Source organism: Solanum lycopersicum, chromosome 4 (assembly GCF_036512215.1).
Source record: "Solanum lycopersicum chromosome 4, SLM_r2.1".
Lineage (NCBI taxonomy): Eukaryota > Viridiplantae > Streptophyta > Magnoliopsida > Solanales > Solanaceae > Solanum > Solanum lycopersicum.
This window is the reverse complement of record NC_090803.1, coordinates 54,630,741-54,702,829: the sequence shown is the minus strand read 5'-3', so window position 1 is coordinate 54,702,829 and position 72,089 is coordinate 54,630,741. Positions and strand designations below refer to the sequence as shown.

The window sequence follows — 72,089 nt, the reverse complement described above, 5'->3', positions numbered from 1 at the left end:
GATTTCGTTTAAAAAAATGTAACCAAGCATGCAATTGTGATTAAATCATGGGCCGTATTTAATAGTGTTTGATTTTGTTTGCTTACTCTTATAAGTTTGAATATGTTGATTTTGTTGCACTTTATGTTTCTGGAATAGTTTCATATTAATATTTTGCTAGCATTGCTTCAATGGCAACAAGTACCGGTTCTTATAAAAAAAAAATATGTTGGCAATGATTTTCTTTGAAGGATTGAAGTGCTTTCCAATAAGAAAACACAAGAAATTATGTATTTTTTATTTTTGGTGAGACAAATAAGAATCCTAATTAAATTTGTACAATTAATTTATAATTCAAGTTACCATATAACACTCTGTTATTATTTTTATTCTAATATTAATAATATTAAAATATATTAATTAGAAAAATTAAATATTTCCAAAAATAATATGCCCGTGTAATTTTTTGTCCACCGTCGGTGGATAGTAGTTAAACTCTAGTTTTTTTTTTTTTTATGATTCTTCAAATTTGAACCATAGATTGTGCAAGACTTGCTAGATTAACGATATTCACTAGGCAAGAATCGTTCTGGTCCCTGATCAAGACGTGAGTCTTGGGACATATTCTACGAGTTTAACTTGTTGAAAAGTATATAATTAAATAAACGGAATTTTCATGTGCTTAGCTAATGAAAAAATATCAAACTAGGTCATCACGAATGGGGCATGTTGGAGACACAATTAAATGATAAGTAAAAATGTGCTTTCTTTAACATCGCAACTTAATATTTTAGTTGAGATATTCAACGCAACTTGATATTTTAGTTGAGATATTCACATGCTTTAATACCACTAAATTTTGTGTTGAAGAGTCCCACGTAGGATGAAAAGGATATGGATAGTCTCCTTATATGATCTTAGACAATCCTCCCCTCCATCATAAGCTAGTTCTTTTAGTTGAGTAAACCTGAAATCCATTTCTTTATATCGTATCTGATTATATATATGTATATATGGTTCATCTCAACTATTGTTTATCGATGTTGGATCTCTATATTAAATCGCCTCTGGTTTCGAATGTCCAACCTTAGGCATGAGGTGGGGCATGTGTTGAATAGTGCCACATCCAGACGATCAAAAGGATGTAGGTGGTCTCTTTATATGATCTTAGACAATTCTTTTGTTACGAATCCAAAATCTATTTATTTATATGCTCAATCCATTAATTTGATTATTGTTATATCAACTAAACATGAAACAAGTCTTGTTCCCAACCAGTAGAGCAAACTTGGTCAATTATGGCAAATATATATATAAATGGAAATGAGATTCTAGTGTTTGTGGAAGGGGTTAAAGATAAGATGAGTGAGTGAGTAGATTAAGGTAAATGTCAGAGATGTGATGTTAGAATGGTCCTAAAAACATATCTACGTGTCTAAAATATGTAAACAAGAATATATAATGTCTTGGGAGCCGGTCCCCGCCTTGAGGGTCGAGCCATCCCCCCCCAAGGAAGAAGGAGCATTTGTCCACTCAATTGCTTGCCTTAAATGCATACAATTGAATCATACAAATTTGCTGTTTGTCTGCTCATTTGCAGAACAATTTGCCGTTAAATATTATGTACACTAGTAGTATAGTGGGGTTCTTTTTGTTTTATTTTTTTGTTGTTTTGCACATGTAAAGAGACTGAGTATGCATGTGACCCAGATGCCATACTTCTGGGGAGCAAATGAAGATGAGTAATGTGTAAATGGATCATTCATCTATCTGACAACATACTCTATCAAACAAACACACAATAATATTTACTATATATTTTGTTTACAAATAGTTTCTGATTATGGGTCTTTTTGACTACTTATAAAAAGGATATTCCTTTTACTTCATCTTTGGTAATAATGCACAATACTATCGCAAGGTTCACATTTCATAAGCTAGTGTGGTTGGAAATTATTACGACGCTTGCTTGATAAAATTAGTCAAGAGAATAAATTAATATTTTTGCTATTAGTTATAATTTTTGGCATCACTGCAATCAAATAAAAGTTAGTTGTAATTAATATACATATTAATAAAAAGTGTTAAAAGTGTTTATTATCTTTAGAAATTAATTAATGCTAAATATCATTTTCAATATAATTATGATGATAAACATTTGATCCTAAATATTTCATTTCCTATGCCAAATGGTAGGTGAGATTTGGTCGTTGCACACTTAGAGCTGTAATTAGTATTTATAATTTTCTGTTACAATAATGCGTCCTTTAACTAGAGACGAAATATATAAGATTATAAACGTGTTGTATATAGTCTGACATTCACACTTTATACAATTATCCAACTAGTTTTTCTTGTACACACATGAATTTTAGTAATTGAAAATGTAGATTCCTTTCAGGACATTTAATTCGATTAGATTAATTTTGTTTATCACTTAATTAATATGTATAAATAAATTATTCAAAATTAACTTTATCTCAGTAGAGATGCCAAGCAGGACATATGCACATAATTTTTATAACGGACATATGCACGAGGTGATTTGCAATTTGCCCTAATTTATGTTCTAACAACCCATTATTGTAATTTGTGACTATAAAGCCAATTCAGATTAGTTTTAGCTTTAGTAAACGAATCACAACTAGAAGCGCATGCAGTCAATGTGGTTATTAAAAAATTATTTTCAAAACATTAAAAATGTAAGACAGAGAATAATGTTGGCTGATAACTAACATCAATATTAAAGAAAGCCTTAGCCTCCCTGGAAGGTTAGTCAAAGAGGAGTCTGTTTGTTTTATCGTAAAGTCCATAAGAAGTTTAACGAAAAGATTTTCCTTCCTATCGAAACATATCCTAAATGAAAATCATCATTTTATCGCATTTTAGTTAATCATACTTCACTATCATATATACTATTATTACTTATACTTTCTAAATATTTACATATTTTACCACTAATTAAGAGTTCTCTATTATATATTGAGGATGATACACTTAGATACATGAATTTTTGCTACCAAATACACTAAAATAGAGAGAGAGGCAAGCGAGATAGGGAGGGAGGCAAACAAGATTCCATACGAATCACACTAGATACATATTCTGTATGTATCTAGTATGATTTGCTAGGAGAGTGGCAAGCGAGATTTGTTATGTATCTCAAATACATGTTAATCCACTTGTATATAATATATCTAAAGCAAATTGCATCTAATTTTGACCTCATGTATCCCGAGATATATGTATCCGGATGTATCTGAATGTATGTGGATGCACCAAAATCTGATAAGATACGTAATATTACAAACTAGACTAGAGTGTATCTAAACAATTTGTTAGTTTCTAAATTGATGTAATTTGTTTAAGTTTCCCTTATATTTTCCTAATTCATACAATTAGGATTGCATTAAAAGAAGCATCTAGGAACGCTAAACATGTGCAATCGTGCTTAAAGGCAAATGTTACGCCCTCCTTTTCCATTGTTGCATTATTAATGAACTTGCTAATTATAATTAAACAACATCCACTCGACCCTAGACTAAATTAAAAATATGTAAGGCTCCCTTAAAGTATTTATATTTTTTTGCTTGATACGACGTTAACATACCGTAACTGAGGATTACTTTTTGCACTTTTTAACCAACTAGCTTTTATATTAATGATTGATCAACTAATGTAATCATTCTCAAACTCGTTTTCTTATTAGTCTAATCGTCTTTAATTTATAGACGTGACAAGTTTTGGTTAGTGCACTAAGCAACTTGATTAGTATTTAATTTGGAAAAGGTTCCATATGTTTGGTATAATAGCAATATTATATATATGTAACACACGTATGATCAATTTAACCTAGACTTGACTTTATAGTGATGTTTTGATTTTTTTGGCAACTTCATCTATATTGACCCGTTTGTATCTTTATCTTGTTACTAATTTTTAAAGAGCGGTGGAACATGAGAGGGACCGAACCTTACCTCCACAAGATTTATTCTAGTCAATCTCTCCCATCGAGCACATGTAAAGCACAGTCAGATTGTTCACGCAGTAAGAAATTAAACGTCAGACGAATCATGAGTTTTCACGTGAAGAGATAAATATTTTTCATCTTTTAAAGAAAAAATGTAAGTTGCAAATAGTAAAGCATTGTGTAACTATTACGAACCGCGTGGTACAACAATTATTTTCCTTGTCTTATAAGATATATTAGTGCATCAAGAATTGAGAACAAGATTCCCAAAAAAATCTTCTCTTCGAATTAGTTTTAGTTTTTAAATCAAAATTTGTTTATGTGCGCTAATATTTGAATAGAAACATGTAACTTAGTCCTTTAATTGTATATTTAGTGGTAGTTTTTGAGTTTGATATTTAACTTTTTTTTTTTGGTTCTTTGCATGATATCCTTCATTTGAGTCCAATGGAATCTCCCTTCTGCGTTTTCGTTGGGCTAAGCCCAACTATCTTTTAGTCAGCCGCAACCAAGTCCAAAAAGGACGGATATATAAGAAAAGATACTGATATACCAAGGCCAAGAAGGACTAATATAAGAAAAGGAAGTTGATATACAAGTTTAAGGAAGCTGATATACAGATCCAACAAGCAAACAAATGGGCCAAAAGACCATAAAATTCCTTTAAGATAAGTCATCTTCCTAAATATGGTCGTTTGTGCCTTAACACAAATTACATTCGACTTTCTTCTAGTCGTGTGGTTTATTGTATAAAATCAAAAAAAGGATTTATCTCTCACATTATTTAGTTTTACTTTTTTCTAAAAATCAAGCAAGACAATTTTGTACCAAGTTATGTTTAAAGTTAGTTTCTTCTAAATTACTTCTTTTTAAAATAAATTATTCTATAAGTTATCAGATAATTGTGTTAGTTAAATCGATGGTAATCACATGTATGTGGACGTATTTAAGTGCATAAGATCTTCATAAAATATCATTTGAACCCATATCTAGATCATTGAAATTTTAAAAGATTATTCAATGGGAAAATTACCTATTCAAGAAAATATATATTACTTTATTATTGGTTATAGCTATAGTTTCTGAAAATTATAGCTCGCCTCTAACATTAAGTTACAATTACGAAGGGCGACTTTTCAGTTTTGTATCAAAGTGTACGCTCAATCCTTCCCTCTGTTCATATTTTCTTACCTTATTTTCTCCCTTTGATCCATCCCCCAAACAAACTATTTCAAACTTTAAAATTTTCTTTCTCAAATCGTGCTACGAGATTGTTAGGATTATGATTATGCAATTTTACTTTCTTTCTTCTTTTCTTAAATTTTGTATATTATAATTTGTATGAACTTTTAAAGTTCGGATCTACATGTGTACTCATTTTTTGTATATATGCTTTTTCTAATTGTATATCTCTGGTGTTTATGTTTGTATATATTATAACGAATTGTCTAGTATTATTATGATTATACATATAATTTATATTACATCGGAAAGGAAATCCCATTTTAGGTATTCGAATTGTATCTTATATATTTTTTGTTCTTGTTTTGGGATTTTATTTGAAATTGTATAATGTGTATTCCAATTTTATGATTTTCTGTGTCTTTGTATAAATTATATTGACTTGTTTTGGTTATACGATTTCAGAATTTATATTACTTAGGAAAATAAGGTTGATTCCGTGTATGGGCCCTTTTATGTATCCAAATTATATATTTGCAAATACTTTTGTCATTGTTTTGGAATTTTTGTTAGTGTATCAAACTTGTATAAATTCATAATTGTATTCTGTAATTCAAATTGTATGATTTTTACATTTATTGTCATTGTATTTCAGATTGTATCTTATATAATTTATTAGAAAGTACAATTTAGTATCAAACAAGTTTCAATGGTGGTAGACCAAGTATACATTAATAAAGCTACATTATTTCAAAGTAGTTTGTAGAACAAAGTGTGATTACTGGGTTGGTGCTATGAAGGAGTTGTGTTGTATTTGATATGAAGTATAACGATTTAATATTCTGCGAATAACGATATTATATATCTTTTCTCGATCGAGATTATTGTCATTACCTTAAAAAAATTGAATTCGATTTTGTATACAACTTTAAAAAGAAGCGAATTATACAAAAGATCATTCCTATAACTACTATCAGTAATTATTAAAACTATCCAGGTCAAATAAGCCCTTGCCCCTTGAGGCTTGATCGGGATCGGACTTGGGATAGCTCATAGGCCGTTACTATTTATTTAAGAGTAACTTACAAAAATTTCACCAGCGTATGGTCTAATTCCTTAAATACACGCTATGTTGTACTAGTACGAATATTACTAGATTTTAGATAGTACGATTCTTACAAGATTTTGGTGTGTCAAATTATATGTATCTCAGGATACATATAGTAATTCAAAATTAGGTGTAATTTGTTCTAGATACACTCTATCTAAGTTCATTCGCATGTATCTAGGATACATTGACAAATCACGCGTTCTCGCCTCCCTCCCATCTCGCCACTTCCTTATCTTGCTCACATATCAGGAATGCATCGCACCGGATACATGTATGTCACGTATCTAGTATCCTAGATACAGGTTGATCACACTAGATTTTTTGCTAGTGTCATTGAAACAATACCACTGATTGTCATATTTGTTTAAAATAATCTCATTTTCTTGATGTCATAGAATTTTCAGTTTGAAAGGAAAAAAAGAAAGACAAAACAGGCTAGCCCACTCCAGATGCGGTCCTTCAAAGGTTAGGTTGTGTTGAGCATTTTGAGGCCCTTGTAAATGAAGGATCAATCCGCTCTAGCCCATCAAATATTTGGCTCGCGAGACTTGAACCGGGTTGAGCTAGGCTAACCCTCTTTTACAACTCTACTCACGACACAAAAAATGTCATTTGTTTAGAATGTTTTATTTAATAATTATACATTTTACCTTATTACTACACAATAAATCTTCCTCGAACTGTTGAATTGAATACAAAAACAAAATAGATCCAAATAGACGTGACTCATATAATTTTATTTATGATAATTTTGTTTCTGTTAGATCCATATATCATTTTATTAGTAATAATAAATCGGGGAGCGAAGAAAGTTGAATATCTGAGATGCTATCATCAATTTCTCATTCTTCAGAATGTCACCTACAAAAGGGCGAGCATAAATTTCTTTTGAAATAATTCTTTCATTTTACAAAAATAAAAAATATAAAAAAAAATAATATGAAATGAGTTTTATCTTACCATCGCAATTGAAGAGTAACTAATAGGATGATTGATTTGATTAACTCTTCTTTTCAAGAGTTGGTCATTGTACTGAAAAATGAAATTAACTAACATGAATTACAAAAATAAATTGTCATAAAAGCTTCATAGATTGATGTTGTGGCACTAGTATTATTTGAGTTATTTTGGCTTATTGGGAATAATGATATGGATGGACATGGTATGATACGATATGGTATTTCAAAATTTTAATATCGTAATTTTGGTATTTAATTTTTAAAACATTATATTCTTATCATATCAATTTAATTTAGTATGGTTTGATATTTCGAAGTTCAATTTCGATATTCTACGATATCATAAAACGGTAACCACAATTCATAAAATGTCTAGTAATATATATAATTGTATAGTAGATTATTTAGACCTCGAAAATTAAAAAATGTCTCAGTTGTGTCATATCAACACATTACACATGTACAACTATACATTCAAAAATAAAGTACAAACAGCTACACTTGTTAATCAATTAAATTTCAATTAAAATAGACTAGTCAAAGTTTTAATCTCTAAACATTTACTTTATACCAATACTAGGTTGTATATTTGTTAGTATTTTAATTATATATATGGTATTCAGTATATTCTAAGTACGAAAAAAGTTAAAATGTATACCATATACCATAATATCAAAAACTATGGTATCAAAAAATTTGGTATGGTATAATAAGTGCGATAATTTTCTTTTTAAAGTAGAGTTTCATATTGATAATATGTTATAAAACGATATATCAAAAAGATTGAATATGGTTGACAGAGGTAAAGAGAATGGCGAAAGAAAATTATTTCTCTTGAGAGATGAAATGCAATGAATTAATGAGAATTGAATAGGAGAAAATTAAATTGATCTTACATATAAAATTTATTTATTACATAATATAAAATATATAGGTCCAACCTAATATTTACTTTCAATAGTTATTAGTAGAGATGGAAAATGGATGGGTTGGACTAAATTCGAGTCAATCAAGATGACCTGTGCTAATAAATGAGTTATTCATCCACTCAAAAGTTATTTGGAATGAAATGTATTGGGATTATTTGTGTTATAATGCGGTGTCACAATCTGAGCCTACACTCTCGACGTAGCCAACACTCAAGAATTGTTATTGATCTTGATCCTCATGCATCCCTTTTCCTAGCTGATTACTTAGCGGGAGACTTACCTAAGCGATAATAGGCTTAAAAATCAAATTTAAAACATTTGAACTCAAAGTAAATACTCAATCAAACTGTCTTTAAAATACTCAACGACATAAGTATAATACTTCGCAAAACATCTCAAGGAAAAGTAAATATTGAGAGATTCTTCAACCCTATCTATCTATGAAGCCTCTATTATTCAAGATGGATGTTGGTACCATACCCACGACATCTCAATACAACTGACAAGAAAATAAATGTGAAGTCTCCCGAAATGCAAGGAGGCGTACCCAAGGTATCTGAAGTGTAATGTGATCTTCACGAAACGCATATGGATGATCCTAAACACATATATATGCATCATAAAAAGATGCAGTTCGAATGACATCAATACATTGTATGTATGAGTATATAGCCAAAGAAATAACTAAATGAAACGACTGCAAGAGATAAAATATACTCAAGCTGAATGTAAAAAAATAAAGGAATTAAATTATTTAAAACTTTACAAAACACTTACTTATCTTTGAACTCAGTATAACAATTGTTATATGAAAATACACTTTAACTATATTGGATGATTTTCAAACTAACAACCATCACTATGAGCTATGTAATGATACATCTTTTCCACACTTTTAGAATGGTCCTATATCGTACCGGGATATAGAACTCTCAATTAAGTGGATCAACTAAGCTCTGCCGAAGGCACTAAAGATTCATCTAAAAAATATTGTAGCCATGTGGGCAAGACATGGTTTATAGGTGTTGTGAGTTGTCTGAACTCTCTCTTATATCGGTGCTTAATACTAATCCCAATAATATATACTCTTTGTCAAATGTATAAAATAATACGCTTTTTCTGGTCTGAGATAATTATTCAAACTATCCTCTTTAAAGAGGTAACTGCACTAAAATATTTCTGAAACTTATTTTTCATTTAGAAAATAAGGTTTCTCTTTGTTCAATATAAAAGTACATTTTTGGTTGAGGTAATTACTCAAAAAGGGCTTCAGTAAGAGGTAATTGCTCAGTACTCAATCTTTATGAGAACTTCTTTAATTTTTCTAAAAAAGATATTCTCTTTCTTTATCTAAAAATGATACATTTGGAAAATACTTAGTTCCTTTTTACTCTTATTTAAATCTTGGTTAAGCTCTTTCTCAAACTTCACTTTACTTTTTCAAAACTCAGTTTAATCAATTGTGTTTTCTTTAAAAGATTTTTATAAGAACTCAATGAATACTCAAAGAAATAGGGCTGATGCTGGAAAAATAAACATGAAAAATCAATTCAAGAATCTTAATGCAAGATATAGCAATTCAATAATTAGGAAATAATTTAATAATAAGTAACTGAAGAACTCATAACTCAATATCAACTCATCTCAAGAAAACTCAAATCTAAGGATATAACCTCATATTATTCGTTTACTGATTTGAAAGTAGATGTCGAGCGTGAGGACAAACTATTCCAACACTATGATAGCCTTACATACGTGAAAGAATAAAGTTATTGGAGAAATCGACGAAGCTCGAAGAATGCTCAAACCCCTAGTTTTTTCCCCTTAGAACCTTTTTTCTAGTGACTTGAAGTGATACTGAACATAAAATAAATTGATTAACACTTTATAAGCCCTTAACTAGGTAAAATGTAATTTTTTAGACTTAGAATATGGATTAAAATAGTGTAGTTTAAATACCAAACGCATAGGTGAAAGATCACAATGACTGCAACTTTAAAAACAGATAGATTGCCCTTGAAGCGAGGTTTCACGGACCATTTAAGGCTCTTTGGTCCATAAAACTCTTCATGGGCCATATAGTCATCTGTGAACAATTAGTCTGTCCGACAGAGCTTCACTAAAAATTGCATAACATTTGACTTTGAACTCAGATGAGACAAATTTGGTGGCTTGTGGAAAGGTGACTCAGATAACTTTGATTTAATAGGTCGTGTTCACCTAATTCATTATGTGTTGAGGCATATGATTGTATGAAGTATACCCAAAACTTAAAGGTTGATAGGTGACTTCTACGAACTCCTAACATACCATACAAGCCACCACGGGCTGTCTAGGATCCCCTCCAGGTGACCCCACCTTGGAAGCCCTGGATGGTTGATCACCTTGCCCTAAACGTGTCATGGACCCCTATACGGTCCAGATAGGGAGTCGTGAAGGGTACATGATCCATTTTTGGTGTGTGGACTTGCCCGTCAACCCTCTTTAGCAATTCTCAAAGTTTGAGGTGTTACACGAATGGTTCAAATTTTAAAAGCGAGTTATGATATGTTATTGAATAATTCATGTCTTTCCTTGTAAATTTTTTGGGTGTTACAGTAGGTCACAACTCAATTTACTCAATTCATACTTTGTCTTAGTTGTCTAATCAACCCAAGTTTTAACAAGTTAAAATTTCATGAGCTAATTTTGTATTCTCATTTGACTATTGGTCAAATGTAATACTACTTTTGTCCTTATTTACTAGTCAAATTTTGACTTTTCATGAGCTAATTGTGTTTTCATTTGGTTAAGTCTAATATTCCCTCAATCCTTATTTACTAGTCAACTTTTGACTTGACACAGTAATTAATAAAATAATAATTGATATAGTAAATTTATCATTTTACCCTTACTAACTAATAAGGTCTCAAACATATTTACTCAATACATTTTCAAAGACATTAATTCATTGTTAATAATTGAAAGTGTAATAGAAAAAAAAATTCTTCCTCGATTTGTCAAAAAAAAAAAGAAAGAAGAGAAATCAAATTAAAAAATGTTTCACAAGTAAATATATATGGAGGAAGGACTAAGTATTACAATATGAGAACTTGTCATTATTTTCAATTACATAAATGAGAAAATTTTCCTTAAATTGCAATTGAAAAAAAATAATTATATTTAAGAAGTTCCTCTTAACTGGAAATAATGATTAGCTTAAAAGAAAAACTAATGAAATGCATAACTATTATTTATCTCTACGCACATTTGAAATGCAATAAATTATACTGTTAGATTGAATTCAAACAACAAAAAAACTAATATTGCTAGTTATCCTCTGAATTCATTGGACACTTTTCAAAAGAAAAATCAATGGAAGTCTACAAACTATTTTTATGAATCTAATTTTAAACAGAATATCTCTTAATCCATTAAATAAAATTAATTTGATCTAGTTTAAACTTTTTAGGGGATGAAGTAAATGTTATTATGTATTGTTTCAAATGCTGAAAGAAACTCTCATCTATTGATGCATGAGTTATTTATACAATACAAATTCGTATTATTAATTCATAAGAATACTGTTAAAGAATGACAAAAGTCGCACATCGGTGGTTAATGAGATAGGTGACTCCTTATGAGGCTTGGACAATCCTCCTTTTTTGAGCTAGCTTTTGGGGGTGTGAGTTAGGCCTAAGAACTAATTAACATGGTATCAGAGCAGGGTCCATCTCACCCGATGTTGAGACCCCCAAAATCAAAATTACCTACCACTAGATGTTAAGCATTGGGCGTGAGATGGGGTATTAAAGTATGATAAAAGTCCCACATCGGTGGTTATGAGATGGGTGAACTCCTTATAAAGTTTGGGCAATTCTCCTCCCTTTGAGTTAGCTTTTGGGGTGTGAGTTAGGCCTAAGACCTAATTCAACAATAACACTCAGTACTAGTCAGTTAAGTTCTGTTTGCTTCTGTTTAAAATTCAATCTAACAATATAATGTATTGTTTTGATATTCGTGTATCTACTTCAAAAGAAACTTATCTAAAATTATCTATTGAAAGGTTTTTTTTTTACCTTCCCTTTGGAGCTCTCACTCCTTTTGCTCTCTTGATGACTCGTACTCGTAACCTTCGAATTGAATGTGAGGGTGCTTACCATTAGAGCAAACTCACTTTTAGTCTATTGAAAAGGGTTGGAATATAGAGATGATTAATAATTATGCATTTTATTTTTCCTTTTTTCTCTTCTTATTTTCTATTGCTTATATTTATTTTCAATTAAGAGGTACATAGATAGCAAAATGTTTAAATTGCAAACACGAGAGAATTTTTACTCCATCTGCTAAACAATTAAAAATGGGTCAACCAATTTTCTATAATGGATGTAGGGTATTGTATTTAAAATTGAATTCTTAATAAATGAGACGTAAATTTTAGTTGACTTTTGAATTCTTTTTCTTAGTTTTAACTTTGATGAAAATATGGGCATAATTTAATACCAAATTGACAAGAAAAATTCAAATGTGAGATATTTCTACAAATTGAATGACCTTTGACAAATTAACTCCACACTATATCTTGACCATATGTTATGTAATCTAATTCCAAGAAACTATAAATAGCCTTTTATCATTAAACTACAAAAGAGAAAAATAATATTTTTTTTTCTCAACATGAATTCTTACATCACAATTTTAATCATTTCATTTTTGTTTATCTTGTCCTTGAGTGGAATTGTTGCTACTCCTTCTACCGAGGGTCCTTTAACTCGTTATCAAATTTGGATTGTAAGTGACCTCCCTAATGGAACAAATCCTTTGTTTGTCCATTGTTGGTCCAAAGACAATGATTTAGGAACTCATTTTCTTAATCCTGGGCCTGAGGGTTATCATTGGCATTTTCGTGAGAATTTTTGGCAGACAACTCGGTTCAAGTGTGAATTTGTTTGGGTTACTAAGACCAAAACCTTTTATGTTTTTGAAAGTGATTCAGACAAGTGTAAAGGTCGTGGTAATATATGTTATTGGTTGGTTAGGGAAGATGGCTTTTATTTTGCAAATTATATCAACCCTTTTCCATATGACTTAAAACTCATGTTTTCTTGGTGATTCATACGATCAATTGTATGAGTATGATAAAATATCAATATATTTATGAAGTGTAGTTTCCTCATGATATATATCAAATTACATGATGATTATTCATGAATAATAATGATTATTTCAACTCAAAAGACTAAAAGATAACTATTGTGTTTGACTTTATTATGAGATCGCTTATAGTTTGGTTGTAGTAGGGTCAATGATGTTTCTTTGGGTGAATACAACATATTTTACTCCTTTTTTTTAGTGGGAGATATGTCTTGTTTTAATGTTTGGTATTCTCTTAGAAGCTCTTCAACATGTTTACACTAGTTCCTAGAAAGAGGTTCATGCATTTTACTAAAGTACTTTTATTTATATCAAGGTTGAGAGCAATTTTGTATTTTCTAAATTAGTTCGTAAGTTGATATGTTATTACTTTCGCATTATCAATTTCAAATCTGGTGGTAAAGTTTCTCCCATCTATGAGTTCGAGTAGGTGTTTGCACGACTCGATAGTTTAACTCGTGACAAACATAATAATATGTAAAGTTAAGAATTCATTTGAAACCAACAATAATTCTGATTTCTGAGTATTAGTTACATAGATTATTTTTTTATTAGACAATTTCAGAGCCTTCATTGATTTTTCTTTCTTCATGTTTGTAGAATCACCTGAAACATCCTCATCAAAATTTAATGAAAATAATGATAAAGTTAGGAAATAATGTCAATATTCACTCTCACTTTGAAAAATGATCCTATCTTCTTCTCCATAGTCTTCACTCTTCCTTCCATTTTTTGAAAAATGACTCATGTTCAGATTCTCCTTTCACAAACTACTGAAATTTTTGAAGTAGCTGTTGTAAATAAATCAGTACATGTTTCACATGCTTTCTGCATTCATCCTTCAGATATCCCAGGCATGAACCTTGTTTCTACTGTCTTTGATGGTAGAAACTATGGTGGCTGGAGAAGGGCTGTGATTATTGCTCAGAACAAACTAGGATTCATTGATGGATCTCTAGATGTTCCAGCTGATAAAGACCTGAAAATGAAAAGAGCTTGGTTAAGATGCAATGACATGGTACTATCTTGGTTGCTAAATTCTCTTTCAAAAGAGATTGTTGAGTCAGTTTTGTACTCTCAAAGTGCCAAAGTTTTGTGGTCAAATCTAGAAGGTAGATTTGGTCAAGCAAATGGTGCTAAGTTGTTTCAACTTCAAAAGGAACTTAATACTGTTGTTCAAGGAAATTCCATCTGCTTACTTTACTAAGATGAAAAGTTTATGGGATGAACTAGATGTTTTAAGCACTTTTTCTGCTTTTTCTTGTATTTGTATCTGTGGTGCTAAGGAAAAGGGCTTTAAGGCTCATCAAGATGAAAGACTACTACAGTTTTTAATGGGTTCGACTGATACTTTCTTAGGTGTCAGAAGCAATATCTTGTTATTTGCACATTTACCTACAATTGGACAAGCTTACTCTCTAGTAATTCAGGATGAAAAACAAAGAAAGATCCATGCTAATCCTGCTTATCAAGAGATTCAGCATCCTTTCTAGTAGGGAATAGAGGTGAAAGGAGAAACAATGAGTATAAGCCTAACAAAGGAACCAAGAAATCTTCATTGGTGTGTAGTTACTGTAAGAAAACAGGACACACCATAGAGCAATGTTACAAGATCCATGGGTTCTGATTTTAAGTTTACTAAACCTAAAAGATATCAAAAGGTACTTGTTGCTGGAAATGTTTTTAGCACAAGTGAAGCATCACAATAGGAAAATTCAGATCATGCATTTTTGAACAGTCTGTCACCAGAAAATGTTAGTCAACTATTAACACTACTGCAAAAGATGAATCAAAAGAATCCAGCTGAATCATCTACAAATATAATATCATCTGGTATAACTAAATCTCTTGAATCTCATGTTTGTCTACTTAAAATTGATAAATGTTGTTGGATACTAAATAGTGGAGCTTCAAAGCATATTACTTCTGATAAAGGTTACTTCACTAACATTAATCCTCTTACTATTAATCCTCTTACTGCACCTATGAGTGTCACTCTTCCTAATTCTCATAAAGTCAGTGTCACTCGTACAGGTTCTGTTAAAATCTTTTCTGATCTTATTCAAGAAAATGTGCTCTATATTTCTTCTTTTAAGTTGTGCTGATAACTTCAGAAATCTATTCTTTTCACTCCTAATTCTTGCTAGATTTGCAGGGCCCTTCGGTGAAAAGCCCTCAGGTACTTGGTAAAGAACAAGAAGGTTTATATATTCTTAAGAGCAGTGATCCAACTGTTGCCACAAGCAATACTACCATTTCAAAATTTAATAGTTTTACTTTTTCTACTTTTCTAGCAGATGTTTTTACTTCTTCTTCCAGTTATTTTGATTCCAATGTAAAAGAAAAGATGTGGCACTATAGATTAGGCCCCATGTCAATGAGTAATATGAAAAAAGTTTTTCCTATTTCTACATCTTGTTCTAAATTTTCTTCCCCTTGTATTATCTATCCTATGGCTAGACAGTCAAAGTTACCTTTCCCTTCTAGCAATATTTCTACTACCTCTGTTTTTGAGTTTATTTATGTTCTTGGGGGTCTTATAAAACTAGTACTCACAATGGTTTTAGATATTTCACTATCATTATAGATGATTTTAGTAGAGCAACATGGACATATCTTCTTAGCACTAAATCTAATATTTTTACTATCATTGAATCTTTCAATCATATGGTCGAAAGGCAATTCAATTCAAAAAAAAAAAATCAGAACTGATAATGCCTTGAATTGGATAGTGGTAAAGTATAAAGTGATTTTCTCATTTTCAAGGGAATTGTCCATCAAACCACTTGTGTTCACACTCCTCAACAAAATGGTATTGTAGAAAGAAAACACAAACATTTGTTGGAAACCTCTAGAGCCCTTTTATATCAGTCTCATCTTCCTATTAGCTATTGGAGAGAATGCTTACTCACATCAACTTATCTCATCAACAAATTTCCTTCTAGTGTCTTGCGATTCAAAACACTTTTTGAAATCTTCTTTAAAACTAAGACTATTTACTCTCACTTAAAATGTTTTGGATGTCTTTGTTTTGTGTCTACTTTACCTATTCATAGAAGTAAGTTTGATCTAAATGCTTGTCCTTGTGTCTTTATTGAATATCCTTATGGAAAAAAGGGTTACAAGGTCATGAATCTTCAAACTAAGAATATATATCAGTTTCAAGAATGTTGTTTTTCATGAAGAATATTTTTCTTTTTCTAAATATGTGCCTTCTACCAATTATTTTCCTTCTAATTCTTTACCTAATTTGTCTATTCCTTTTCATTTCACTATAAATTTGATCTTACTGATAATGCTCTAATTTCTGATGATATTTGTGACATTACTGAGGATGTGTCTCATGATCCTCCTATTCCTCCTATTTCTGATTCTCAGGATTCCTCACCTACTGATCTTCTAATATTCCTACTCCTTCACCTATTATTAAGACTCTTCTAAGGTAATCCACTAGAAACCACAAGAAGCCTACTTATTTAGAATCATATGCCTGGATGCTTTCCACTTTGTAGATGTTTCTTCCAGTTGCTTCTTGAGTCCTGTTACTCATAACAAATTATCTTTTAGTGATTTATCTTTTACCAATCAAATAATGCTCAATTCCATTTCTAGTATACAAGAACCTATCAATTCATATGCAGGCTGCACATCATCCAGGTTGGCAGAAAGCAATGGACAATGAACTTTCAGCTTTGGAGCTTAACAAAACTTGGGATATTATTGTCTTACCTACTGGTAAAAGATCTTTACCTTCCAAATGGGTTTTTAAAGTCAAACAACATGTTGATGGCAGTATATAGAAAGACTAAAGGCTAGATTGGTTATCATAGGGGATGTTCAAAAAGAAGGATGGATTGTAATGAAACTTTTTCACCCGTGGTCAAGATGACTACTATCAGGTGTCTTTTAGCTACAACAGTTAAACATGGTAGAGGAATTTTCCAATTAGATGTTAACAATGTATTTCTGCATGATTTATATAAAGAGGTGTTTCAACTCCTACTTCTAACCATGTCTGTTTGCTTAAAAAGTTCATTTATGGACTTAAACAAGCATCCAGACAGTGGTATTCTATGTTGACTGCTGCTCTTAATTTTAAAGGATTTCGTCATTCCTTGAATGATTATTCACTCTTCTTCAAAAAATCAGGCAGTTCAATTTCTATTGTTGCTATTTATGTGGATGATATCCTTTTGACAGGAAATTGTAAAGCAGAATTACACAATTTAAAAGGTTTCTTAGACAGAGAATTCAATATTAAGGATCTCAGTGATTTACATTTTTTTCTTGGAACGGAAGTTGTTCGTGAACCTCAGGGTCTGATTATTTCACAAAGAAAGTTCAGATTAGATCTTTTGAGAGACTTTGACTCTCTACATCTCAGTCCTGTTTCTTGTCCATTAGATCTTACTATAAAATTATTTGGCTAATCATGGAGAGCCTATCACTTATTCTACTTTTTATCGACACTTATTGGGGAAACTGAACTACCTGACTAATACGAGGCCTGTGCAGCACCTAAGTCAATTTATGCAGGATCCTTGTCAGTCGCACTTAACTGCTGCTTTGCGGGTGTTGCGTTACTTGCTAATGATCCAGGTCTTGGTCTATTTTTCCCATCCTCTTCCTCTTTCAAGCTGACAGCTTTCTGTGATTTCGACTAGGGTACCTGTCCAGATTCACGCAGATCAGTTAGTCAATACTCTTGGAACTTCTCCTATTTATTGAAATTCGAAGAAACGATCTTCAATCTCTCTTAGTTCAGCTGAAGCCGAATATAGCTCAATGAGAAGGGTCGTTGTTGAGCTAACCTGGTTAGTCCGTCTGTTCAAAGACCTCTCAATACCGGTGCCACTTCATTCGGATATCTTGCAGCCATTCACATTGCGAAGAATCCGGTATTTCATGAACGGACGAAGCACGTCGAACTGGACTGTCACTTCGTCCGTCAACAACTCATCTCATTGTCGTATGTTCGGGTCTACTTCACAACTAGCCGACATTTTTACAAAGGACCTGTTCATCATAATCTTCTCGGCAAGTTGCGTGTCCTCCAACTTGAGGTAGGGTGTCAATATTCACTCTCACTTTGGGCCTAACAAATTCATTCTCACTTTGGGCCTGATTAAGCTGATATCAAGTAGATAAGGCCCAACGTTTAAGAATAATATGGAAGCTGATATCAAATAGATGTTTTTCATTTGGGAAATTTTTCAAAATGTCAAATATAGAACCTCGAATAGTGATGAATCCATTCAGAAATAAAGGAAGGAAATTTGTATAAATTTTAATTTTCTCAAATGATAGCATAGGTGAATTAAGAGTAGAAATCTCAGACTCCAATGATATAAAAGAAGAGGTTGTTTCAAACTTGTCTTCCAGCTTCGATATTTTTAACTCGAAAATATCACTAAACTTGACGCGATTTATTTGTTTTGTTTCTGAACTACTGACTGTCTTAAAAATACATTTTTACTTGACTAAGTAAAGTTAAATACACCATCAATCATGCAACATGATTGAAATACACTCACGAATTCTCGCCAAGTTTAGGAGTGCTTTCAACACTTCTCTCGATTTTTTATTAAGGGTCTCATGCTCCTACAATAACTTGAAACCACTTGCTATGTCATGTTGCATATCGGGAGTGTATTTAAGTTTAATTAGTTAAGTAAAAGATATTTTTAATTTACAACTATCGATTGTTCAGAGACGAAACTAATAAGTTACGCCAAGTTTAAAATTATTTTCACTACCTATCTAAAAAATTATGCTATAAAATAATTTTATATTAAATGATTATGTAAGAAAAGCATATGACTTGTATAGAATGAATATGTAAGAAAAAGATTTGTTTTATGAAAATAAATGGTAATAATAATATAATATTAAAGAATGAGAATGTTTTTAAAAAATAAGAACTTTCTTTTTCGTGTAAAAATTTAGTATAGTGCATTAGAATTGATTTATCAATGTAAAAAATGAGAAAATAGCCTTAATTAAAAACCTGTGTTTATACATGATACTGCACCAACTGACTTATTTGAACTCTGCTTTATCCATGCATGCCTCCCAAGCACTAAATAAGCTTATTTTTACATAGAATAGATGGTAAATGTTTTGAGTGTTACTAATATGTTCACTCAATTATTCAAAATTACTTAGTAAAATTATGTTTATAATAGAAAAATCATCTTAATTTTAATTTTCAAAATAAAATTGAGGAGTGCAACCATCTATAGAAAGCATGCATAGGCCACCTCATCAAAGCCTGTAAAGGCTAAAGAACAACTTGACCCTTATTAATATCTAACGAATAATATCATATACTTTATAGATAATGAAAGAGTATTTATACCCATTCGTTCACACTTCCTTTTTTAGCCCCCTATTCTGTGGCTCAACGTTATTCCTTTCGACATGAGAACAACACTTAATTTATATAAATATTGAGAGGGAAAAGTTAAAAGAATAAAAAGAAAAGAGTGTGTTGATTAGGGGTTTGGCCAAACGCCTAAAACTTAGTAATTTTGATTTAAATTCTAAATTTATACTAAAAAATTCATTGAATATGTAAAAATGAACCTTGTAACGACGTAAAAAAATTAAATTTTAAAATCTATAAACTTTAAATTCTGACTCCCTTCTGAATATGTGGAGAGAATCCTTCTTGTGCAAAGCTTGGAAGGATTCTTTCTTGATAATGGCCCAGAATAAGAGGCTTTTTTCAGAGTCACTTTCTATCATCTTCCTTAGTTTTTGGCATTGTAAGACTTGTCTTGGCATGCGTAGAGATAAAGAATAATTATAATGTATATTTTGTGGGGTTGAAAGTTAAAGTGGCCTTGCAATTCCTTATCTCTTGGCTTTGATTAGCTTTGTGAGATAATGCATTTTTACTTTCTAAGGTTGTGCCATTTTTAATTTTGTTGAATTTTCTATAGATGATTTCAAGTATTATGAATAACTGAATTCTAAATTTAATTTTATGTATTTAATACAAATGTAATATTTGAATAAAAATAACTATTAAATTCAATCAAATTCGTAACCAGACTTTTAACTTCGGTGATCCCACCTCTTTTGTGAGCTAAACAGATAACAACAGTTTTATGTAACCTTAATTGGTATAACTAATTAATCATCAAGCATTCAACTTTTGATCAAGCTTTAGCTTTAAGCCTTTAACTATATGGATTCACTATGTCTAATTTGGTATAAACTATAGGGTAAATGTATAAAAGTAACTCATTTATGAATCTACATTTCTCAATTGACATGATGAACAAAAATATCTTTTAGACTAATTGGTAGTATATGTATTGTCCCACCCGTTAACTAATTAATCATATAGTATGTATGTTACTTAGACTATCTAAAATATTATCGCCTGTTTTATGAATTCAAAAAACGAAAATACTAATCTGGGAGAATTCACAGGTACTTGGTAAAAAAAGGCATTACTTTGGAAAAATGTACACGCACTTGATAAACGGAGGCATATCTAGAATTCGTGGGTTCACTTGATCCTTGCTTTCTTTTCTAGATCACATATAGTAGTGTTATATTTTTAAAAAATACTTAAGTATAGATGTGTGAACCCACATTCAAAGTATATATCTTGTAAAAGCATGATGATAATTGGGTGCACCTCTCTAGACTTTAAGTGAGGATAGAAATTTAATCTTATGTATCGATATTGTTTTTTAAGTAACACCTCTATAAGTGGTTATTGGTAACACTTTTGACGTTTTAACTAATTTTTCTTTTATTTTTTTGCTTTAATTTTTTAAAGTTTAAGAGTGTTACAATGAAAATCCCCCAAAAATATATAATTAAATCATATGTGTATATAAAGATTTATGATGTATTTTAGACTTGTAATTTTTAAAATTTAACGGTTCATATTAAGAATCTAAAGGTCAAACTGTTAAAATTCATATCTTAGATGTGCTTTTTCATAATATATATCTATCCTTCTGAAAACCTGAAGACTCCTCTCACGGTAGGGGTGGGCGTTCGGTTCTTCGGGTATTCGATTTTAGAAAAGTGTGCATCATAGTTTATATCAAATTAGATCGATTCAGTTTGATTTTTTTAATTTTAATTCGGTATTTTTAAATCAGTTTTTCGATGTGAATAAAAATAAAGAGGGAATATGATAAAATGTTAAAAGTTTCATCATGTATTTAATAAAAATAAAGAGGGCTAGATGAATTTTGAGTAAAGTTGCCAAAGGATTTGTTTGTGTTTCTTAGCATAGATGGCAAGTCTTGGTATTTATTATCTATAGGACATGCATGTTAATTGTATTTACTTATTCACAAAGAGTCTTGTCATGTATGTATATATATATATATATATATTTTATTCAACAAGGATATTGAATTCAAGATCATATGAACTTAGACTCGTTTTGTTATTATGGAAGTTTAATTCAAATTTGCATGCTTCATGTTCCTTTGAGTTGCAACAACTTTGGCTAGTAATTTTCTGTGTTTTTTCTCCGGTGGCATTTTATGATTACTGTGGTCCTCACCCCCAAACCCCCTGTCCCATAAGCGTGATTCATTAAGAGGAAAATATTTTACCGTTGTCATTTAAAAATCAAAAATTATTTAAAAATCGAAAATTTAAATGGTCTATGTAAATATTTTGTGTCAAAATTTAAAAAATGTATATGTATTATTAATTAAGCAATATAATTTAAATATTTTTAAATTTACTTAAATAAAACTTCGGTTCTTTAGTGTACCGTAGTTTCGGTACCCTTACACCATACTCCAAACTGAAGAATCAAAGTTTCAAAAAAATTAACACCAAACCAAAACACCGAAGAATCGACAGCAAAAAATTAAATTTTTTTTATTCGATTCGATTTTTCGATATTTATGTCCATTGCTACCAGACATTAAATTTCAAAGTCTCTAGAATGTTCTAAACTCATTAGTTATTATTCATTTAACTTTCCGTGCAAATGATGAATCATCAACAATAATAATCTAAACGAGGGCCCGTTTAATGAAGAAATGTCAATTGTAAAATACGTCCAGCAATTTACGTTGCATTTGGTGGGCAAACGTGAATTAAGTACAATTTATTAGTCAATGTCCATGAATATTACAACGTGGCATTGTCATCAATAAGATTCACTAATAATGGCGACATACTTTAACAGTCCCAAATTCAAAACACATATACAAACTTGATTTAGATAATGAACCAATAACGTGCACAAAATGTAACATACCCCCACCGTATACCTTTAGCTAGCACCAAGGCAATTCATGGAACTAAGATAAACTTTCAAGTTCATTCGGCTATGTTGTATGAAATAGAGTGTTGATAATTGATCAGTTCAGAATGCATTCATTGAAAAATGAAGATATCAAAAATAAATATGCTTATAAGAATGTATAGACATACTACAACAGATAGTACTAGGAATAGCCTTTGTGGCACACAAAGATAATTGAAGTAAATACTGATTAGGATGGTTTTGATATGTGAAAATAAGGTTTGTGAAAGTAGCCAAAAAGAGTATGACAGATTTTGCTATAGCAGATTCTAGGAAAGTTAGAGCTAGACTGAAGAAGAATCGAAGAAGGTGATTAGATAGGACATAACACATTCTTAGTATAACGTAAACATGATTCCCAATAAAAAGATATGTCACATTAATAAAATAAATTATTCTATATACATAATGAAATAACTTATTTAAAAATTAATTATTTTAAAATAACTTATTTTCAATCAAATAATCTTAGTTATAATTAGTCATGAAATACTTTTTTTCCTACTATTAATCACTACTTTATTTACTGTATTTTAAATTGCACTCTAGAAAAAAAAAAATCTAAATATGCTCTTGGAATTGAGAGTTTTGAAGGTGACATGGAATATATAGCATCCAAGGCAGAAAGTTTCCGGTTGAATAATCTTTTATTTGTAACTGAATTCTACAAAAGGCTACAATTAATAAAATACTCCTCTATTCAAGCCATGTGGAAGAAATAATACATATTACGTGGTAGGGTCCACCCTCCATTTGTCACTATTTACAACTCTCCTCCTTTTTCTTTTCTTTTTTTTCGGTTAAACAAACATAACCTTCACTAATTCTCCAACAAAAAATTCCATATGCAAAACACCTTAATTCATTTTATTTACCAATTACTGCAATATCTTTTTATTTGATTGACTCACATCTTTTAAATATACTCTTAAATTATTATTAAGTTTATCAGATTAATATTACTCTCGGCTTTTAATTACAAGTCTAGTAATAGAAACACTTTGTTATGTCTTTCCTAAAGAATGTTCAAAAATATTTTGCTCAATTTTTTACTATAAATCTCATGATCCTACAAGAGAAAAATCACGTACCACTTAATATTTCACGGAACAGATTATATGAAAATTAAGTAAAAGAGTACTTTTGTAACTATTTAAAAATAAAACTAATAAGTTATCTCAAATTTTCAATATTCACTTCAATAATCTTCATGTTTAAAAGTTATTTTACTTGACTAGCTAAGTGGATTCTTTTTTCTGGGAATACTGAAAGATTGGTTGTATGATATAATAGCACAAGTGTAGATACATACTAAAACATTAGATATGATTATATTAAGTTAAGAAATGAACAAGACACATACATGATGCAAAGTCTCTCCCTTTTGGTTCAATGCATATACAAAAACCAAAGCATGAACAAGACGGAGAGTGAGCAACCTTCACTATTACATGACTCTATTCACTACTACACCAACCTTTGCAAATGTCAAAAACATCATTGCAGGAGGCCATACTTGACACCATACCTGATATATCCAAAAAAAAAAAAGTAATACTACAATAAAGTATCAAAGAGCTGCCCAATCAATCTCCACGGAAGGGTACTTGGGTAAAAAGAAGTTTTCTGATTCATCGAAAGATGGTTCAGCGAAATCCAAGAAAGTAATATCAGACTCAGACGAAGATGATGATTCCTCAGAGGGTGTAGGGGGTGATGATGATGATGAAGCCTCAATCTTGATAGTACCATTTTCTGGATAGCTGAATTCTTCTTTCAATGAATCATCTGTGGTGATTTCTGACTTTGATGAAGATTCTTGAGCTGAATTTGAATCCACTGAAACTGCTGCAGTTTTGGACTTTCTTGGCTTGGAATTAGATTTAGAACACGAGTCATCTGATTTGGGATTAGCCAAGCTTTGGCAAATGGCTTGAAGTTTAGCATCCACAGAGGAATGCAAAGGCTTGAAATCAGAGAATTCATTGTTTAATTGATGCCTTAGATGTGGAAAATTAAGCCTAGCAAACTCACCTCTTAGCTTATAAGCAGCTTTGTCATAAGCCAAAGCAGCCTCTTCAGCTGTATCAAAAGTGCCTAACCAAAGCCTAGTTCTGTTCTTAGGAAGTCTAATTTCAGCAACCCATTTGCCCCAATGGCGTTGTCTAACTCCACGATAAAGCTTAGTAGCCTTCTGTGAAGAAGTAGCACCCGTTTGCTTCATTGGGACTGGTTTCATACCAAGAAAGTTAGTAGAATTCAGATTCTTAGAATATGTTGAAGTGGGTGTTAACAAACCTAAGCTCTGTTGTTGTTGATGTAATAGTTGTAGTTGTTGCTGTTGATTTTGAAATTGGATCTGAGCTTGGATTTGCAAGATCTGAGAAGGGGTTAGATGGTTAAGCCCAATTGAACCTGTTTCAGCTACACCCATATTGTCAAAACACGAATACCCTTGAGAAAACATTTGGGTAGCCGTTGATGGGATTGTGCAGAAATCAGTATACAAATTAGGCTCACCAAAAGTATAGAAAGAAGAAGACGAAGTTGAAGGTGAAGAAGAAGAAGAATAAGAAACACCTTTCATAAAAGGTTCAAGTGCTTTCATAAGTTCTTCTGTTAAAGGATCTGACAAGTTACTGCTGCTGCTGTATACATCTATAGCTGCTGCCATGGTTAATATCAAAACACACAAAAAGTATTACCTCTTTCTAATATCAAAACTACACAACAGGTAGAGATTTTTACAAAGCTTTCTACAAATCAAAAAAACCAACCTTTAGGGATACGAAAAACAGACCCTTGTGGTTGTTTGAACAATTTAAAAAATAAAAAGAGAACGTTGATCTCTGTTCTGGATCACCTGGCTTTCAAAAACAAAACACCTAAAAGGGAGTTTGATTTTTGTATAAAATTTCTGAAATTGAAAGACAGACGACAACAGAAAGGGATCTAAAGAAGCGGGATGTTAGAGAGGGTGGGGGGGGGGGGGAAGAAAATGTAAATACACACACAATATTTTAGGTAGCCTCACTGATTTTTTTTCACTCTGAGAAATGTTGAACATCGCCTCTCAATTTAAAGACCTGCTATGTGCCTTTCTTCTCTCTCCCTCCATTCAATTTTGTTTTTTTTTTTTTAATATTATATTCGATCCGTTCATTTTATATTAAGTGATTATTTCATATTAATTATTTATCTTACTAAACTAAAATTTTTCTTATATTACATTTACGATTAACTCTTTTTAAAAAATATTCATATTTATTTATAAGTTAATACAATCATTTTTTTATTGTGATTTTCAATATATGCCTAAAAAAATATAGGGTCCATTTGGACTACCTGAGATCTATTTTTACCAGCCCCCTACCATTAAAGTGAGTGGGACAATGTTCCTTCTATCTCGGGTGGTATATTTAGTTAAAACTTTTTAATTTTATAATTTTTTTATGCATAAAAATTTTGACAGTTATTTTCTAATTACAGTTCGTCACCAAGTAGTGTGTTCATATTACAATTTTTACTTGTTGCATCAAAACTCTTTTTAGGTCAACTTCCGAGCGCGATATGAGAATAAAACGATATAAAATTAAAATTTTTTATTTAAATATGTAATATAAATTTATTTTGTCGTATTTTCTTAGTATAAAAATAAAAACTTTACAAATTGTGAAAACTATTTTAAAATATGTAATTCTGGCAAAATATCAAATAAACAAATCATAGTTTATAGTATATAAGAATCAAAATATCTTTAAGACATCATTAAATATAAATAATTTTATTAAATCATTAATCAATAATAATACTCATTATTATTTAGTATTATTTTTACATTAAACATGACTGTTTTTCTTTTGAGAAATTTAAAATGATAAAGCTTCTTTTACAAAAGGCAAACTTTGAATTTTTTTGTCAAAATTTAATTTGAAAATTGTACAAGTACCTCCCTAATTATAATCAAAATTTCAGAGACACACCTTAATTAAATTAAGGTTCTATTATCCCTGAATTTATATTTTTAATAATTTTGTGTACTTTTTATCTTACGTGGCACACTCGTGACTTCACGCAATTGAGACGATATTTTGATGTCACGTAGGTTAAAAATGTGCACAAAATTACAAAAAAAAAATAAGCTCAGAGGGTAATAGAACTTTAATTTAGTTAAAGTGTGTTTTTAAAATTGTAATTATAGTCTAGAAAATACTTGTGCATTTTCTCAATTTATAATGATACGTTTTCAAATCCATTTCATACAAACTATATCCTGTTTAATTTGAAATTTGAAGAAAATCTTACCAAAATCAAGTTCAAGTTGCACTATAATATCATACACTACCAAAATGGACATTTTTGATGCATGAAAAACTTCCCTTTTAATTGAAATTTTAGCTACTAAAACTACTTTATACTTAAAAGTTAAAGAGATGGACTTTTTGTCATGCCAGAAAAGAATATTAAGGTTTGAATTTCAGAGAGGGAGGAAATCTTTTTAAAGCATTAACTAAAAATTGTATTATTGTCCACTAAGAGGTAAAATTATTTTGTTATTAAATTGATATTTAAAAATCTATTACCCCTTTCTATATTAGTGAACCATTATATACCATAAAAATAATTATTCTTCTTAAAAGAATTAAAAATTATCTTTTCCTATTATACTTACAATTAATTAGTTTTACAAGTATTTTAAGAAATAAATTAATTTATCTAAAAATAATCGACCGAAGAAAATACGAGTACATATAAAATTAGATGAAGTTGGTGGAGTAAGTTTGAGGTAAAGTTAAAAGAGTTAAATGAAGCATTATCTAGTTGGCAGTGGGTCTTAAAATAAAGTAGAAAGTGACCGGTAATAACCAGTCAACTAATTCGGCTAACCCACTAATGAGTTAATACGCCGAACCAACCTCCACCTGTCAGTGTTAAACGCGTTTTCCGTATCCTGACGTTTCAGCGACACATTGGCTATATTTTCACGCATTTCAACGTATCTTTAAAACTTTGACAATCAGACGTGAAACATTATAATTGATGCAACACACTTTCTTATTCCTCTAAAAATGTTTTTATTTTATCATATAAATGGTAGAATGTAAAAAAAAATTATTAACATTAATATTTTTAAGACAGTCTAATAAAATAAGGTTTAAAAGGATAGAGTTACGTAAACTATTTACCTATATAAATTAGACGCAAAAAGTTATTACAAATAGACTTTCAACTTGAAACAATAATCTAAATTAGGTTTTTAAAAAAGTTACAAAAAATAATATGTAATATTAAGACTACGAAAATGAATAAAAAGCAAGACAAATGCATTGTCACTTCAATTCATGTTAGCTGCGCTTGGTTATTTAAAGTAATGTGTTTGACTGAGTGAAAAATTGTGTCATGCCTAATTTAATACTTATTCAATCTAGATGTACTTCTCATGAAATTATTCATAGTCAATTTCTCAAATTACATTGGGACATTCATATTGTATATGAAAACCAAAAAAATGTTCTAGTGCATAATTAATGCAAGAAAAATTTGTTAAATAAATTATCTCTTATTTTTGCAATCAAACAATATCTAAAGCTTAATTAATTTTAATTAATATATGGATAACTTCTCTTCGATAAGCAATCAAACGATCTTTATTACTTCACTTATTCTAATTTTTTATCAAATAAATTATTTTTCTATCATGATTTTTTTTTTTAAATATTTGAAATATTCTAAATTATTAACATTGGGATTTTTTTTTTATGTAGCTTTCAAATATGTGAAATTTATTTGAATAAGTTAACAAATTTAATTATGTTCGAAAGTTAAAAAGTTTAATTTTTGAAATATAAACGGTACCACGTAATTTGAAATAAAGATATGTTTATGTGTACAAATAAAATATAAAATAAAATATCTTATATTTACAAATGAAAATCTGATAAAACAGAATATAGAGTCACGGACTAATCTTTTCTCTGAGTCTTTAGTCAATGAATTTTTAACCAAACTAAATCATTATATAAAACAATTTATTAAAGTAATAAATTTTTTTAAAATTTTATAAAACTAGTATAAACGTATTTCATGGTAACGTTTTAGGGTATATTTTATTTTTTAAAAACTAACAACATTAGGTTGATATACGTTATTGTAAGTAACGTTTTACTTTTAAAACGTTATTTCCAGTAACGTTTTAGGAGTAAAACGTTACTGTGAGTAACGTATATCAATCTGACGCCATCAGCTTTTAAAAAATAAAATATATCCTAAAACGTTACTGTGGAATACATTTATAGTAATTTTATAAAATTTTAGAAAAACATATTATTTTGATAAATGACTTTATATAATGATTTAGTTTGGTTAAAACCCGTTAAGTCAATAGGCGAGTATATATTTACTCATTGTTTATCAACTAATACATACTAGATTTAAAAAAGAGTAAAGAAAGGTATAAAGGTAGCCCTTGGATATCTAGAGAGTCGTTTATTCCTCTTTGTAACTTGACACAACTAAAGACAAGTGCTCCTTTGGATATCATTCTCAAATTCATACCAACTCCCATCTAACCAAATGCACACTTCTATCTAATTCCGTCATTAAAATGGACAAATATGACACATAAATATTCTTAAATAAATCACCTCTTTCGACCTAGTAAAAGAAGATAAAGACGAAATTTTTTAAATTTAAATTCCAAGGCCAGGTTTATAATAAATTTTGGGAAATGGATTTAATAATGAAATGGTTTAGTGACGAATTAAAATAAAAATTAGTTATAATAGGCACTATGCGTTGGGTTCATTGTCCTGAAACTTGTAAAATTATTAACCTATTTCATATTCCAAAACATCAACTTTGTTGTATTGTAAGTGATGAGACAAATGCAATAATAAAGAACCAATATCTTAAATCGGCTTGAAAAAAATAAATCGTGTGTACCATGACAATGAGGTAATTAGTGAATATTCCCCATTTCATTTTACTTTGATTACCATATATCAAAAATAAAATTATTTTTAAATATTATTTTTATCACTGAATGATTAAATAAAATATTAATTATTTAAAATTAAATTTCTTAAATAATGTCTAGTCAATATGAATCAAATATAATGAAACAAAATATATATATAACTAATTAGAAATACTTTCTCTGTTCGTATTATTAGTTCATTTAGCTTTTTGAAAATCAAATTACAAGCTATAAATTATAATCTAACACTCTAAAATATATATATTTTTATTATATTAATATGAGAATTTTTATAAATAATAATAAAATTAAAAGGTTAGGTGGTGGATATGGAATAAGTCAAAGTACCGACGTAGAAGGGAAGTAAATATTTTTTTAAAAATAAAAAAATAAAAAAAAGAAGTGACTGTGGATAGTGGAGAAGACAAAGACAATCTATCGTCAATTGCGGCGCCCATTGCTTGTACGTTCTAGAGTTGCGTGTAGGGGCAATTTCGTCTTTCTTTCACCTATTAACTTTTATTAGAGTGTGGTCCATCTTAACCATGGTTCAATTTAATTATATTTAAATTTAAATGTCTTCATCTCAATGAATACAAAAAAAGACATAAGGTCAAAAATTTTACTCATTCACTGATGTGGAGTGTTTTATTATCATCCCCTTGATGCTAGGTTTCTGATTTTTTTTTCTCATGGTTTCACCGCTTAAATTGGTGCGTGCACATTTATAGAGAGGCCACTGACTTTCTAAGGATTATATTTAAATTAATTATTATATCGCCTAAAAATAGGCTATTTGAATTTAATTTAATCTCAAAAATTAGTTGATGAAGTGAGAATTAAATTTTTTTTTTTGAGTTAATTTTTAAAATTGAATTAGATTTCATAGTTGTCTTAATTTGAACTATAGATGCATGCTTAAAGTGAATAAGAACATAAAAAATGGAAGATGTTAAAGTGAATTGAGCTTTAGATTAATTAAGAAATAGATTAACATTATTTGAATATTAACTAGTTGACTCCAATATAAATTAGTAAGAATCAAATAATTTTCGCACCCAACACCATCTAACACGCATTAAAACTCAATCACATAATTGAAACCCAATTAAAAATAACAAATTTTATATCTTTGGTAATATTTTTCTCCATGTATTAATTTTAAAGGTTAAATTAAATGCAATGTCACATCTTTAAATCATGCACAACCACAAGAAAGTAGATAAATTTTTTCTTTTTTGGTACCCTACATCACTTAATTGTAATTGATTAATCTGTATTTTATCTCAATCATCAATTAATTATGAACTTCAACTTTCACTAAACTTTTGAATTGTTCAAATTTTCCATCGTTTCGTATCACAATAACAATTTCAAGAACCTTTTTCAGTAAATAGAAATAGTGATGATTAAATTTAACCATGATTATTTTTCTTATTCATTCTAGTTTATTTGAATTCTCTCCCAAAGGTGAAATTAAGAACACAATTAACTTAATAATAGAATTCTATCGACAGTAGTAAGAATATAGAAAATTAATTTTAGTAGAATCTAATACAAAAATAAGAAATGGAAGAGGTTATGGGCCTTTTGGAGATACTGGCGTGGGTTCACATGATCCTCCCAAGTTGCGTGAGAATGAAGCTTCCTCCGAATATTAAATGTGGGCCCCACTGTTCCGTCATTTGTGATGGGAAAGTTGGTGGGTCCCCTTGATTATCCTATCCGGCGTCGTTTCTTACGTGTATAACACTTCCTCGCCACGTTCAAAATAGGTACCCTTTTTATTCAAAAAAAGAAGAAGAATGCATTCACACGTAGATAATGCCAATATTTTCTTCTTTTTATCCCCTTATGCTTCTCTTCATTTAAACGTAACACATTTATTTATTTATTTGTGTATGTTTTCTCCAAAGAGAAACTACCTACGTAACACAATTCCTGAAAAAAACTAAACAATGAAAGGTTTATGTAAATAAAAGGTTCATTAAGTTATTTTTATAATGATAAGAATATATATGAATTATTTTTTTAATAAATAAAATTTAATTATAATTATGGAGAGTATTTTTGTAAATAAATATTTATACGAGGTTTTTTTTGGGGATTAGTATGAAAATTCCTAGAAAATTTATTCTCTTGTAAATTTTCAGATTAATCCTAAGGAAAATCCTCGCATAATTTTCTTATAATGTAATTCACTAATATAAGCATTGCTAATACGCTTTATAAAGCATCATTTCGATACTTTCTATCAAATGATCCTATATTATCGTTTTGTTGTTTTATTCTTATTAACTTTCTCCTATTCTGGATACAAAAATACTTTAATTCTAAAAAGATAGGCAGATTCTGGAAGCATAAAGTTTTTTATTTGCAACCTACTTATAGCTATAATTATATAACTCAGTTTATTTATTTTGTATACTTCAAAGTTTGTATAATATAATTTGTATTATTTTTATCTGATATAATTTGTATAATTATTTGAAGTTCAGATGTTTGTGTTTGTATAATTTGTTATTTTGAGTTTATATAAAAATATTTGAATTATACAAATACACCCGCGGATTATACAAATCTCCGAATTATATATAAATAAGACAACTTAAATCATAATTACAACTGATAAATATGTAAATTATAGCTATGAAGCATAACTAAATTTATTATAGATATAATACATAAATTATGTCCCTTTAATTTGAATTCAAATCACATTTATGCCCTTCAATTTTGGGTGTGCATAAGTAGACACTTAAACTTGTATAAAGTTGAACAAATAGACATACATGTTCTACATGACATCGTACATGTTATTTTTCGTCCTATGTGGTGTCCTACATGCATCGAGCCATGTAGAACTCATGTATCTACCTGTTCAAGTTTATACAAATTTAAGTATCTACTTGTGCATACTCAAAATTGAAGGACATAAATATGAACTAAGGCTAAGTTAAAAGAACGCATTTATATATTATGCCTTTATTATACTTAGAGAAAGTTTCCTCGTTTAACAAAAGAAAAATTCCAAAATATTTTTTGCTAATATATAAGCTCAATAAGTATATTAATGATGTAAAACACAATGGCGTAAGGTGATGTGCTTTCCTATCATGTGAAAAACGTCCAATCAAGATGCATTCAAAAGAGAGTTTCAAACAATGAGTTATATAGACAATTCTATAGAAGAAAAAAGAACATATACACTTGATTCATATAGACAATTCCATATATATATATATATAAAAAAACATATAGACAATTCTTTAGCCACCACAGTGTGGAGGGTTAGGCAGACCCTAACTGTAGATTCTATTAGAAGATTATGACAGTATGGTAAGTATTTTTTATTTTTTATAAAATATTTTGAGTTTGAATTATTTTAAATATTAGTAAGAATGTTATTTTTAATGTGAGATTTTCAGACATAAATTTTAATATAAATAATTGAGCTTCAATCGAGGGAAAAAAAAGAGAGTTACAAGGTATACTCTTTTTTCACTTGATTATTTTATGAACAATTTCATTTGATAAAGTGGTCCTACAGTTCCGTTTTTTTTAATGCATGTGTTGGAAGTTGTACCAAGGTTTGACTATTTAATTTATGGCAGCTTTGATTAATTCAATGGCCTCGATGGACACTAATGAACGTTGAGAAGGACCTCATGTGATCGATATATAGACCACTTGAGGCTTACTTAGTGAAGGCTTCATTTGGCATGTGTGGGTACTCAATTCCATAATTTTCCTGTTCGATAAATCAAATGACAAGTTATAGTATTAATTAAACCCTTTTTGTATGCTCATGAATCTGCAACAGTAAAAAAAGATCTGTTCATTCTTGTTCTTGAAAGAAAAAACTAAATTGGATAATTTTTACAAGTTTTTGGCTAAAAGTATTTCTAAATTATGATCTATATTTTTGTATTATAAAAGTGAACAAATAATATTATTGTATTATTCAAAAAGTTGCAACATTCATTCTTCTGATTATTTTTTTAAAGAAACTTAAGCCATCAACAAAAAATGTGTCAGATCGAATGAATATATGTTCATATGATTAAGCTAGTCAAGTTGGACACTTTTTTTTATTTTTAGAAATTGAGAATGAAAATATTCAGACAAAATATATTCAAATTCTAATATAAAAAAAATTGTCCAAAGACAACTCCATTTTTAAAAATTTTCAAATAAAGTAATTATTATTTAATTTTCACAACAAAACGCCTACATAATTTCATTAAATTACCAATATTTTTATATATTGTATAAAATGTGAATTGCATTGTCTATATAGTATATATGTACTATATATGTTTTTTATTAAAGAAAATCTCTAAATAATTGAACATAATATTTTTAAAATGATTTTTTTTCAATCTTTGAAACCATTGGATCTTACTGTATAAATATTTTAAAACTTGTGTATTGTTGCAAGTCAATTTACTTGATTATGAAAAAAAAATAACATATAAACTAACAACACACAAAATTTAAATTATGAGAATAAAATATTCATTTTTTTATCCATATCCTTATACTTTTTAGTTAACATTGATCTTCTCGATGTAGCTAACACAAGATCAAATTAAAAAATATATATATTTTTTATTTGTTTGATTAATTTCTTAATAAAAATTACACTGAAGGGTAATTTTTGTTAATTTTTTTGATAGTATAAGAATACTTTTTGCTTACTTAAATAGTATAAAGATGTACATTAGATTTGAGTCATAGTTATGGCATAATTCTAACCAAAAACTCCAATTTTTAATATGGTTAAAGTTAAGCTCTTTGTATTCAATGTCTTTAATGAACCTAGTCTTAGGTAGATCAAGCTAAGGGATGCTCAACCAATTATCTTTCAAACCATGAACATAATACATGTTTATTGAATGGGGTTGCGACTTTTTAACTGTGCCGATTTCGACTATGTTACCTTTCTTCTCATAAATTTATTGGCAATTTTCACATGTAACAAATAAAAAATTTATATTTGTATGTTATAGCAAAGTTTGCATAATTGTGTTTCATAACAAACATAGAAACTGTATAATTCACTATACATATACAGTTGAAGCAAATTGTATAAAACGAAATGTATAAAACAAGAAAGAGAAAGACACTTGGGCAGAGAACTGTATAAAAACGAATTGTATTATTATAAGTGTATAGAACGATTATATACAATTTGAATTTGTATAAAATGAGAAAGAGAGAAAGACAAAAGAGATTTGACAAGGAATATACTATTGAATCGAATTGTATAAAACGAGAAAGAGAGAAATTAGATACAATTTGAAAATTGTATAAAACGAGAAAGAGAGAAAGGCAAAAGAAACTGGACAGAGGAGTATTTTTATTGTATAATTATAAGTGTATAGGACGAAAATATATGTACTTGTATGTGTATATACAATTTTGTCACGCTTAATACAAACAGAAACACAATTTATACATTTCGCTTCTGTTTGTATAAGTGAGAAAGACGAGGGTGGCGAGCGAGATCTGAAAGAGGGGAGAGAGGGAAACAAAAATATATGTATGTATACAATTTTCTCTGTTTTATACAATTAGAAACAATTTTTATACGCTTGTGTTTGTATAAAAAGTGAGGAAGCGAGCGAGAGATTGAAAGAGAGTAGCGCCCGAGATATTTGGGAGAGAGGCGTCTGACAATTTTTGCAAACATTTGCTATGGAGCACAATTAATCAAACCCTAACTACCCCATTTATTTTAGTTTATTAGTTTGCTATTATATACCATTTTTCCACCTTTTATGTAAAGATAAATTTAGAATTACATAGATATATGATATATAATCTTATTTATTAGTAAATTTTTCTAGAATTTAGGTAATACCCTAAATTAAATACATACATTTTAATTTCAGATCTTTAGTGATGCCAAAATTGGTAAACCTGTGATTAAGATTAATAATCCAAAGCATTTCTCAGTGCTTTTGACCTTCTTTTCCATAACACACATCTTATAGGAATTGCACTTTGATCCACTTAATAATCACCTTATGATATTTAATTTATTTCTTCTTGCCACTATATTCATCCATAACCTCTGATTGACTTTTTAAAGAACAACAATTTGCATTATTGACGCTTTTATGGGGCATTAAGAAATATTATTACCAGCATGACTCATTATTCTGACCAAATTATTTTGGTTGACTTTCTTTCATGTCAACCCTAATTGTTTTTGTATAATACATGGCGCGCCAATAGGAAGAAGTCAGCGCACACGAATTTTTGTTAGTGATCATATATGCATGTATATAAAATTAAAGTTTTGACATTTATATACGATATAATTTTTCGATAAATATGCAGAGCCTTCAATAAAAGGCGGCTCCACCCCTCTGTGCCATCATATTAGTTGACCTTTATATGAACATAAACATACACGCTTGTTATTTTAATTGTTGTGTTCGTTAGTGATCATATATATACAGATATATAGTGGACATTTCATTATTTTAAAAATAATAAGAGCACTAAATAAACTAAACTTTATGATGTTAGTAGCGTAGAAGGTGACAAAAGTGGATGCCAATTGCCAAGAAAAAATAAATTCAGAACGTTTAATTAATAAATTAGAACTCCTAAGTCTAATCGTTATGGCTAACGGATAGACTTCCACTAGGTACAATAATTGCAAAGAAATAAAAGAGTTAATTGATGCATGTAAATATGACACGTGGAATTTTAATTATGCAATTTAATCAACTAATCTAAAATAGTGGACATAACATCTTGATTACTATATGAATTCAACGAGACCACGACTGTTTTGTACTATATATTATGTCCAAATTTCATTTACTATTCCAATTGTAAACTTTTAAATTCAATACACGTATAGTTATATATATGAACTTATAATAATAACCCTATTACTTTTTGGATGCGGTCCTTTTCTAAATCATGTATAAATAAAACATTCTGTATACTTGATTGTCACGAATAAAATTTTATTCTAACATCAAATTTAAGCTTAAAGTGCAAATTAATTTGGGGTTAAATAATAATATAACAAAATTTATACTAATCTACTCTCAATTTTTTTGGAATCGTTCAATCTCCAACTACAAATCAAGCTTGTACATGTGCATCGGTAAACCACATGATTAGAAAAATATTACAATTAACAATTATTGCTTCAAATCTACATTAATTAGTGCATTTGACCTTTAAAAATAGAGATGAAAACAAAGAAAGAGAGGGAAGCACAAAACACTTCGATTATTGCTTTTAAAATTTGCAAAAGATATAACAAAGTCAGATATAAAGGTCAGCACCCAAGTCTATTCACTTAGATTAATATACCAATCTTTAAAAATATATATATTTTATTTATATATCAAACACACACATAATAAAAATAAAAATAAAAAATCTAAAAGAACATTTCTCTTCCTACCGAAAGCACCCCCTTAGATGACTAAATATCCTTTAAATAAGACTTCCAAAGTCAACCCTTCACTCTTTCTACATAATTAAATTGATATTGACAAGGGTTAATTCACTTATATTAAACATTTTTTCACTATAAAAATAAAGTTACCAAACTATATACTATGTTCTTATGTTAAATAAACATACATAAGTAACTAGTTCTTAATTTTCCGTCTATGAAAATAAAGTCAAGAAAAATATTTTTGTCCAGTTAAAATGACTTGATTTCACCACTATTATATTAAAGTTGAAAATTTGGATTATTTTATCCATTGATGAATATAGAATTGCAAAAAAATAATAATTTTTTTTCAGAAAAAAAGAAGAAGATGATGATAATACTTTGTCAATTACACAGATCAAGTTATCTTGGTAGATAGACTTTGTCATTATAATTGATAAAGTTGAGTGACTTAACTATTTTATTATAAGGATTAAAGTATAGTGACTGTAAATGTGACAAAAAATAATTTTATGGCTTTATCATTATAGTGAGTATAATTGTTGTTGTAAGTAAGTTGTGTTACGTGATGTGCCAAGAAGTTGTTTAATTAACTATTCTGTCATGTTGAATAAAGTTTAATAAACATTATAGTATATGAAAGAAGGGGTGTATAGGCCAGGTTAGTTGAAAATTTTTAAATATCAAAGTAAATCAAATATGTTAGGTTTTAAAATTTATAAACAAAACGGAAAAAGACCTAAAATATCCTTAAAGTATTAAAAATAGTACAAAATTATCCTCCATCCATCTACTGGCTCCAAAATATCCTTCCCACACACCTATTGGGTCCAAAATACCCTTGTCATCCACCTTTTGGTTTAAAATTGACCACTTATTTAACGATTTTATATTTAAACTATTTAAATATTTTTTAAAATACGTGACGCTCAACTATTTGTTATAATTTAACTTATTAATATGATTTATAAATCAATCAACTACCCACCCATTACTAATTAAACCCCTCTAAATTAATAAATCCGTCACATTATTAATGCAACAACAGATTAGCTACTACCAATTGAGTGTTTTAAAAATTTGAGGCGAAAATATCTATAGAAGTAAATTATCATACATTCAAGTGTCTAAATAAAATTACCGATAAACTTAAACGTCTGACTATGTTTATCTTAATGATTCTTACATCTCAATAATATGATGTTACTTCATAGGTAACTTTTTTTTAAAAATAATATATTAAAGGTTTTAAAACAAATAATAAATATTTATAAAATTATATTTTAAAAAAATGCATGAATTAATTCGGGATGTATTACTTCTTTACCTTTAATCATAAATTTCTCATTCAATCTTGAAAGAAAGTGTCCTCCTAAATAAGCGGCTCAACCTAAATTTAATTGGGCTTCGAATCGGACTCGAATAATTTTGAATGTTATTTTCAGGAATCTATAATTTCATCGTGTTTTAGTAGTGTTTATGATGATTTTGATATTATAATTGGATTATTAATTGGGTGAAGTTTAGTTAGTATTTATTGTGTAGTGGGTTGGTTTATAAATTATATTAATAAATTAAATTATAACCAATAGTTGAACGTGAAGTATTTTAAAAAATATTCAACGAGTTTAATTTTAAAACAATTAAAAAGTGGTCAATTTTGAATCCAAAGGTGGATGACAAGGGTATTTTGGAGCCAATAGGTGGATGAAAAGGGCATTTTGGAGCCAATAGATGGATGAAGGGTAATTTTATACCATTTTCAATACTTCAAAGGTATTTTAGGCCCTTTTCCGTAAACAAAATTAATAAAGTCAGATTTTTTTAATTTTTAATTTTTTAATTTTTTTCGTAAAGTCTTAAATAAGCATATAATTAACTTGTATACAATTATCTAAGGCATTTTTATTTTTAAAAAATAACATAAAATGTGAGATAAGTTATGACAAAAAGATATATAATAAAATGACATAAAATAAGTCATATTAAAAATCATCATAAAAAAAATACTAAATCATGTTAAAATTAATAGGGATTATAAATATTAATTACATGATTAAATATTTAAAAAAATTAAACTCTATATATTTTAGTTGTCTAAATTAATGATAAATTAAAGAAAGAGATATTCAGCAGTATTATCATTCCTAATGTAAATTGTTAGTTAGTATTAGTAGTTTGGAAACTATTTGAATTACTAGCATTTATGGGCTACAAAACATACTGACCATTCATGTCATTGATTTAAGGACAAATTACAGAAATACAGAATTTTTGGTTCACTTATTTTCATTATCTCATATTATTTTTAAAAATTCAACGATTTCTAACGCTATCACTATTTTCACTTTCAAAATTTCTTATTTTTTAATGTATATAAGATGCATATTAATGTATTCGAGCCACATATTAATGTATCCGAATCAATATTTAATGTATATAAGCTACGTATAATATATTTGAACTAATCTTTAATGTATCTGAGCTATGTATTAATGTATCCGAGATAGTATTTAATATAGAAAAAACTACAAAATATGACAAACATTAGTATATATTTAAAATAAGTAGCTATAATTCATTTTTGTATGTTATATGGATATAATTACACAATATAGCAAAGTTAATTATATATAAAAATAATTACAAAATTTATTAATATTAAATAGGAATTTATTATTACATACCTAATTTATTATGTCTACGCGTGTTTTATGTGATTGGTTCCTCATGTTTACCCTCACTAATACTTTCTCTTTCATCAATTTTCCTATATCACAAAATTTATGTATTTTTCTCCCAAATTTCTTTCAAATTAAGACCTTTTTGATGATTTAAAAACAATTTTTGTAATTTGAATTCATCAGATATCACTTGATTGATTATCTCCTCATTTTTAGGAAGATCATAGTTGTATACATATATGTTGCATCTATTTTTATAGGCTTTCGATTGACTAGTTTCTACATTACAATGACTAGTTATAAAAAAAGTAGTACAAGAAGAACACGAACAAAAAGAGATTGAGGCTTGTGTAATTGTCAAATTTGTATATATATAGTAAATAGTTATGTAAATAGATACTTGTATTCTAATATTAACACAAGTTGAAATGGTAATTTCTGAATACAAGTATATTTGGATACATAAGCAATCTATCGAATTTGAAAGATTAATTAGGCAATACAAGTATAATTAGATATATTAATACTATTTTTTATAAACAAATACATGAGTCAACACCAAGCCTCAAGTATTATAAGAAAAACTTGACCAAAAAGAGATTGATGTTTGTTGATTTTTTTATATTTTTTATACAACCGAATACTTGCACATTTTTGCTACCTACACATTCTATTATTTACCAATTTTTTTTTCTGTATTGTCAAATATATTCATCTTTTATTTAACAATAATGTATTCATATGTATACTATATTAGTGTATTCATTTTTTTTTTAGCAACAATGTATTTATTTTTCAAATTATCGTGTTCATATGCTAAGTTGTTATACTTTATCTTGCTTAATATATTAATACATTAAATTTTTACAAATACTTGTATCCATGATACATTAATACTTTAAATTTTATAAATAAAGATACTAATTTGAATTCATACAATTAATACAGTTTCCTTATTTAGTTCATTGTAATTAAAACTGTATCAATGTATAAATAGAAGAATAAAAAACATATACAATAATATAGCTAAAAAAAAAAAAGTTAAACTGTAGTCATTTTTTATAAATATCATATTTATAGCTATTGAACTTTAATAACCCTATAAATATAGACATTTTTGTAAGTTGCTCTTTAATGTATCTGAGCTTCAATTACTATATTTGTTTTTTTTTAAAAATTTTAATGGATTAATGTAATTAGAAACTTATTAGGGGTACATTGTAATTTCATATTAAAACTATGAGATTTATATAATTTATCGTAAATCAAATTATATATTAAAAAATTGTATATAATATTACTCTTTAATAATTGCATAAATCAAATCAATTATGATCAAAAAAAAAATTTCGATATCAAATCTGTCGAATTTTTTCTCAATTAGACTCTATTTGTAACGACCCGTTTAGTCGTTTTGAGCAACAGACTTCAATTCTGGAAAAACTGGCAGAAGCGACGGACCCCACGACGGAACGTCATGGGCACGACGGACCGTCGCAGGGTCTCGTTTCAAAACACTTAGAAAATCTGAAATTGGGTACTAAAAATCGACTCTCTGAACTTCGTGACGGAATGGCAGGACGGACCGTCACAGGCGTGACGGACCGTCATAGATTGTTCAGTGGAAATTGACTCTCTGACCCTTGCGACGACCTGCAGGACGGACCGTCGCAGTCACGACGGCCCGTCACAGGTTGCGCAAATCCCAGGCAGAATCGGATTTCCTTACACGTTTTAAGGGACGTTTGGGACTATTCTTTCCTTAATTATAGATTTCGTGGGTTTATATTAATAACTCAAATTCTTGGGGGTTAAAAGAGGTAACCCTAAGTTAATTAGTGGGGTATTATTGCCATCTTTTATTCTTAATTATATGTTAATTTGGGGTAAAAGAAAGAGGGTTTTGAATAAGAAAAGAGAAAAGAAAAGCGAGAGATAGATTGATCAATTGAGAGAGAAAGAGTCGAACGAGGAAGAAGAATATCAAAGCTTGGGAGATTGCTTGTTGATTCCAATTCTTCGGTGGAGGTAGGTTACGGTTTTCATGCTTTCATAGTAAACTCTTAATAGAGAATGATATGTATTGGTAGTATTGTAAACCCTACTATATGCTTAATTGTATGTTTGCGTGAATATGATTATCTGATTGTGATAAGATAAGCATGATAAAAATATTGAATCCCAAATCTTGAAAGGAAACTTTAATATACATTATTAATAATGATGCCTTGGTATAGAAGAAGGCTTGATGAATTAAAGTCATGGGATTGATGATGCCTTGGTATAGAGAAGGCCTGATGATTTACAGAATGATGTAGGGGATCGGGTGTCACGAACCGACACGTAGAATTAGGGGATCGGGTGTCACGAACCGACACGTAGAATTAGGGGATTGGGTGTCACGAACCGACACGTAGAATTAGGGGATCGGGTGTCACGAACCGACACGTAGAATTAGGGGATCGAGTGTCACGAACCAACACGTAGAATTAGGGGATCGGGTGTCACGAACCGACACGTAGAATTAAGGGATCGGGTGTCACGAACCGACACGACACAAGAGGAATAATGAATATGAGGGATCGGAGTGTCACGTACCGACACAAGAGAATTAAAGATAATGAATCTTGAAAGATGTTAATATACTCAATCTAACGAACATAATTCCCAAATGAGTATGGTGTTGAGGCTTGAGCCCTCATGGATGAACTTGATGGTACTTATTGATGATTATAATACTTGTTGTGGCTACATGTTGAGTTTTATAGTTGATTTACGATAATATTGATATATACTGTTCCCTATTTTGAGTTGGCCGATGATATCTACTCAGTACCCGTGTTTTGTACTGACCCCTACTTTTATGTTTTTCTTCTTGTTATTTGTAGAGTGCAGCAAACGTGCCATCGTCTTCAACTCAACAGTAATTCAAGCCAGTCTTACTACATCGGAAATTCAGGGTGAGCTAATGCTTCTAGCTACGACTGGATCTTCTTCTTCAAGTCTTGATGCCTTAAACTTCCGGCATGGACTAGCTTCTTATGTATTTTTAGCTTTTAGAATACTCTTAGTTTAGTCATTTGATCGTAGATGTTCTTGTGATGATGACTTCCAGATTTTGGGGATGATAATAATAGTTTTGAATTGTTTTTATTAATGAGTTTAAGTCTTCCGCATTACTTTCTGTTGATATACGTTGAAATGTTAAGGTTTAGATTGGTTGGTTCGCTCACATAGGAGGGTAAGTGTGGGTGCCAGTCGCAACCCGGTTTGGGTCGTGACACTATTTTTTCAATTTATTAATTTTCTTTGTACACCCATACTTAAAATAAAGACATTTAAGAAATGATATGTTTCTAATTTGAACATTTATCACTTATCAGTATGAAAAATAATTAAGTACTGCAAGCTAAAATATTGCACGTCGTAATATGAAAAGCATCAGCAAAAAGGTTGATGGCATGCATGTTATCGAAGAAATTTTACTGTGTAACAATTGCAATATCATAGTAGTTGCCATTATCAAATCATATTCATCCTCAAGTTGTCACATCAAAGTCAATTTTCATAAACAATATCAAGAAACTTATAGTTGCAAAAGGACAACAAACCACTTGCATGTATTTGTTTAATTAACTTTGAAATTTATCACCTCAATAATTCACAGGTCGATTTCACCTCTTCCACTACAGTGTATATCTCCATCATTGTCATATCATCTTGAGAAAAAGTGTACATTATATGGGACAAGAATGAAGATGTTTCTCTAGTTCAATATATGTGCAACATAAATTATAGAGGGAAAAAAGTATATATTTTAACAAAATAAAAAAAAAGGAAAAACATTCAAATTCGCCGATAAACTTTGCATGAAATCGTTCAAATTTAACCTCAATATATATTGAAATCAAATTGTATGATTGTTTTATGCTTTGGACTTATTTTCTTTAGTGATCCGTTGATTGAGATTCTACTGGTTGGATCATCCAAATTTGCCTTGAATAATGAAGAAGGGGATCATTGTTTCGATGGCAATAACTTTATCACTCAACACCTCAAATGGCAAGGTCTCTATATCCCCAAAACTAAAATTAACCACTCTCAAACCTCAAATCATTTGTAATAAAACTCAAAAAATGAACAATTCCACCATAAAGTTATCATATTTGTCGAAGCTCTATCAGCACAACTCCGTCACCATTAATTCTTAGATCATCATTAACGGTGATGCCAGAGTTCCACATCAACCTCCAAAAAGAGTATTTACTTTCTCAAACTGTGGTGATCAAAGAAGAGGGTTACAGCGGTCCAACGCAGGCTGTGTTAGGAAAAAAATGGTAAAAATAATGGGGCGAGAGAGAGTTTGAATGAACTCAGGGTGGAGTGATGGAGGTCATCAAATAATGCTTTTGAGAGTTGAGAGGATCAATTATAATGATGGTAATTGATTTGGATAGATGATTGATAAGGTCGAGAACAATAATCTGCACAATTTCAAAAAATTCATAGGCCAATGTACATCATTTCACATCATTCAAGGCAAATTTGATAGTTTTCCTTGTCCAGAAGTCTTTATGTTGAAAAAAATCCTCTGTTGGGACATAAAGGCATATTTGGCCTCAACTACTAGCAAATGGCAAATTGAACATTTTCCCTTCACAAAATGATCAATCTACATCAAGGTGCCATTTGCTCAACCAGCTAGGCTCAACGATTCACTATGGTAGCCTTGAAAGCAATTCGATATATAACCTCATACTATTATAAAAACAGCAGCACTCATCTAAAGAAACTCATTCTGTTGTGATGTATGATCACCAAGAATGTTATACCATTTTCTAACTATTTTACATCAACCAGACTGTTATACAAGATTTCACAAGTACAATACATCATGTTAAAACTTGAGCAACCAAAAAACTTGTAGAAAATGAACCTCAAACAGAAGATTTGGAACCTACTAGCAATTCTCTGAGGTCCCATTGGACGAATCCAGTTCTGTCTTGCATCTGTCTTTGAGGTCGGTCAGTGTAACTAAACTACCTTCCTGTAACAGAAAAATGAATACATCATCACCTTCATACTAACACTGTTTAATTGAGCTGGGAGGGGGTGGAAAGAGAATTGGGGTTTGCATAAGTGGGAAGTGCTTGTGCAGAAGGTAAACATGATGCAACTAAGCATCATTTACAGATAAAGTGCTTGCGTGAAGAGCAAGGTCAATGTGGCAACATCATGACCAACTACTCTAGTTTAACATGGAGTAGCTTCCATCAACTGATATTTGCATTAACAATGGTTCAAAGAAATTAAAAATCAGGAATTAGACAAGGTTTTTATTACTTCACTGCCAAAATATGGCATATTGACATGTCTTAAACGTGTATATTTCTTTTGAGGGCAAGACCAAATTGTTTAGGGCTATGAATGTATACAAATGATGGAGCCAAATAGCAAAAGAACAGAGAATAGGAAACGGAACGGTGAATCAAACATTCAATGGTGAAGTGATACTCATGTATTACAAATGTGATAACTTCTTTCATTGTTGTCAAATTATTTTCTTCTTTCATTGAATTCATTATATCTATGTATCTAAGAAGCATAATCAGGGTGGAAACTAAAAGCAAATAAGTAACAGAACATTAACTGAATGAACTTTCTAATAGTTCTCTCTAGTTAGCAGTTCACAAGTGCAAGTGTGCAACTACATCTCTATATTGACAGAACAAAGTTTTCAGAGAAATGGAAAGAACATGTTCTCACAAAACACTGATATGCTTATTGATGTTCTAACAAGTAATCTCTGGCTACTGGTCCTGACAAACTCCACCAGGACAGTAAATTAACAAAGAGACTGCTATCAATTACAACTTGGCTAATATGTAGGTTTGCAACTTGGAAGTAGTGTCAATCCCCCATTCCTCACAGGGCAATTGACAGATAGGAAATGTTCTATTTTTCAGTAAAGAGGTAAAGAGACACTTACTTCCTCCTGTCTATTAGTAACAAGACAACATGATTTTCAAATTGAATATTGAACTTAGACAAACATTTGCTCTGCACATTTGTCATAATTTGAAGATAACATTTTGAGAATTAAAAAAAAAAACTCCAAACTTACGCAAATGTTTGAAGATTACTAAAAGATAGCAATCTTCTCATTTATGAATCATGTGCCCATCAAAAGGCAAAACATTTTCTCTGCCCATTTGTCAAAGTTTGTAATTACTTTTTGAAAATGGAAAAGAAAGATCTTCAAACTTTGGCAAATACTTGAAGATTACTAAAAGATAACAATCTTCTAATCTATGAACAATGTTCCCATCATAAGGCATACTTATGGAACAAGTATGTGTCCTCGAAATGAATGATCCAACTAGTATAAAAATACAATGCACCACACTGAAAGCTCTAACAACTGGAGTTAACATAGACAAAGAAAAATCTTTCAGCTTGATGGTCAACAGAGAACATCCATCAGCTTGACAGCTTCACAACTCTCGGCTATTATATGTAAAAGTTGAATTGAGTATCTATACCAACTCAGAGACTGAACAGGTCAGTTAGCAAACTTACTAGCTGGTCAGCTTCCCGTTGAAAAATGTGCTCCATGTGTTGAAAGAGTGACTTCCAGTGACCCATTAAACTCGACTCAAGATTTGCTGCTTCAGTATTCTTTTCTGGACCCTCCTTCTGAAGCTCTTTACCCTTGCCACTTCTTTCAACTAAAAGACTTGCTTCTCTCTGACTCTTCTTTATGGCTAGGTATTTGAAAACAGCAATTGAGTAAAGAAAAGAAACAAGGAGAAAAAAAAAAGATCTTAAGTTAATTAACTAAAATATCTTTAAGCTGACTCACCACTTATGCGACCCTTGGTATCCTGGTAATGTAGGTCTAACCATATATAAGCAGCTGATTATCACAGAACAAAGACAACTAAATAAGTACTCCACTAATATGAACTGAAACAAGACAGGATATAAGCTCATAAGAACATTAATCAATATAATGGTCTGCGAGATATTTATACCTTTGGTGCAAAAGGTACAAGAGCAAGCTTTGATTGACTCAATGCTAGCACTTAAACCTGAATTATCCTCACAAGCTTGTGTTCCGGTACATGTCTCAAGTTTAACTCTTGACTCCTGTGAATCTGGCAATCTTGCCAAGTCTACTGACCCAGACAGACTCATAACCAGATTATCAAGACCTTGTTCATCGGGGCCATTAGGAAACATATCTTCACTTTCAGTGTCCTCACTATCCTCGTTAATTCCACAACTCCGAGTAGCATCATGGTCATCAGTTCCAGACAATGCTGGTACTGGCACCCCAGTTACCACACCATCCATATCATTTATCACTGCAGAATTTTTCTTTGGAATTATTTCCCGATCATTGACAATTTCAATAGCACTCCCACAAGCATCATTGTTCTCCTTATCTCCGATTGTACTTTGGCAGATAGCAGTAGCTGAATCAACTCGCAACAAACTGGGATCCTGGTTGTCATTTGGTATATTTGAAATCCCTGATACAACATCCACCTTTGATGACTTAATCTTGCTACAAGGTCGAGGACCAACACAAACACGTTTTGCATTATCTCCGTCATCTACCAAAACAAATTTACCCCCTAGGTTTTCATTTCCCTTATCTACACACTTTAGACTTGAATTGCCCAAAAGTGAAGAAAATGGCCTCTTGTTTCCAAGCTGATTCGTTATATTTCTCAAAACAGGACGACTTTTATGACACCTTTCAACAGCATTATCTTCATCCATCCTGAAATCACTAATCCAACATGAACCCTACCAACAAAAACCAATCTTTAGCCCTAAAACACATAAATTTCAATTACCCAATTCTCGAATCTACTACAGATGATGAAAGAATCTTATATTTGATACAGACCAACAATAAAAATGAAAACTTGATAACCTAAACACATCTAATCAATACTAATCACAGAAGCATCAGCTACTGTACAAATTAAAAACCTAGAGAAATTTTGGGCAAATAAAAAAACTCAGAAGAACAACAATAGAAACAAAATTAACAAACTTTAATAGAAACTATAATGTACCAATCTTTAATCAGATTCTTGAAAACTGACCTTAAAACATAAAATCCAGCAAGATTGATAAAACCCAATGTACAGCGTTGAAATAAAAAGTTGAATCTTGAATTATATCAAAGCATCTCCATTGATAAAGGTGGATTCTTTTTCTCTTTGGTTACGGTGGATTTGCTACACAGAAATGAAAATGGTGCAAGTAAAAATTAAGTTTCAGCAAATTTGCGGGGCGGGAAATTGAATTTTGGTAAAATTAAGGGTCTTAAGTTTTTGGCCCGCCTTGTATGTTCAAAACCTACTAACTATGGGCGCGACTTTCTTACTTGGAGGGAAAATGATTGGGCCATTATTATGGTATAGCCCACTTTATATGGGCTAGAAATTCAGTTGAGTCATATAGCTATATGGCTGAATATATAGCATAAAATGGACCTAACTTGCCACTATTTGTTGAGAGTTTGGCAACATGTATTATATTATGGGGCAATCTACGTAAATTACACTATTTTAGGTTTTAATTGCTAAGATTTTTTATATTTGTAAATATTACTTTATTTATCATATTTCACGTTTAAAATATAGAGTCTGAATGTATGAGATATATGTATCTGTCAAAATTTTAAATTGAGATACATATTTTATGTTTAAATTAATTGGTTATAACTGATTTCCTTAATCAGAAGAGTAATTAAGGATTTTCATAATACATGTATAATTAATTTTGGAAATTTAAATCAAATCAAATCTCTTAACCAAGATTTGTTATGTGTGATCTCAAATTCATGTGAAACACACTAGATACATGTATTTATATGTATATGGTGTGATTCGCATGTATCTGGGATACCATATTAATAGAGGAAGTCAAGATTAGGAGCTTGGGGATTCACAAGTTATATGCATTTTTAATTTTTTTATACAATAATAGTGTCTATGAAAAAAGTTAGTGGGTTCGTCTGAACCCATGAACTCCCCCACCTAACTCGCCTCTAACAATATACTGACGAGAGGCAAGGAAGATGAGCGAAATTTATTATATACCCAATAATTTATTAGTTTAATTGTGGAAAACTTACCTAATATACAATAAATCAAAAATATTTACCATTTATAACAATAACATTTTTTTTACTTGATCACTTTTAAACATTTATAATACAATGTTAATTCATATCACAATGAACAATTTATTATTCACATATAATACAAGTTTTATTGATTAATTAATATATTTATCACTCATTTTAATACATTTATAATACAATGTGTCAACTTCTTACCAAACAAACATAAATAATATACTTCAAAAAACAATTATAATACATATACATTGCATACTTAATTCACTTTTAATACATATTGCAGATTTAATATAAGTATAATACATATATTGGACCCTAAACTTGATTTAAAATTTTAACTTTAACCTCCAACTTTTATAATGCACAAATAGGCACTTTAACTATACAACTTTTCAATAAATAAACACATGAGTCCTACATTACACAATACACATAGGACACCACACGTAGGACAAAAAATGACATGTTGGATGACATGTATGATATATGTGTCTATTTGTTCAATTTTATACAAGTTTAAGTGTCTATTTATGTATATTCAAAGTTAAAGGGCATAAATGTAATTTGAAATCAAGTTAAAGGGCACATTTATATATTATGCATTTAATATAATATTGCTATACATAATAATAAATAAAAAATAATCCGAAATTATTTATTAAAACATATCCATTCAAGTTATTTTTTCTTAATATATGCGTATTAATCATGTATATCAAAATTAATATATTAATACAATATATTTGGTCATTCAGTTAATACAAATGAACATGATAAATGATTATAACAAGCATCTCATGAATAAAGGAAAATTTAGCAATTAAGACAATATTACTAACATAATCAATCAAAAGAAACAATTTTAAAAATTTGTTTGAAATGATAGAATTACAACATGTTTATTAAATTTATGTATTTTAGATATTAGTTTTATTAAATTTATGTATTTTAGATATTAGTTTTATTAAATTTATGTATTTTAGATATTAGTATATATGTAGTATTATTTATTTAATTTATTAAGAGAAACTCATTTATTGGACCAAACATGGTCCACTAATGGATTAATGAAAAAAGAAAACAAATTCATTAATTTAATTTATCATTCCAAGACATGTAATAGTTAATCCCCATTTTCACGTTTCAAAATTTTCAAATTATTCCCCAATTTCACGTTTCTTTTCTCAAAATTCTCAGATTCTTCGTCAAGTCCGTTGATTATCAAGGATTCAAGCAGATTTGCGAACTCATAAAGGATTATTATTAAAGCAGATTACTTGGTGGCAAGGTTAGTTCAACCATTCGTTTTGATTTTTTTTGTTGAAGCTCTGATTATACAAATCACGACTTTGTATTTTTTGTCAATTTTGTTGTGATTTTCTTTCAATGTTTCAGATTAGGTAGATTCTGAAAAATCATATACATAAAATCATTTTTGTTTGATGTTCAGTATAATTTAATAGTTGTTAAAAGGGAAATTCATTATTTAAGATTTTTGGGAAAAACTTTGTATTGTATGCAATGGCTGACTCGGTCAGGTTTACTAGAGGTATACATAAGAATATTCAAAATTTTCTGAAATTTTCCTCATTTGATTTGTGCATTACTCGAGAATTGATAGAAAATATAGGATCTGCGGCTAGAATGGTACAAGAGCCTAAAATGGCACTAGAGAGTGTTGAGATTGATTAGACTAATTAACAGAAAAAGGCACTCAGATTCAGTTAGTGTTAAACATAATTAGTTAGGTAAAAGTTGTTTTAGTAGTTAGCTGATTGATTTTATATTGTAGTATAAATTTGCTTGAACATGTACTTTGCACTTTTAAGTTTTTCAATACACCGAATATTTTCGTTTCTTTCTCTCTCATTCTCTCTCTTCTTTTACTTTCTTCTTCTTTAAGCTTTTATGGATGTTCATCACAAATCATCAATGGAGTCTTGTCTCTAGATTTCAACATGGTATCAGAGTTAGGTTCCTCCATTTATCAGCTTCTCAATCAACCAATTGTTTATCATCATCTAATAGATTTCAATTGAATCTATTTTACTCTTTTCCCGATTTCCCCAGTTCTGTGTCATCGATTCTCTCATATTTTTTTCTCTCCTAATTGTAATCCTTCAATTTTACTTATTAAGCCTTCAATTTCATCTTCTTCTGTTGGAGTGTTTGTTCAATTGATCATATGGCGGGAGAGAAGGAAACCATAGATTCGACTGATCCTTTATATATACATCCCTATAAAAGCGTTGGTTCTGAAATCACGCCTGGTATTTTTGATGGAACTGGATATAGGTCATGGCGGCGTGGTATGCTACGTGCTCTTTCAGTGAAGAACAAAATGGGATTTGTTAATGGGAAGTACAAAAAACCAGATCCAAAAGATCGTCTTCTCAATCAATGGAAACGTTGTGACGACATGGTCACCTCATGGATATTGCATTCACTTTCGAGAGATATTGCTGGTAGCTTGCAGTATGTTAACAATGTCGCTGAGCTCTGATAGGAGCTACAGGACAGGTATGATCAAACTAACGGTGATAAAATGTATCAATTGCAAAAGGAAATCAGCGATTTAACTCAAAGATCCATGGATATTACTACTTACTACACTAAGATAAAGCGATTGTGGGAGGATCTGGGAACATTAGATATTAACAATCAATACAGTTGTGTGTGTGTAACTGTGGTGCCAAAGTCATTATGCACAAAGTTGAGCAGGATAGAAGGCTTATTCAATTTCTAATGGGACTGAACGAAGAGTATACAGTTGTACGGGAAAGCATACCGATGATGAATCCTCTCCCGACCATCGCTGAAAGCTTTTCTATCTTAGTTCAGTAAGAGAAACAACGGGAGGTCAGACCACGAAATCATCTAACCACAAAGAGCACATCTCTGAATGCATACGGGAACACTCAATTTTGAACAAGTTACAACACCACAGGAAACAAATCCAACCAACAGTTCCATAAAGGCAATTCTTCAGGTCTTCGATTGTTTTGTGATTATTGCAAAAGGACAGGACATATCAAGGAAAAATGTTATAGGCTCCATGGATTCCCTCTAAACTTCAAATTCACAAAAAGTAAGAATACTGCTTCTGCTGCAGCAGTGCAAGGAGAATCTGGTGACATGATAGACAACCATCTTGAGGGCTCTACTAATCAATTGCAAGTTGGTGATACTAGTAATCTTACCCTGACCAAGGAACAACAATATCAGCTTATGCATCTGCTTAGAAGCTTTCAAAGTGGACAAACTTGTGAAAACTTAGACAATATCACCAGTGGAGCTGCAAACTTTGCAGGTATTCCTTGATTTGGTAATTCTCTTGATAACTCTCGTTTGCAGCTCCTGCTGCATTTAATTGCTTGCTCTACTCATAGAAAGTTATGGATAATCTTTCATTTAAGTGTTGTTAATCCCCTGCTAATTCACTGGATCTTAGACTCGGGAGTATCTAACCACATGTCACATAACAAGGAACTTTTTACCAACATTAGAACTTCATCTTACCCTTTCTTAGTTACCTTACCAAATGGATATAAAGTGAGGGTGTTAGAAGTAGGTGATGTTGTTCTCAGTCCAATTCTAACATTGCATAAAGTGTTGTTTGCTCCTAATTTCAAATTCAATCTTATCTCTATACATTCCCTCACTACACATCTTTCCAAGTATAATGTTAGTTTTTCTGCTCTTTCATGTGTCTTGCAGACCCCTTCAATGAAAAGGCCTTTGGAAATTGGTAGATCAAGGAATGGATTGTATTTCCTGTGTGCAGGGTGTCAATTTTTTGAGTCTACTCAGTTTTTCCTCATGTTTCATTTACTGCTTTATCTCCTTCTGTTGTAAACAGTTGCAAATCAAAATTTGTGTGTGATACTCCTGATACTGTTGCTTTGTGTGATATTCAACAGTCTTATTCCCCATACTATATCCCTCCTTCTGTAAATAGTTGTCATTCATCAAATAAAGAAGTTTGTTCTTTCATGAAGTTTTTACCTATCACTCCTACTACTTGTTCATCTTCTAGAAATTGTGTGGATTCTTTGTGGTAGGACATGTTCCTTTTGTTAAAATGAGAGGGATATCCTCCATACCAGCTCAATTTGCTTCTAAACAACGTTTTCTATGCCAAGTCTACCCAATGGCAAGACAAACCAGATCACCATTTCCACAAAAGTCACTCCCTTCCACCAACAAACCTATTAACCTTCTACACCTAGGCATCTGGGGACCATATCATGTAAACACACACAACAATTATAAATACTTTGTATATATGGTAAATAATAATACTAGGTCTCCTTGGACACACGTGATGAGCTGCAAGAGCAACACTTTACAACTTCTAAAAGCCTTTGTTCAAATGGTAAAAAATCAGTTTCAGACTTTTATTAAAATCATTAGGTCAGATAATGGTCTGGAGTTCACCAGAAATGAAGCCATTATTTTTTATCAGGCCAAAGGAGTTATACACCAAAAATCATGTCCATATACACCACAACAAAATGGTGTAGTTGAAAGAAAATATAAATATCTTTTAGAAACATCTAGCGCACTCCTATACCAATCAAAACTTCCTATAAATATGGGGTTGAATGTCTTTTGACTTCCACCTACCTAATTAATAGATTACCATCTGTTTCCCTAAAGAATAAGTGTCCATATGAACTCCTTCACCAAAAGAAGCCCAATTATTCCCATCTCAGGTGTTTTGGATGTTTGTGTTATACTACCACCCTCAAACCTCACAAAGATAAATTTGAACCTAGAACACAACCTCATATTTTTATAGGATACCCCTTTGGAACTAAAGGATACAAAGTTCTTGACCTGGCCACCAAGAGGTTACACATATCTAGGGATTTTTTTTCATGAAAATGATTTCCCTTTTATTTCTTTACCAGTATATTCATCTTTTTCCACTATGTTGCAACATGTAAGTTCTAAGTCCCATTTGTTGTATCTTGAGGGCAACATTTTAACTACATGGAAATCACAGATTGAGAATATACATTCATCTAATAATACAACACCTGATACTTCACATATTTATCATACACCATCCATAATGAATCACCCAACTTCCCTGTCAACACCACCCAAGAACCTTTCCATAATAATAATGTAGTTACTTCCTTGAAAGAATTTGTTTACTCCCTACCTTAACTTAAAAATCAACCCACAACTCTGAATGCTTTTCTCACCAACAAATTAATTATCCCTCTCTTCCTTAGGTCCAACCAATCAACAAGTCATGATTAACACTTTTCATGATAGAGAACCTGACTTCTATGAAGAGGCAACCATGAATCCTGCATGGTAGGCAGCCATGACACAAGAGTTTGAGGCTTTACATGCTAATCAAATTTGGGATTTAGTTTACTTGCCTGCAGGGAAGAAGACTATAGGATGCATATGGGTTTATAAAATCAAGCACAAGGATGATGGATCTGTAGAAAGATTCAAGGCAAGATTAATTGTTAAAAGGTATACTCAACAGGCTGGAGTCGACTACACTGAAACTTTTTCACCTGTGGTGAAGATGACCACTATCACGACCCTAATCAATGTAGCTATTAAGAAGGGGTGTAAGCTTTACCAATTGGATGTAAACAATACATTTCTCCAAGGAGATTTGCATGAAGAAGTTTACATGGAGGCTCTTCAAGGATTGGATATGGAAACTCCACAATTGGTGTGCAAATTGAAGAAATATTTGTATGGTTCAAAGCAAGCTAGCAGAAAGTGGTATGCAAACTCACAGAAGCATTATATTCAAAAGGATTTGTGCATTCAGCTGAAGATGATTAACTCTTTCTATAAAAAATCATCCACTTCATAAGTATTTGTGGCAGTGTATGTAGATGATATAGTGCTTACAGAGACAAATTTAATAGAGATCAACAACATAAAAGTCTTTTCTTCATGCCTTCTTCAGAATCTAGGATTTAGGTCAATTATACTATTTTCTTGGCTTTGAATTATTTTATAGCCAAGATGGTGTCATCATATCTCAAAGGAAGTTCACTACATATTTATTAAAGGAATTTGACTACATGTCCTATTCAACAGTGACTACTCCATTAGAATGCAATATTAAGCTACTGGCAGATGCGGGACACCTACATAATGATCCTACTTACTATAGAAAATTGGTGGGGAAACTTAACTTCCTCACTAACACTCGACTGGATATAGCATACAATGTGCAACAATTAAGTCAATACATGCAAGCTCCTAGAGAGCGTCATCTCAAGGCTGCAATGCATGTCCTTAGATACTTGAAGAATGATCCAGGTCTAGGGATTTTCATGTCAAGAAACTCCACATTTACTTTAAAAGCATTTTGCGACTCAGATTGTGCCTCTTGCCCTGACTCCAAAAAATTAGTTAGTGGGTACATTGTAATGATTGGGGATAGTCCAATTTGTTGGAAACCAAAGAAAAAGGCTACTTGTCTCTATCTTCTGCTGACAGAGCTTGATGTGTCTTACACTGGTCCTACTTCTGTATATTGTGACAGTCAGACAATAATCCATATAGCTAGGAACCCTGTCTTCCATGAACGTACAAAACATATAGAGGTAGATTGTCATTTTGTGAGAAACAACATACAGGATGGAATCATCACCCTTCATCATGTTTCAACACATGAACAATTGGCTAATGTGTTTACTATGGCCTTAACAGGGATTAAGCACACTGCGATATTATGCAAGTTGGCAGTGGATTCCTCCCCTCCAACTTGAGGAGGGGGGGGATGTTGAGATTGATTCGACTAATTAACAAAATAAGGCAGTCAGAGTCAGTTAGTGTTAAACATAATTAGTTAGCTAAGTTGTTTTAGTAGTTAGCTGGTTGATTTTATATTGTTGTATAAATTAGCTTGAACATGTACTTTGCATTTTCAAGTTTTTCAATACACCGAATATTTTCTCTTCTTTCTCTCTCTTCTTTTACTTTCTTCTTCTTCAAGCTTTTATGGATCTTCATCACAGATCATTAATGGAGTCTTGTCTCTAAATTTCAACAGAGAGCTCTTCCAAAAAAAAGAAAGTGTTGTGTTCTGAAATCCCTGATGATCTACGAAAAGATCGAAGTAATGAAGTATTACTTTATGACGATGAAGAGGTATTAAATTATTTATGAAATAATTTTATATGCTATGTCTATTGTTATTTTTCGCTGATTGTATATTTAAACAAGAGAGTTTCCAGCGGGAAAAAGGTACTTATCATTGTGATATTCCCTATTTTATCTGTCATTATATCCACCATGATCATTACTCTAGAAAGCGGAATATATATGATGACAGTCTTGTATAGTTTCCATTTCATTCTTGTCTTTTTACTTACCAAACTGGTTTAAGATTCCCCTACTTTCCTTTTTTGTTGGGGAGGGTTTTTTTTTTTTTTTGGGGGGGGGGGGGGGGAGGGGGAAGGGGGAGACAGGAAAACAGGAAGTAGTAGATTTTAGGCCTGGTTACTGGCTTCACTTTTATATACTATAAGGATGATATTGGTGACTTAAGTTTTATGTTAGGGTTATGAAGCAAAGAACAATTAATCTTTCACATGCATGTTTACTGTTGAAATTGTAGTGTTGACATAATGCATGTTTTTATGTCCATTGTTGTTTTTGTGTTTGAAATTGTATATGTCTTTCAGATTGGAAGCTTATAATTTTTAAATACAAATATTATGTTTGTATCCCTAAATTTGATGAAATAAATTCTGGATACAGTTAATTTTTTTTTAATCTTTGTGAGTTGTGCAGATATACAAATTACATTTCCCGTGTGCGTTTAAGTATAAAGATGAAAAGTTTACACATTGAGTACTATAATCTTGCTTGATTCAGCCCTTTGTCATATATATATATAACCATAACTAAAAGTTGTTGTTTGTTGTAATTCTGCACAACTTCTCAATATAGAACTTGTTAGTTAAACAAAAAATGTGCATATATCAAAAACCTTCAACCAAAAATGTGCATGTATAACCATAACTAAAATTATCAAAATGCTAATATTGAATTCTATAAATTACAATATACTTAAGACTCTTCTCAATTGCTTGGCATTATTAGGAAAAGGAATACAATATTTATCTTTATCTATTTCAATTTAGTAGATTTTCCTCAAACTGTATTCTATTAGCCAATATATTTGCACATATTTAGTTGTATACTTATGTTAGATTGTTGTATAATATATCTATATTTTTTCAGCATCTTTATGTATTGAAATTTTAATAGTTTTATAGTATGAGTTTAATACGTATTCTGTTATTTGTTTCATTTTAATTTTTATGTCATCAATATTCATGAATTAGAATGAACATTCAAGCTTTTGTATACAATGTAGTTTTTCTTATTCTATGTTGTTAACTAGAAATAGATTTATATATCAGTAAATATTTTAAGTATGTATTCATTTTATTTTTGAACATGTGCAGGCAAATGAATTTTATGTCAAAAATAAATCAAAAAAAGCTCCCCATATTCATTGTTTCTTTTAACCATGACATAAACACTGATTTGAAGAATTTACATGGTCATGTATACAATGTATTTCGTTAGAGCACCTGTTGTGGTAATTACATGCAAATGCATCAATGTCGTGCACGCGGACAAATACATAGGTGTTGCATGACTTTAGAACTCAATTGTAGTTCTCGCTAAGCATTTGTCATCCATGTAAATGATTTCAGTTCTTGTTTTAATTAATGTAGAAACCTTGAAGTTCTGGTTAAATCTTATTAGTTTATATAATTCTAATGTTTCAAAGTTCTGGGTTAATATTCAAGTGTTTTAGTCCTTGTACAGTTTACTCCATCTATCTCTATGATTTTATAGTTTATGAATCTTTGCTAACATATTTTTCTTACCAAAGAGCATATATGATGCTTGTGGAAGTGAGGAAAAAGAGCATCTTATTTGTGCGTCTTGCTTAAGTATTGCAAGTGGGGTACACAAAGCTCATCTTATCAGCAACTAAATACAAATAAATATCAAGAAAACATATATGTAAGATGCACCTAAAGCTCATTTTTTACAGTGTACTTTACTATATGTTAGAAGCTTACCTGCAAGAAATATGCTTCTACCAACACAACTTTGATACTAAAACTAAAAAAATAGTTGTAATGATTTTGTTTGTGACTAATATAAGTTAACACATAAAAATTTAGATAGAACTAATATAATATAGATTAATACCATGGATATGAATACATTTCGAGAGAAAAGGGAAACAAAAAAAATTATATACTTTAAAATGTTACAAATGGATGTTATCCTGTTGTTTGGAATTCTAACAAAATTTTGAAATACACAATGATTTTTTGTAGTATAAAATTATGTAAAGGAATAGCATGTACAATTTTAAATTCAACTAAAAACAATATAACAACACTTGATATTAAATTATAAATACAATTAAGTTTGAATACAAGTAACTATAATGGTTATGTTTGTGACTCATACAAGTTCACACATACAATTTAGATAGTTTAAATATAATGTAGATTAAAATCATGGATATGAATACATTTTGGGATAAAACGTATACCAAAAAAATTGTAAATACAATTAAGTTTGAATACAAGTAAATGTAATAGTTATGTTTGTGACTCATACAAGTTCACACATACAATTTAGATAAAACAAATGTAATGTAGATTAAAACTATGGATATGAATAAATTTTGGGATAAAACGTATATCAAAAAAATTATAAAACGTATGTACAATTGTATGCATTCCAATGCTTCAAATGGATGTAACACTTGATATTAAAATATAAATACAATTAATTTTTGAATACAAGTAATAATAATAATAATAATATAAGTTCGAGAGAAGTTGTATAGCGAATACACTTCGAGAGATTAATACCATGGATATGAATACATTTCGAGAGAAAATAGATACCAAAAAAACTTGTATGCTTTAAAATGTTACAGATGGATGTAATCCTGTTGTTTGGGATTCAACCAAATATTGAAATACACAATGAACTTTTGTAATATAAACTTATGTAAAGAAATAGTATGTACAATTTTAAATTTAAATAAAAATAATATAACAACAATTGATATTAAATTACAAATACAATTATGTTTGAATACAAGTAACTGTAATGGTTATGTTTGTGACTCATTCAATTTCACACATACAATTAGATAGAACAAATATAATACAGGTTAAAACCATGGATATAAATATATTTCGAGAGATAACATATACCAAAAAATTACTGAATTCGATTAGAAAAATTCACAATAGTATGCATTTCAAGATAAAACATATAAAAAGAATTTCATTTTATTATATAACCAGAAAACATTAGAATTTTGGAAGCAATTTAACTCTAATAAGATATAAAAACGACAAATCATTAACTATACAATATGCGGTCCATTCTTACATGAACGCCTATTGTGCCCTTTAAACCCACAAGTACTGCAGGAATTCTTTCTCTTCTTTCCGTATATCTCGCTATACGTCTTGTCATGATACTTTTTGGATGGCCTTCCAGGAAGCTTTTTGTGCTTTGGAGGCCGCACTATATCGTCCTTAATATACCCAGGTACATTTCACTTGTTTTGATCAGGTAACGGACTAATTGGAATGCTACATGTATCCAAAAAGTTACTTGGCTTGTACATGTCGAAACAATATGGTCCAACATCAAAATGTTTCTTCTTTAAAACGGACTAAGCGTGCGAACATGGTATTTCATCCATTTGAAACCTCTTGCAAGCACAATTTTATTTTCCAAACAAACAATATAGGTTCCACCTGCGTGATGAACAATGTACACATAATTATTAGATGGTACAACCTACAAAAATAAATAAACAGTTATGTTATATAATGTTAATGAACATATAATTGCAACAACATACCTTCATATGTAATGATGCTTATTCATTAGCAACAAGCATCTCTTGTGATTTACTACAAAGTGTGGTGAAAGTATGTGAAGCAGACGTATGAGTTTTCAAATTTCATCTTGCAAACATTTGCCTTATTTATTCAAGGAAATCGTATACCGGTTATTCCCCTGCTTCAACTAGACAAGAATTTATGCACTCAGCTATGTTTGATGTCATAACCATTCCTCGATTAACTGTTGCATATACCCTAGCCCATTTTCATAACCTCCGATTCCAATTATTTTCTACACAAACATCAACTTGCTCAGCCTTTTCCCAGAATGCATGGCTAAAAAACTAATGCTTCCCATGACTATATTAACAAATATATACTTGATGATCTCATTTTTGCAGTATTTCAAAATTTTTAAAAAGAAAAGAATGTATCCAATATCTAACTACATAAATGTACGTTTCAAGAATAACAAAAACAGTAAAGAGAACTCAAATACATAACTTTCTGCATACATTAATAGCCGTTTCAAAACTAACACATACATAATTTCATATTGTTAACAACAAGAAATAAACAAAAATAAATACTAAATATGAGTCTAAACAGAACCTATCACTTATCAAGCCTTATACATCAGATAATCGGGTACAATTATATGCATGTTCCTTATCTTGTTCAGAGGTTTTCTATTGATATCAATGAAACTAAAGTCGAACTTTTACAAAAAAGCTAGAAATCATATAAAGGTCTATTCATAATAAACAACATGAAAAAATATATGATCTCGAAATTAATTGAGTTGCATCGAATTGACGAAATTTTAGTTGTGGAATTCGAATATTTCCGCTTTCAAAATATTTTCGTATTTGATTCTATTTGCTGAATTCGATTCGACTAATGAAGCAATTTTATCAATTGATAATTAGGAATACAACTTTGTTTGTATTTTTAAAAAAAATAAATATCAAGAACAAAGGAGGAAAAGAAACGCTCAACTCAAAAAATAGCAAAAGTTTAGCTTTTTAAAAGTAACTGAAAAATTATTAAAATCCTATTTACCTTTTTATCTTTTAATTTCTTTTTCTCTAATGTTTATTATAAATATACGTACTATATTAAAAGAAAAAAAATACAGTATTCATCGTGTTAACAAATTAAAACATTGCTAGTTTTACTAAATAGTTAAAATGTTGTTAAGGAGTACCCAAAAGACTAAAATATTGTTATTTTACTAAATTTCCCCAGTAGAAATACAGTGCGAGACCTCTTTAAGGTAAATTGTTGCACTAATGTACTGATAAATTATTTTTGATTAGCTACAATACGTTATTTTGATATTTAATTGTTATACTATTTATATTCTCTAAGGAAACATTTCTATCATAGTAAAAGAGCGAGTATAACTATGAATCAACATGTCTGTTTAAAGTCATTTTTTTAAAATTTATGAAGGTCATTTTTGCCATTCCAACTCATACCTGTGCTTCAGTTTTATTCCACGTGGTAACGCGTGACATTCATGCGGTTGCCCAGCTCAATCACATTGCTCTCATCTATCCATTGATGAAGAAGATGATGAAAGTTTAGGCAGCAACAGAAATGGTAGACGTAGAATTCATAGAATAGAGAATTCGAAGTTTCTTTAATTCCTTCAATTGGAATAATGTTGACATAAATTCAGTATTTTGCAATTCATTAAGTTATTGAACCAGCCTAATCAAATTAGTGTGTAATACCTCCAGCATAACACTCCTCTGATCTCTCCGTACATTATTTTCTCAAAATATATATTTAGTTGTTAAGTTTAGTTGAACAACTTGACACAATAGCTCTTAAAGTTAGTTGATCAACTTTGTACAACAGAACTAACTATTGCATCCAATTTTAAATAGAAATCTCTCTATGATTGCGTTTGATCGAAAAAATAAAGAACAGACGATGAACCATTCGTACTCATCTAAAACACCACAACTCATGAGTCTATCCTTGGTGTTTAGCTTTCTCAATCCTGCCATTTCGAGTGTAGAGTTTTATTTAGGGGGACTAAGGTTGCTGCAAATAACTTTGCTCCACTGGAAATTATGGAATTTACCATTCCTTGCTACATATATCTTATTAGTTGAGTATTTTTGTATGTTGACAAGTTCAATCTCCAATCCTCTAGCAGCTTTTAGACGTTCTATACACCTTCATATCCTTTTTACCACTATATTCTGTTGGAAATAGATCAACATATTGATTTAGAGATGGAAAATAAGAAGAAAGTCTTTTAGTTGTCTTTGTTATGTTTCTACTCATTTCTTACAGAGAAGAAAGCTAGATCCGAGGTCCCTCAAGTGTGTTTTTTTTTAGGTACACTTTCGGGAAGAAAGGGTACAAGGTGCTTGACCTTAACTCCAAGAAAATCCTCACATCTAGGGATGTTGTTTTCCATGAAATAATTTTTCCCTTCTCCTCAGATACTCGTCCTGTTTCCACAGATTCTCCTTTGCCTTATTTCACTCCTTTTCATTTTCCTACTGATTTTGGACATTCTGATTCTTTTCTCCTACTTCTCCTTCCTCTTCTCCTTCCTTAACCAATCCAATTGATCATATCGTCTCTCCTCCTCCTACTCATGTTCACTCTTCTTCTCCCATTACTGTTCCATCTACCACCCCCATTCCTATCCCTCTAAGGAGGTCTACTTGAAGTCATGAAATACCTAAAAACCTAGCCGATTTTGTTTGTAACTCCGTCGTCTTGACTCATTTGACCGGCTCTTGTTTTGCTTCCCCAATCTCTCCTCAAACAGTCTCCTTTACTACACTCTCACACTCAAATCAATCTCTCCTTACCTCAACTTCCTACATATATGAGCCTACCTCCTATTCTCAAGCATCTTTACATCCTGGTTGGCAGAATGCAATGGCTGAAGAACTCATTGCCCTTAAATCCAATAATACTTGGGAGATTGTGGATTTACCTTCGGATAGAAAGGCCCTACCTTGTAAGTGGGTATACAAGGTCAAATATAAACAGGATGGTTCAGTCGAAAGATTTAAAGCTCGTTTGGTTGTACGAGGGATATCCAGCGAGAAGAAATCGATTTTACTAAAACATACTCTCCGGTGGTGAAATTGACAACCATCCGTTGTTTGTTAAGTATTGCAGTGAAGAAAGGTTGGGGTATTTCTCAACTTGACGTAAACAATGCGTTTTTACATGGAGAACTTCATGAAGAGGTATATATGAGGTTGCCTCCTGGTCTGAGACCTCATTCTCCTAATCACGTTTGTAAACTCAAGGAATCCTTATATGGTTTCCGACAAGATTCTCGCCAATGGTATGCACACCTCACTGCAGCTCTTCTTTTTAAAGGGTACAACCACTCTCTCAATGACTATTCTTTGTTTTACAAGAAGTCTCCTCACAGCACTTCCATCATAGCAGTTTATGTGGATGACATTCTCCTCACTGGTGATGATCCTACAGAATGTCAATCTAACAAAGCTTCCTTACATTCTGAGTTCAAGATAAAAGATTTACAACAGGTCACTACTTTCTTGGCTTAGAAATCATCCGTGAACCACTGGGGATAATTTTAAGTCAAAGAAAGTTCACCATGGATATGTTACAGGAGTTCAATTGTATGGATTTAAAACCAGTCTCTTCCCCCCTTGATCCGTCATGTCCTCTGTCAGCTGATGAAGGTGTCTTAATTTCTGATCCCACTTCCTATCGAAAGATTCTTCCGATATTGAATTATCTCACTCATTCCCGTCCTGATCTCTCTTTTGTTGTTCAAAACTTGAGCCAATATATGTTGGCCCCTCGGCAGCCACATCTTGATGCTGCTCTTCGTTGCTTGCGATACCTTCTTCTTGATCCTGGTTTGGGTATCTTTCTCTCTTCCTCTCCTTCTTTCGATTTAATTGCTTTTTGTGATTCTGATTGGGTCGTTGTCCTGATTCTCGCAAATCCATTAGTGGTTTTTACATCACTTTGGGAGGTTTTCCTATCTCTTGGAAGTCCAAGAAACAATCTTTGGTTTCCTTTTCATCAGCTGAGGCCGAATATAGGTCAATGCATCGGGTTGTTGCTGAAATTACTTGGCTTATTCGCCTTCTCACTGATCTTTCCATTGAACCTCGTCTATTTGTGCCTCTACACTCCAACAGCCAAGCTGCCATTCATATTGCCAAAAATCCTGTCTTTTACGAACGCACTAAACACGTTGAACTTGATTGTCATTTTGTTCGACAACAATACCTTGCAGGTATCATTTCCCTTTCTTTTGTGCCATCCATTGCTCAACTTGCTGATGTGTTCACCAAGCCCTTGTCTGGCTCGACTCATCTTTCTTCTCTATTCAAGTTGGGGGTTTCTTCTTCTACACCCTCCAACTTGAGGGGGGATGTTGGAAATAATGCATCAGATCAACATATTGATTTAGAGATGGAAAATAAGAAGAAAGAAGAAAGAAAACGTCCACAATAAGAATTGCTGATGTCACTCAATTCAAATTTATTGATGTCATATATATGTATTTTCTTTCCTTGTTTATTTATTTACTGACAGATTTGTTAGACCACATCAAATAGAATAAGGTCATCTATACAAATAGAAAGTTTTCCTTTTCTTTTCTTTGCATTCTTATATGTATATATATTGCCACTCTTGGCACAAAAGAAATATTAGGAAAATTTTCACAATAGCCCTCTTCTGCTTTCTACAAGTTTTTACATATTCATGTCTTGATATAGTAGTTATGTACTCTTTTAACGCACAAGCTATGTTTTCCCCTGCAGACTTTCCATAATAGCGTGCTAACAGCTGCTTTGTTTACGAAAGTTGTTTTGGACTCAAATTAAAGAAAGACTTTTAAATCTGTTGTCTACAAAAAATCTTGGACAATAAATTATTTTTTAAAGTATAAAAAGAGAAACTCTAAAATTAAGTTACTGCTAATTATAAAAACATGATATAAGTTTTTTGTAATTATAAGCAAATTACTTCTAATGTATCGCATAAATAGAACAGAGAGTACTGCTTTTAAATTCTTTCCATAAATGTACACAGTTCTTCACAGTTTTGTTGTCAAAGCCTTCTATATTTATCTAACTAAACTGCTAATTGTGACTGCTCTCTTTCATGTTTTCGCACGTGTAGTTGTGATTATTGTTCTCAAGTGTGTTCAACTTTCTACAATTTTCGTACCCAAATTTTACTTCTCTTCTCCTTATAGTGAAAACTTCAAGCTACATTTGGATTGCTTCCGCATTATAAAAGACATGTGCATGCTTAAATTTAGAGGAGTCAACATTGAATTGTTAAGTGGCAAAGATGTTAGTTATTAAAATTAAAATTTCCTTGCTAACAGAAATTGACATTGCTTACCTATTTCTGTGAAAGAACAGCATATATTACACTGCATTTCTCCATACTTTTTAAAGTTTTTATAAAATATGTTTATTTGGATTATTGTCATCCGTTTATATATTAATAATCATTTACTACTTGTCGCCCTATTAATATTTGCCTCAAATATCGCCTTGGCCCGTGCGCGCACGGCCATCCACAATAGTAATGACTAATGAGGTATTGATTATGTGTCTGCTGGCACACTTGACTTGTTAATTGTTACTTGTCATTTTATTTGTATACAAACTGTCATAAGATGAAACAAAAATAAACGTATGTCCTATTAATTTTTAAGTACGTTTGGTACAACATGATTTTAGGAAAAATTATTTTACTCAGTATAATTTTAAGAACTGAATACAATATTGAATATAAGATGTATCAATTTCTAAGTCCTTTCCTTTCGTATGCACCTAAAGAATGAACTATTTTTCTGACGGTAAAATGGCCCCTTTTAAAAAAAATAATCAAAAATAAGTTATTTTAAATTTGTTTTTTAAAGTTTAATTCAAAATAGGCCTGATTTCATGCTTTTTGAAGCTTAATCTTTTTATCAACAATGAAACTAAATTGAATGATCAACTATCTTTGACATTCTTTGTTGATTAAGTCAATTTTTTATTTACTAAAATATAATTAAGTTTACCAGTCTTTTATAACATAAAAATATATTAAATTGAATGGTAAATAAACCTTTACAATGTGTGTAAATTATTAAGGAAACTCAACAATAATGTTGTTAGTGTAAGTGTGCAGAAACGTGATATGCAACAATATGAATTGTATAAAAGCACCTTATGGAGACTCCTTAGTATTAGAAATCCACCAATGACTTATAATTTTTAATTTTACTATTTCTTTTAGCAATATGAATTGTATAAAAACACATCATTAGTAAATAAATAATTTTAATTTACTATTTTTTAGAAGGAAATAAAATTAAAATTCAATCATCAAAAGGATCACTCAATTCAAACTTGTAACCTCATAGGTAAAAGAAACAATTCATAAATGTTTTAAATTACTTAATTGAGATTTGAGAGTTTAATTAATATAAACTCTTACTATTATGTCATTTAAAACACATTTATAAATAAATATTTAATTTATAATCTCAAAAGATGGGGTCAATCATCTATTATAATTATGATATAATATTGTAAAATTACCTTGTCGTAATAGATAATAAATATCTAATCCGTTCAACAATAGTTGTTGACTGTACTATTTGGATCAACAATACTTGTCAACTTTATGAAACCAATGAATAATTTTAATCTAAATTTCTAATTTACTTTTATCATAATTATGGAAAATGCACAGTTCCTTCCTTAGATTATGACCAAAATCTCAGAGACACACCTTAACTAAACTAAGGTCCTGTTACTTCCCTGAACTTTTTCTTTTTGTAATTTTATACACCTTTTGTCTTACGTGGCACACTCCGTGACTCCACGCAATTGAGGCGCGTAGAGATATTTGGAATCCACGTAAGCCAAAAAGGTGCACAAAATTACAAAAAAAAAAGTTCAAAAGAGTAATAGGATCTTAGAATAGTTAAGGCATGTATTTGGAATTTCACTCATAGTCTAGGGTGATATTTATGCATTTTCCCCATTAATTATAGTTATTTTCCTATTACATTTTTCAAGACATTACGTTTATTATATTTAAAAGGTTATATAGTAAAGTTACACTTCAATTTATAATTTTATTAACAAGTGTGCAAAAGTAAATTATGGCTCTATTACAATTATGACATAGACTTTATTCTTCATGATGATAACGAGTCGTCAGTTCTTTACCCTTTTTGGATTATAATCCATTAGTCTTAACCCACTAGGAGGTGAAGTGATTTTGATCTATAAATATAGAAGTCCTTCCCTGTAGAAAAAGATAAAAGAAATGATGCTTCCTCTTATATTTTATTGCTGAGCATTTTTTGAATTAAATTGTTATCAGGTTGTGTGTTTCTAGTTTTATGCTATAATTTTCTTTATTATATTGGTAAATAAATTTATTCAGTATGTTTTCAACAAATTAATATTATATTATTAAATTTGTAAGAAACTATAATATATAAGTATAAATTTATCGTCAACAATTCTATCTAGTGTCCTACATGCTTCTTGTAACGTCCGTAACTTTTAGCAAAGGTCCGAATCATTTTCCATAGACGTATAAATTCAATTTTGATGATCTTACGTGTTAAGATCAATTTCTAGTGTTGTAAGTATATTAGATGTGAATTAGAGTCATAAGGAAAGTCTAGCACTAAGTCAAGTTCAAAGTTTCTCTACCAATTAAATTTTATCATCAGATGATGAATGAGTCAACTTCAAATGACCATATCTTATAGAATATAAAGAGTTAAATACTTCATACTTTATCAAATTAAAAGTCAATAAGTCTTCTTCCCAACATATCTAACTTTTTGTTAATTCTAATTTGAAATATAAAATTATAATTATTTTATTAAATATATCCAAACTGAATTATTTAACAAGAAGAAACATATCCTGAAACAAATCGCCAACTAATTTAGCATATCGCGGAACTTGCGTATTATTTAAAGTCAAAACAAAAAGTCTTTTACCTACAAAGTAAGCTAAGCTATTAAACTAATATTGGATAAATATTCGAACCCAATAAAGAAAAACAAAGAGTTTCTCCTTTTTCAAATTAAAAAATTAAAAAGGAAATGGCCAAAAAATATGAGTCTTGATTGACAACCAATCTCATCCAAATCTCCCATTCATTCAAGATTCACCCATCCCTATCTTGATCTACATCGAACGGCGCGCCATATATATATATATTAATTTACCTTACTTTTCCTCCAATAACATGACTCCACGTGGCATGCCACTCGTGACTCCACGTCACACTAACGTTCCGTATAAACCATTTCAATTCTTCTCCTAACCTCCTCTCAACATTTCCATTTTCCAACCTCCATAACCATAAAACGTCTTCTTTCTCTCTCTACCTATATATACACAACTCTGTATCTATATATTTACTGATTTATCGTTTTTGTTTCAAGAATCCATGGAGCTTCAAAAGATCAGCTCAAAGGGTCCTCAAAACAGTGAAGAAACGGCGGAACTCGTGAACCGGCGAATCAATTTGCTGACGTTGCATTTGAACCCGGTTCAGGAATTGGAGCTGCTGAGATGCGCAGGGAAGATGAAGGCGATTAAAGTGAGCACGGAGGCGCTGTCAGAGTACATGAGAGGGAAGCATAGGGATATACAGGAAAAAGTATTTGCTTACTTTAATTCAAGACCGGAACTTCAAACACCGATTGAGATATCGAAAGATGAACACAGGGAATTGTGCATGAAACAGCTTGTGGGTTTGGTAAGGGAAGGTGGAATTAGGCCATTTAGGTATGTGGTTGACGATCCGGCCAAGTATTTTGCGATTGCTGAAGCCGTGGGAAGCGTTGACATGTCACTTGGCATCAAAATGGGTGTTCAGTACAGGTAAAAATATAAATTCTCCTCACCGCTTTGACTTCAATTTTGACATATTTTCACTATTGAGGTCAAATTTGTTTGTGAAAACATTTTTCTTCTGGAATTTCACTGGTGGGTATGTTGTTGTTTTGTTTTCATTGTTGAGGCCCGGAGTACAGTTACATCTGTAATTTGAGTTTAGAGTAGCACTGGTATTTATGTATGTAATTTGAAATAAGAATACTAATCATTATGCTGATTTTGGGTTTTAGCTAGCCTCTGTTTTGTTTTTATAGTTTCTCTTTTTCGGGGAGGAGTTAAGAGGTCTGTGGAATTTAGCCACTTAGGTGTAGTTGGTATGAATCAGTTCAATGCTATGTGAAAAATCATTTATTGCTGATTATTTACCAGAAAGATCGGAGAATCGAGATATAAGTATACACCAGTAAGATCATTTACAAGGACCAATAGGATCCAGAAATATGCCAATATGCAAATGTTTTCTTCCTTAGAAAATGCATTTGATGAAATCCTTTTGGGGGTTCTATAGCTTTATTTGAGTTCAAGAGCATGCATAGAAACAAGATAGAAAAGCTTCCTTTTGAATTGGATTGTATGGACCAATCAGATTCGTATATTCTTAAAGAAGATATTTCATATGATTCTAGTCAAGGCCTTGATTTGCTATTTGATGTTTATTGAGGAAAGATCTAGTATCTAATCTGGATCAGATCAACTAAAGAGTTTCCTTCTTGATTGCTATTGTGTACAAATGATTGAAGTACCTAGTAGAACTTATGGCCATGTTGCACCTAATTTCCAACTTATCATCTATGCAAGTATGCGGAAGCTAGAATTTGATACTTCTCAGAATGCATCATTTCCAAACCTTAAGTTGTTGGTGATCAAGAGTACCCTAGTAAAACTTATATACCATAGGGTCTTCTTTTCTAATCCTCCCTTTGTTACTGTATGGTGTATTTTCTGTCCTAGTTGCATATTTTCCTGAATCTCGATTACTATAGCAACTATGATGGATCTTATGTTTTAAGTTTCTCATTAATAAAGGTAATAACAAATTCTTAACGGATTGGACTTTCAATACAGTCTATGGGGAGGTTCTGTTATCAACTTGGGAACTAAAAAGCACAGAGACAAATACTTTGATGGTATAGACAATGTGGACTACCCGGGATGCTTTGCAATGACGGAGCTTCATCATGGTAAACTGTTTTGGACTACTACTTGTATAATTATCATTTCATTATCAACTTCCAGTATGTTCTTTGGTCGTGTGCACTGCACATACAGGTGTTTTAGCAATTGAGTTAAGGGAGATGATGTTTGCTTATAACATACGTAGCTAAAGTAGTGATAAATATTTTACACATTGACTCAATGCATATAGCAAACGTTGGTAGAAATTTGCAAGATTAGGTTGTTCTGTACGTGTTTGTATACTTTGCTTATTTACAGCATTATGTTCCAAAGAAACATTCTAATCATTTTTCGTCCTCTTTTTCTAAAGGAAAATTACAGAATATAAGTGGGATATCTGGAAGTTGCAGAATGTGGTTAGTATAGCCCAGGCAGTTGATGATGTCTTTAACAATTAACATCCATAAGAATGCCACTTAATTGAATCAAAAGCATTACCATATAGTGCTGTTATTTTGATAATTAGGACACTTTGATTCAGTCTAATCTAGTTTTATTTTTTTTGCTCACCAGGTTCCAATGTCCAAGGTCTTCAGACAGTTGCCACCTTTGATCCACTCACAGATGAATTCATAATTGACACGCCAAATGATGGGGCTATTAAATGGTGGATTGGTAATGCTGCCGTTCATGGGAAGTTTGCAACAGTTTTTGCAAGACTGATGTTACCAACTCATGATACAAAAGGTGTTACTGACATGGGTGTTCATGCATTTATTGTTCCCATAAGGGATATGAAAACCCACAAAACAATGCCAGGGGTTGAAATACATGATTGTGGCCATAAAGTTGGCTTGAATGGAGTAGATAATGGTGCATTGAGATTTCGTTCAGTAAGAATTCCACGAGATAACCTTCTTAATCGATTTGGAGACGTTTCACGGGATGGGAGATACACCAGCAGCCTGCCTACAATTAGCAAAAGATTTGCTGCCACACTTGGAGAACTTGTTGGTGGTAGAGTTGGCCTTGCGTATTCATCTGTGGGTGTTCTCAAGATTGCTGTTGTTATTGCAACAAGATATTCTCTTTTGCGCCAGCAATTCGGTCCTCCTAAACAACCTGAAGTTAGTATACTTGACTACCAATCTCAGCAGCACAAGCTTATGCCAATGTTGGCTTCGACCTACGCATTCCATTTTGCCACACTTCATCTGGTGGAAAAATATTCTGAAATGAAGAAGTCTCATGATGAGGAACTGATAGGGGACGTACATGCACTTTCTGCAGGGCTAAAGGCCTATATCACTTCTTACACAGCAAAGTCATTGAGCACATGTAGAGAAGCTTGTGGTGGCCATGGTTATGCCGCTGTCAATAGGTTTGGAATATTGAGGAATGATCATGACATATTTCAGACATTTGAGGGAGACAACACTGTTCTTCTGCAGCAGGTTGAGATTTGAGATTTCGAGTCCATTTCCCCTTGCATACAAAAAGAACTGTTCTGTTTCTTAATTATTTTAAGCAAAATATGATAAAGGGACAGGGTATAACGACTCTTCTTATGATCCAGGTAGCCGGCCTTCTGTTGAAGCAGTACAGGGAGAAATTCCGAGGTGGGACGCTCACTGTCACATGGAACTACCTAAGACAATCCATGAATTCTTACCTTGCTCAGCCTAATCCAGTTACTGCTAGATGGGAAAGTGAAGAACACTTACGCAACCCTAACTTCCAGTTGGATGCTTTTAGGGTGAGTATTTTGTGGTCAATCTGACGACAGTACACATTGGCATACAACAGCATTGTACATCTAACTAATGTTGTAACTGCTCCTTTTCCAGTATCGGACATCAAGGTTGCTTCAAAGTGTAGCTATCCGGCTTCAGAAGCACTCCAAGACTCTTGGAGGATTTGGTGCTTGGAATAGATGTTTAAATCACCTGTTGACACTTGCAGAGTCTCATATCGAATCGTTCATTCTTGAAAAGTTCATTGAAGCAGTTAAAAAGTACTTTCCTAATCACAGTTTGAGAAACTTGTTCTTTCCTTCAACTAGTATTTATCTAATTCTCTCTTTTATTTGCAGTTGTCCTGATGAAAACTCTCGTGCTGCCCTAAAACTCGTGTGCGATCTCTATGCCTTGGACAGAATCTGGAATGATATAGGAACTTACCGCAATGTGGACTATGTGGCCCCTAACAAAGCTAAGGTATGAATCTAGAGAAAGTTAGCTGGATATGTAGTCACTGTACTACATCTTAATATCTTTAATCTAATACTAAATGCAAATTAAAACATTCAAGAGTATAGTACGAGAGATCAGAATCTAATTGCAGT

General features: G+C 30.9%; 3 protein-coding genes and 2 long non-coding RNA genes across 6 annotated transcripts in view; 2 read left to right on the top strand and 3 right to left on the bottom strand.

Annotated features, from left to right (window-relative positions):
- Window positions 1-13,757: 13,757 nt before the first annotated feature.
- LOC101263996 (uncharacterized) lies at window positions 13,758-18,582 on the bottom strand. Its single transcript, XR_182654.5, has 3 exons — window positions 18,075-18,582; window positions 17,755-17,932; window positions 13,758-14,242 (listed from the first exon to the last, which is right to left on the bottom strand). It is a non-coding gene; the product is annotated as an uncharacterized lncRNA (long non-coding RNA).
- Window positions 18,583-23,866: 5,284 nt separating this feature from the next.
- Window positions 23,867-25,865, bottom strand: ERF-H10 (ethylene response factor H.10). Its single transcript, XM_004237359.4, has one exon. The coding sequence runs from the start codon at window positions 25,233-25,235 to the stop codon at window positions 24,132-24,134; it is 1,104 nt and encodes a 367-aa protein (XP_004237407.1). The 5' UTR covers window positions 25,236-25,865; the 3' UTR covers window positions 23,867-24,131.
- A 6,752-nt stretch (window positions 25,866-32,617) lies between these two features.
- On the top strand, window positions 32,618-34,329 carry LOC138347918 (uncharacterized). The gene is made up of 2 exons (XR_011220479.1): window positions 32,618-32,876; window positions 33,152-34,329. It is a non-coding gene; the product is annotated as an uncharacterized lncRNA (long non-coding RNA).
- Window positions 34,330-44,440: 10,111 nt separating this feature from the next.
- LOC101264921 (uncharacterized) lies at window positions 44,441-48,034 on the bottom strand. Of its 2 annotated transcripts, none has more exons than XM_004237362.5 (5): window positions 47,777-48,034; window positions 46,691-47,471; window positions 46,519-46,572; window positions 46,236-46,420; window positions 44,441-44,703 (listed from the first exon to the last, which is right to left on the bottom strand). In XM_004237362.5, the coding sequence occupies exons 2-5, from the start codon at window positions 47,442-47,444 to the stop codon at window positions 44,617-44,619; spliced, it is 1,080 nt and encodes a 359-aa protein (XP_004237410.1). In that variant the 5' UTR covers window positions 47,445-47,471; window positions 47,777-48,034; the 3' UTR covers window positions 44,441-44,616. The 2 variants fall into 2 exon arrangements, with proteins under 2 accessions (XP_004237410.1, XP_025886532.1); XM_026030747.2 differs by having other exon boundaries at window positions 46,691-47,445; window positions 47,777-47,968.
- A 19,721-nt stretch (window positions 48,035-67,755) lies between these two features.
- LOC101265227 (acyl-coenzyme A oxidase 2, peroxisomal) overlaps window positions 67,756-72,089 on the top strand; it is a 4,989-nt gene continuing 655 nt past the window's right edge. Inside the window, exons 1-6 of the mRNA XM_004237363.5 lie at window positions 67,756-68,614; window positions 69,695-69,810; window positions 70,319-71,199; window positions 71,322-71,501; window positions 71,593-71,759; window positions 71,838-71,961. Of these exons, the coding sequence (XP_004237411.1) occupies window positions 68,178-68,614; window positions 69,695-69,810; window positions 70,319-71,199; window positions 71,322-71,501; window positions 71,593-71,759; window positions 71,838-71,961 (1,905 nt within the window). The 5' untranslated portion in view covers window positions 67,756-68,177. The remainder of the gene's footprint in view (window positions 68,615-69,694; window positions 69,811-70,318; window positions 71,200-71,321; window positions 71,502-71,592; window positions 71,760-71,837; window positions 71,962-72,089) is intronic.

Excerpts from the sequence above, each read along its gene's own strand:
- ERF-H10 (XM_004237359.4), bottom strand. The coding sequence starts at position 25,235 with ATGGCAGCAGCTATAGATGTATACAGCAGCAGCAGTAACTTGTCAGAT.
- LOC101264921 (XM_004237362.5), bottom strand. The coding sequence starts at position 47,444 with ATGGATGAAGATAATGCTGTTGAAAGGTGTCATAAAAGTCGTCCTGTT. Across the intron at positions 46,573-46,690 it reads TTGTACCTTTTGCACCAAAG|CTGCTTATATATGGTTAGAC; the intron begins GTATAAATATCT and ends TGTGATAATCAG. Across the intron at positions 46,421-46,518 it reads TACCAAGGGTCGCATAAGTG|CCATAAAGAAGAGTCAGAGA; the intron begins GTGAGTCAGCTT and ends TCAAATACCTAG.